This window comes from Chelonoidis abingdonii, chromosome 3, assembly GCF_003597395.2.
Source record: "Chelonoidis abingdonii isolate Lonesome George chromosome 3, CheloAbing_2.0, whole genome shotgun sequence".
Taxonomy (NCBI): Eukaryota; Metazoa; Chordata; order Testudines; family Testudinidae; genus Chelonoidis; species Chelonoidis abingdonii.
This window is the reverse complement of record NC_133771.1, coordinates 134,928,704-134,995,778: the sequence shown is the minus strand read 5'-3', so window position 1 is coordinate 134,995,778 and position 67,075 is coordinate 134,928,704. Positions and strand designations below refer to the sequence as shown.

Sequence of the window (67,075 nt, the reverse complement as noted above, 5' to 3'; positions counted from 1 at the left end):
TTAAGCATGCGCTCAAATGCTTTGCTGAACTGGGGCCTAAGAATCTTGTAGGTTTTGACTTTATCCTGCAACTCAGGAATTTTGTGGTCACCTGAAACGTATGAAAATGAGAACCCTTGTCAAATGGCATCCACAAAAATAAGCAACTGATTGGCCACTGATGGTTTCAATCCATGGCAATACTAGATAGCACCTTTGCCAGCATGCAGTCAGCAGTAAATATTTTTTTTCTCAATTTCTTTCTCTCTCACAACAAAATAATGTGTGCATGTGTGTATTTTGCTGAGGGAAGAATGGTTACCTGAGCTAATTTATAGTAGCAAGCCCTAACAGATTGCGTCATGACACTGCACCTAGAACTCTGTCCTCATGATCCAGCCTAAATGTGGTGCTAATAAACAGAAGTACCATAGCCTGCTGTATACTATTGTTATACTATTTCCTTTTTAATCATGCTTCCTACACGCACACCTGTACACATACACATGTGTACGCCCATGCCCTTAATATATATGGCACACAGATTTTAATATGTTGTGTGTTCAGTATACCTGAAAAGCAATTTTTAAACCAAAATTCAAACTCATTGCCTTGTGTAAAATTTTAGGCACAGGTCTATCCAAGGAGCTATTCATGAATGGGATGCTGGAAATCAGGCACATTGCTGCAGGCGCACATATGATCTCCAGCTTAAGTACGTTCCCCACTACAGGTAATACCAAGTGATGGCAGATTCCAATGTGACAGAGGGTCTTGCACTTCTGGTTACAGGAAAGGTGCCATCACAATGAACAGCCATTGGAGAAGGGTGAAAAATGGGATATTAGAGCAACCCAGAATGAAGTAGTAAGTCAAAAGCAATCAGTAACCATCTGTGCAGGATGCTTATTGCCACCCATTCGTTTTATCCAGCCTCCCCTTACAGACAGAAATGTAGCTTCTTTTATATCACAACTGAACTAGAAAGCATAACAGGAAAAAAAATCTTCAAACTGTTAAGTGGAAGAGCAGATATGCTTTCCTCCAAGACTGCGATATGTTCTATTAGTGCATTTTAAGACATGGAAATAACTGTGGTGTCCTAATTTTCAATTTGTTAAAAGTTTAGCAGAGATCAACTGTGTTTTCTTTGTCTGTTGTTTTTAAATACCATCTGACCCTGTGCAGGATTTTTTAATTCAGTGGGTCTGTTTGAAGCCTACCTCAGCTAGAATGCTACAGGACCTGAATTTCCTCTGGAGTGTGCTCACTGTAAAGTTGTCTTCTGCTAACATAGAAGTTGTAACAGTAGCCTTGGCTTTGGGGACAGCTTTACAGAGCAGCACATGGGAATAGTGTATTTTAAGTTGTATATGGATTTTTATACTACGTAACATCCTATGACAATTTTGATACAAGAAAGCACTCCACTTTTACTTTTCTTATTAAAAACAAAAGCACTGCTTGTATAGGACATAAGGACTGAACTTTTGTCTTTATGCCGAATATCTGTGAAGTAAAATTCACATGAGTTTAAAGCCTTCCAATCCACAACCACTGCAAGCTGTTTAAAGTGAATTCTGAAAGGGTTTTGGAATTGCTTTTGATATCTATGTTGTTTTTGTTTTTCATAAGTGCTTCTGTATCATTCCTTGTGTGTCACTCCTCAGGGTGCAGTTGAAGTTGATTTTTCTTTTTATTAATGAAAAATACAGGCTAATACAGGTTTTGAAGAGCTAATGATATGTGGTAGGGGCACACTCCAAATTTGTGCAGAAACACATGGACCTCTCCATTGCTGTTCTCTACACATTCCAGCACTGGTAGAAGTGTGATGCAGACTAGTTTAAACTGCAGTCCCCTTCCAAACCAGAGAAGCTGCAGAACAGAGCAATTAGAAATATATATCCTGTATTAACATTGTCAGTTTTAATTGGACTAAGTCTACAAAGGGTGAGTCTATTTTTGGTTGCGTATGTGTTTTAAGGACTTATATTTGAAACTAGACCAAGTTGCCCTTATGAAGAAAATTTTAATGACTTAAGCTGCGTGCATTTTGGTAGCTTGTCTAACAGTGGTAATGAAAAAATAATTAGAACTAGACTATGAGATTAGTTCTGCATTTGAATACACATGCGGAGCTCCCATGGATTTCAATGGGAACCGCACGTGTATACGTGAGGGCAAAATTTGTCCCTTTAAGACCAACACTGCATAAGGAATGAAAGCAATTCACTCCTCTGTTCAGGCTGGAAGTAATTCACTCCACTGTAGATTACTAACACAAGGCCCTTCCATCCACAAAGCCCTGCAGGCTCTGTGTTCCTCTTCTCAATATCTGTGCACAGAGGGGAACCTGTGTCTGTAGAAAGAGGGGGGAAGAGCAGTCTCACCTCAGGCGCATACTCCGTTCCCTTCCACTTCCCCCCAGGCACCTCCTTGGGGCTGCAGCTCTGCAGGCCTTCAGGGGCTCAGGGACCTACCTAGGCTCCTCCAGCTTCTCCTCGCACGAGCTGTGGGGAATACAATTTAACTCATGTTGCCACTACCCCCAACGCCTTCTTTACCAGGAAGCCCATGGAATTATGGTTCTCGCAGAAGTTGGGCTGTTGATGGGCCAAGAAGGATCAGGATGGTAGACCAGGGACAAGGGAATCCATTTGGGATGCCCCTTGCTTCCTTGAGATCTGTGTAGATCTCTGCGGATCATGGGAGATTGAGCTTCCAGCATCTTGTGTGTGTGAAACTCTGCCTCCTGGCCAGCTGGACAAGCATAAAAGTTCTCTCATGGAGTTTCTTCTACTCCCCTGGGACACTATATCCCAGGTGAGGGACAGCAAGGCCTTAGGCCGTGGAATAAATTTTACCTATTAAAGTTTGCCTGCCTGGGTGCAGACTCCACAAGACAGAGGTAAATTGATTTACAGAGTTTAAAAAAACAAAAACAAAAAAACCTTGACCCCTGAGAGTTTAAATTCTGTTTAAATTAAAAAATTCAGGCATTGACTCCTGAATCCACACATTTGGATTGTCTGTACCACTGTGAAAGAAAAAGACTACGGTTTGGAGAGTGACAGGGGTCCCTTAATTTCCATCACACCGCTGTGTGATCCAGAATATTACCCCTTGTAGGCCTTCCTCTTAGTTCTTTCCTCTACAGATTTCCCCAGTATATTCAGTAAAACAGATTAGAAAACTTGTGCGGCTATAGAAAGTGGCAGGAGAGGAGTTTCACCTCAGGACCATGCTCGTCTCCCCTCCACTAACCCAAGAACCTCTGTGGGTTCCAGCTCTACAGGGCCACACACCATTGTCAGAGCCACACACTGTTGCAGGCCTATGCAGCCACTACTGGCTTCTTTTAATTAGATCAGTTCAAAAGAAGCTCACACAAAAGTGTTGCTACAACCTGGTCAGTTTGCCCCTGGGCCTGTCAGACAATCCTTGTTATTTCCCATTTTAAAAGGTACATAACAAGCACATAATATATATCTTTAAAATGTAAATGTTAGTGAAGAGAGCTGTGAGTTATCCAAAATTTGTAGTGCAATTTGGCTTCTTAAATTTAGAAAAGACAGGTGAAACCAGTGTCGTCTCCCATTAAAGCCTATATAATTAAAGAGCGCTGTAGAGGACAAATGTATTTATATTGGACTGAAGGAAAAAAATTCATGAGATTACGTATATCAGAGTTTAAGAGGAAAAGTATTAATGTAATTTATTATATACATAATATTCCATCATATTGTAAATAAGAACACTGTAATGTATTGCTGTAGTTGGTTTTGGCTGGTAATCTGTTGTTGTACTGTAGGTGTTACGGGGTTCTGTTTGTTTTAAAGTGTAATTTAAAAAGATGGCAAAGAGCACTGGATACCCTAGTTTCTTATATGTTCTAGAGCAAGAAGAAACGTGATGTACAGTTTTTTTGCCTTCTTACTTTAATATGGAAAATATTGAATAAACAAGGTAAAGAGATAAAATCAAGGCTAATCCACCACCAACAAATGCAAAGCACTGATTCTGAGATTATGATCTAGGGATGTTTACCAGACTACAGCTCTGCTTTGCCAACCGGGTCCCATGAGAAGGTAAGATGCTGAAAAGTACTGGAATCCTGCATTCCAAAACAGATAGTTAAAGTGAAACTGTTAGGCCTAATCTCAGGCTTTGCCACCTTTGCAGGGTCTTTTTTAATAGCAAAGCAAAGCATTAACCTTGCTATAGAATAATAATAAAACATCTTGGCCAGCTCATCGATGGAAGAGAGATTACAAGCTCAGTGAGTCCTTCAGCAAGTTAAAGTAATATATCAAGCATTACAAAATGGTATGTTCACATATAAAAGACCTCACTGGTCCCTGAAAATAAGATTCTGTCTTTTTGTTTTGTTTTAAAGGAAATGAGCTGTTTCTCATTTTTATTGACAGCATTTGTTTGGGATTCCTCTGATCAGTAATGCTGGTTGTCCACATGAAACAGAATGGGAATTTCAAGCACAAATCCATTTAAAATGCATACAGGCTTCTTAGGTGCAGAAGCTCATGCAAACCACAGAGAATAGATGTTCCGGGACTTCTGCATCCTTGCACAATAAAGAAAATGCACGTGTTTTTTACTGAAATGGGCGTTCAGTAGAATTTCTGGGTGAAATGAGCTCATGCTACTGCAAGCAAATCCAAGCAGAACAAGATGCAAAACTAAATTTCATGCCACTTGGAGAATTTCCAAGTTTATATAGTGGATTGGTATGTGAACATTTAGGGGTCCAGACTTCATTCTCTCAATACAGCAATCATGATGTTAACCACTATTGCATAAATGCTGTCAATAAAAATATCAAGCTTTCTAACTAATGAATGGAGCACAGCGAGGAGACACAATGTGATGAAATGTTAGAATTAATGCATGAAGCAGAACTGCTGTTTTTTCTCCAATTGTGATATGAAGCATGAAAGATATTAATTTAAATGTTGGCAAAAAAAAGTACAAAGGAATAAAACAACAGTGTTCACATCTGGTTAAATAAAAGACAAAACTTGTTTCCTGATTTTTTCCTAACCATGACATTTTTACTTTTATAATTTCCCATAGTTTCCATCAATTGGAGCTGGTGGAATATATATCACTTCTGTATATGTACGTCACCAGATCAAGAGGAAAAAAATAAACTTTTTATAATTTTGTACCTGTAGCAAAAGTTTGTATTTTTTGAATTGGAAACAAAACTTTTTTGTCTTTTGGTCCAAGTCTGACTGTGTATTAATATCTTTTTTTGAAAACCTGACCTATGAGTTTATGCTGTTTTACAGATTTTAAATAAATTCTTAATACACTGCCAACAAATTCATTGATGGTGCCTGGTTTACTATTACTGATAAATTGCTGTTATAAAGTTCAAGTTGCACTCAGACAATGCAACCAACAATTTGGTAAAGTTAGCAGAATAACCTGCTGATTTAATGGCAGGGGAAAGCTGAGGAAATTCACCGTCACACAATTATTCATTTTCTGGTTTAGAACACTTATTAACTTCCAAGGCAGGGAATGAATCCTCCAATCAGCTGTATATTTTGTATGGTTTGCACTGAGCATTTGTGAAGTGTATTCTGACATGTTATTTAGCTCAATCTATAGCTGAGAGACTTTTGAATGGTTTCCTACTCTCCTGAATTTCTCAAATAAATTACTGTAACAGGCAGGGTACAATAGTAATTGTAATGCTATGAAAGCAGATGATCTGATTGCCAGAAGCTGGGAATGGGTGGCAGGGGATGGATCATTTGATGATCACCTGTTCTATTCACTCCCTCTGAAGCACCTGGCATTGACCACTGTCTGAAGACAGAACCTTTGATCTGACCCAATATGGCCGTTCTTATGTTCCTAATACCTTTGGGCTCTACTGAAGTCACATCGCATGCAGCCACATATAAAGTACATGAAACCGCATATTTAGGCTAGCAAGGGACTGAGAAATGCTATGTAGGCAGCAAACAACCCCTGGGGGAAGGGAAGTACTTCACATTCCTTGTGAGTCTTCCACGGTTATTAATATTATTAAGCAGGGAGCTATAGTGGGAACACCTTGTCGGGAGATGGTGGCTGGACCCAAGCATAAAGGCAGGCGTAATCATAGTGTCAGGATAGCGTTCTGCAGGAGACCTAGGTTTGATGCTCCACTCCCTGGCTCCACAGGTTGGTAAAAGCTGGGTGGGGAAGAAACAGGTGTTGGAAGAGGGAAGACTCAAGAGTGACGGCTGCAGCCTTTCTGGGGATTGTCAGAAAGCTTGTGGTTAGGACGTGAGGCTGGAAGGAAGAGCAGTTAAGGAAAGGGAACCTCTCAATTCCAGCAGGATGCAGAGATTCTCCCTCCCTCACCCAGGAAGAAGGCAGTATAACGTAAGTCATCAGCTTTCTTTTGCTGCTAGTCCAGTCAGTACTGGTTGTATACCACTCACATTTCATTGCGTTTTCTACCTCCAACATTTACTCAAGGGCATTGCTCATTACATAAGTTTTACCATTTTTACTTAACAGTAATTAAAGCTACATATTTAACCAGAAACACGGAGTTCTACATGTATCAGAGGAGTAGCCACGTTAGTCTGGATCTGTAAAAGCAGCAAAGAGTCCTGTGGCACCTTATAGACTAACAGACATATTGGACCATGAGCTTTCGTGGGTGAATACCCAATACGTCTGTTAGTCTATAAGGTGCCACAGGACTCTTTGCTGGAGTTCTACATGTGTGTAATATAACTATCTTAAGAGTTGCTGTTGAAATGTTATACTGACAAACAGTATGAGCATATGAGAATTTTCAGTTATAATACAAGAGGAAGAATTAGGCTTATGTGTTCAGTCTTTTGCATTTCCGGAGTGTACCGCTGTTATGAGCAACTATAACATTGCTGGTTTTGGCACTTAATTTTCTAGGTTTTTTTTGTAGGGAGGAGAGGGATTATATAAAGAAAAATGTTGCATCCAGTGCTGCTCAGCTCCTTAGTAGATCCCACGAGGTTTGTGCTCTAGTTCTGCAAAGATTAGGAGCTCTTTATGACTGAAGCTTTGCTCCTGCATAAATGTTAAGGTGGCTTCATCCCTATAAGCTTCCTAAGTTCACTAGGGTCTAAGCACCCATAAAGTTCAAGGGATCTAAGCAACTGAAGCCAAGGAAAAAAGCTTGAGCTACCTTAACTAAAAGGTGGAGCAGAGCAGAAGTGGGCTGGAGGGGCTGGCAGTGAGTGTGAAAATTCAAGTTACAACATAGCAGGGAGGCAAAACTCAACTGCTGTCTTAACCAATTTTGAAACATGAGCACTTTGCTTTGCAGTGAACTCATCTCTGAGCATATAATGTCAATTTAACATTTTTTACCAAGCATGCTCAATGGACAATATGCAAAAACGACTCATTTGCTGCATACCCAAGTTAGCCCAAACAGATATGCAATTTAGTCTTTGTTTAGAATGGTGGTGAAAGTGGCTCAACAAATCACAGCTCGAGGATCATGCAGGGTTGGATTAAGGCATAAGCATGTGCCTGTGACCCCCACCTCAGGAGTCAGGCAATTGTTAGAATTGGAACACTCATTTTAAGATTATAAAATAATAATAAAAAATTCTAGCCCTTAGGGTTGCAAAATAGCCCTTGAAAACATGAACAGAGTAATTAATGCAGTGATGCTCTTCACACAATGCACAGTCAATCTGTGGAACTCTTTGCCAGAGGATGTTGTGAAGGCCAAGACTATAACAGGGTTTCAAAAAAAAAACAACTAGATAAATTCATGGAGGATAGATCCATTAGTGGCTATTAGCCAGGATGGGCAAGGATGGTGTCCCTAGCCTCTATTTGCCAGAAGCTGGGAATGGACAACAGGGGATGGATCACTTGATGATTACCTGTTCTGTTCATTCCCTCTGAAGCATGTGGCATTGGCCACTGTTGGAAGACAGGATACTAAGCCAGATCAACTTTTGGTCTGACCCAGCATGGCCATTCTTATGTTTACCTGAGTTAGTTGAGAACCCTAAGCAGTAGCTACAAGAGGTCTGAACTGCCCCTTGCATTTCAGTGGGGCATTAATGCCAAGACCCTACTTTGGGGGACTGTCCCAACACCACCCCCACAGAGAACAACCCATTGATAAATATGTCCTGGCTGTTGAGATGAAGTACTGGGGAGCCCTGGCTGCTGTCCTTTCACTGGGGAGGTAGAAGTGGGTGAACCCCTTCTGCCTCTGCTGAGGAGAGGACAACATACAACGCAACTCCCGGGGAGAAGGGAATCCCATGCTGATGCTCCTGCTTCTCTGTGAGGAGAGAAGAGCCATGCTGGAGGGCTCTGTCATACCTTCCACATGGCCTGAGATTGCATTAATCCATCCCTGGTGCCGTGCATGTATGAAGTATGCTTTCTGAACTGTCATTATTGGGCTAACTGCCTGCCCATTGTCACCAGGACATTCAGAAGCATGGACTCCATAGTGAGGGCTATTCTCCCTGCTAAACTTGAGTTGCCCACCTATGGTTGTATTTCAGTGCAAGAGCTGTTTAAAAAAAAGCGCAAACATCCAAATAATGCTACTTTTAAATAGAAAATCTTGGGCTATGTCCTCACTGTCCTCATACTCACAAACAGCTAAACTTTTTTGCTTCAGTTAAAAAAACCGCAAAACAACATAAGTCACTTTTGCATTGAGACAACATCCAAATAATTTTCAGCTTGCAAAGTGAACAGTTCTCAGATTAATAAAGTACAATATCTTTGTTAGTCAATGAAAGTAATAGTTTAATTAGGTTACTTATCAATAGGAAAAAACAACTTATTTTTTTCTTACTCAGAATTTATGATGTAACAATGCATTTTATGTTCTCCCCAGAGTGGAAACTCAGTGCTGTTGAGGTAAAAAAAACCCAAAAAACAAAAAAACCCAAGGTATTGTGACAGGTATTAAAATAGAGCAAAGAAACATTGGCTATATAGACATTATTCAGTTCGGAAATTAATTCTAGCTCATTTTCACGTTCTGTTTTGATGTGGTGTAACAAAGTCATTTAACCACTTTTGACGATTTAATTTTTTTTAGGTCACGACCTCTAAGAATCAATGTCCCATTTGTAAATTTTCCAACCTGTCCTGTTGGCAAAACACTGACTGCTGATTTTTTCTTTTTGGATTTCCTAGGTTTAAAAAATAAAATAAAATTAGGATAAAGGAAAGTCATCATCCAAAGCACCCAAAATATCTGCAAAAAATGCTACATTTAAGGTGAGAAAGTACACCTGTTCATAACCGGTAATTATGCAATAGTGGTAGTTTGAAGTTTATTAATATAGAATCTTAGATACAGGCCATTTAATCTAATACATTAAATAAACACACATTTTAAATTACACCAACTCCAAAAATAGGATAAAAATTTTAAAAATAAAATTAAAATTAGAGGGTTAGCCCTTCCCTAAAGACAGTTATAATTTTAAATCAACCACCCCTGGAACAATATATACAAAAATAAGAAAAATATAAGGAGTACATTATTTCATTTAGGTCAAAAGTAGCCTTTTTCATGTACTTTTTCCTTATTTTATGGCCCTAGTTATGCCATGAATATGTTCTGAAAAGTTTTACAAATATATAGCCCAGTCCTGCAAACACTTACACATGTGATTAAATTTTGTCTTATTAACTAACCATAAACAGATATTTGGATAAATAAAATCAGAAAGCATAAAGGCTCTTAGAGAAATACAGAAATAGTTCCAGTGAACCAACTACATTGTAATTAAAAATGCAGTTACACCTTCTGAGCATGTCATGTGGTTTTTAAAATTTATGCTATAAAACATTTCCTCAGGGACAAAAATAATGCCCTGTTTTGTAAGATGGGGTGGAAGGCACTAGATTTCACATCAAGTGGCTCCCCTTTACTCTCAAACCACTATTTCAAAACCTTTTGACAAGTCAGGGCAAAACTAAGGCAGTTTAATTGAGAATGCTTCATTTAGCAAGTTTAAAAGGTTAGACAAAACAAGATCACAATGTTGCAGTTAGGAGTTTCTACAATGTACATGAAAAATACACTCCATTTCAATATGCACAGCTTTGCCATAAGACTGCATTTTTAATTACAGGCAATTCATCAGGAAAGCTTAAGCAAAAGCAAGTTTGCTATCAATACTTAGTTAAAATGTCTCACCTCTGCTCCTGACCCTTTTTCTTCTTTTTCTTGATAGAATCAGATTTATATTCCTGATATCAGGTTTAAAGATAAATATTTCAGTCAAAAATGAACAGACGCTCCTGGCTAAACAGCAGTCCAGAACATAAAGGCTCCTGCATATTGTGTGTCTAGGGAGCAGACTGTTTCATGATGGCTTAAATAATGGGCTGGATTCTTGATGGTGCTATGCAGATTTGCATCTGCTGAGGATCTGGGCAAATGTAATTAGGCAACGTGCAATAAAAATCCACTGAAGTTAATTCTGTTTCTTTTGAAAAGTGAAGGCAATACTGCTGGTTTGATTTAAACAGTTTGTCAACTTTAAGGGTGGGGCTGGCGGGTGGGAAATTAAACCACATATATTATCCTAAATCTGCATCCTCCATAATCATGTGAACAATCCTCACTGATGGGAGCAGCCCTGCTAGAATCAGCACAAATAACTCATGGGAGTAAGTGGAGTAAAACTCTAGGCTCCCCTAATATGGCGATATGTTTCACAATTCCACAAATGGACAAGGCAGTTTGGAAAGACCAAGGAAAAGGATTTGAGCGGCATCAACGGCAGCTCCACTGAGTTACCTAGAAGTCCTCTCATACCTTTTGGAATTTACATATACAGTAACTCCTGCTTAATGTTGTAGTTATCTTCCTGAAAAATGTGACTTTAAGAGAACTGGTGTTAAGTGAATCCAATTTCCCAAATAAGAGTTAATGTAAATGGGAGGGTTAGGTTCCAGGAAAATTAGTTTTAAACAAACAATTTAATACTGGTACACAGCAATGATGATTGTGAAGCCTGGTTGAGGTGGTGAAGTCAGAGGGTGGGATATTTCCCAGGGAATGCCTTACTGCTAAATGATGAACTAGTACTCTGCTGAGCCCTCAAAGGCTAACCCATTGTTGTTAATGTAGGCTAACACTCTACAAGGCAACACAAATGGAGGGAGGGGAGACAGCATGGCAGACAGAGACACACACCCTGTGTGAGAGAGAGAGATGCACATTGCCCCTTTAAGTACGCTGACCCCACTTCAAGTACATTGCCTTTTTAAGTAGATCAGCAAGTTAAGACAGCAGCTGCTGCCAGCAAGCTCCCTCCTGAGCCCTATCGTATCCCCCCTACCCCACTCTGTGGAAATGTCCTGATGCAGTAAAGGAGTGGGGGAAGAGAGGGACACCCTGACATTAGCACCCCTCTCCCCCTCACTGCAAGCAGGAGGCTCCCAGGAGCAGCTCCAAGGCAGATGGCAGGAGCAGCACATGGCAGTGGAGGGGAGGGACAGCTGAACTGCCGGCAATTGATAGCCTGCGGGGTGGCTGCTGCACAGGGAACTTAGGGGAGCTGATATGGGGGCTGCCGGTCCACTCTATTTCCAACCACCCACCAGCTAGCTCCAATGGGCTGCTCTTTCTGCAAGCTCTGAACAAAGCAGGCAGCTGCCAAACAACATTATAAGAGAGCACTGCACAACTTTAAATGAGCATGTTCTCTAATTGATCAGCAACATAACAATGAAACGTTAACCGGAATGACTTTAAGTGAGGAGTTACAGTATAATCTCTATAAAGCTTACTACAAACCTCAGTGGATCTCCCAGCCCTGCCACAAAACCTTAGGGGGCGTAGGGGGAGAGAGGTGAGATCTATGGGACAGGAAGCATGTGACAGCCTCTCTATTCCTCTTAGAATCCTCTACAACCCCAACTCTTGAGGCTAGATATAACTGCTGTTGTCCTTCTGATAGGATGGGACGCGCTGTAGAAGATCAATACCACAGTACAATCTAATGGGCTGCAGCTGACTGGAACAATATCCTTCCATCTTCAAGGCAGAGCGCTAGCCCAAGTAATAAGAGACTGGACCTGGTAATGAAACCTAAATCATTTATCCCATTAAGCTACTGGGCTAGTTGCAACCTGCCCCTTGTTATTTTATAGGAAACACTGCATACAAACCATACTATAATCTTCTTTCTTCACTGTTTTCTTCTCTTTAATTTTCTGTTGATAAATCTTGTAGTTCAAATATTCCTTTTTGGGAGGCTGCAGTGAAAGAGATGAGTAAAGCTATCATTGCAAGAAAGATTCAAACATATTCTAAAAAAATCTATGTTTCTACACAGCATCAGCTTCCATGAGGGCCTGCAAAGGGAAACAGAATAAATAGGTTTGTGTCCTTTCTGGGGAGTGGACACGGGGGGCTTATTAAGAAAGTCTAAAAGATTTCCACACACTCTTCCCCAATAAAAGAACCCCCAAAAAATCAAACAAACCCTAAAAGAAAAAGGGCTTCTGCTTGTTATTTTCTTTCCTTTTTTGGTGGTGATTTCTTGGACCACTCGGAAATGTAGATGGAAAGCTCTCTTGGGCCTTAACACTGGGAGAAAAACAAGTTAAGTAAGGGTTAAAAACACACACAAAATTCACAAACTCAATTTGAAATGACCTCCATAGAAATCACTTTCCCTCTCAATCATATTTTCACTTCCTGGGTATTTCTGATGTCATACACCTACTAATTCTCCCATTATCCATAGACTCTTCCAACATATACAAAAGGAGGGATGTGATTAAAAAAAGGTGTTTTAGAAAGAGACAAAAACCAACATTTTGTACCATCTTTATATACCTTGGCTCCCAGCATGATGGCACGTTCTTGTTCCAATATCCGCTGTTCTTTCTTTTCATATCCAGTGATTCCAAACCTGTGTACTTCCAGACGGGCCTAACACATTACAGAAATTTGAAACCATTTCAGAGAAGGTATGAGCTATCACAAAACAATGGTTGGCACGCCACAAAGGATATCTATTCCAGAGAATGCTTAACAAATGTTTGGCAAATCAACATGTTATAAAATAAGACTAATCAAATTTGGTACTACTATGGAACATCTATCATTGCCTGTTTATTTTTTTTCATCCAGTCTCTGGGTACACATGCAGAGGGGAAATCAGTAAATACACATTTTTTTACTTTAGTTTAATACTATAACTAAAGAACAAATGGAGGGAGAGGAGCTATAAGAAGCTCACACACAGGGCTGACTTTATAGTTTTCACCACCCCAAGCAGTGCACCGAACTGCCGGTGCAGGCAGTGGGGGCAGTCCGTGCGTCCTTAGGGCGGCAGGTGCATTTCCGCAGTGGCGGCAATTCGGCAGCAGCTTCTATGTTTAGCTGAAGCCGCCACGGACAGCTAAACATAGAAGCTGCCGCCGAATTGCCGCCACCGTGGAAACATGCCTGCCACCCTAACGGTGCCCGGACTGCCCCTACTGTCCATGATGGCAATTTGGCGCACTGCTTGGGGGCAAAACAACAGGGACTGCCGCCCCTTGCAGATTGCTGCCCCAAACATCAGTTTGGAATGCTGGTGCCTGGAGTTGGCCCTGCTCACACAGAGTGAGCCAGTGACCATTCATTACTGGCTACCAATACATTAGAAAGAAGAGGACATGGAACAATTGGGATACATCTATCTTCAAAGGTTGCCCTTTGAACACAACAGCTCTAGCAGTCCTCTGACACGCCTGCACCAAACAATATATTCTGGCTCCATTTGCAAAAGATAAACTTATCTAAGAACATTCCAAATTAGCCTCGACTTTAACTTTCCCAATCTCTCTCTTGCGCTCTCTCTCTCACACACACACCCCATTCATCATGATTAGATAAACCAGAGTAACTTACTTTTTCTAAATTAAATTCTTGTCCATTCACATTTTTCTCTGGAATAGCCATCTTTGTCTATAAAGAAAAGAAAATGTTTCCATTTAAATCTGACAACTAGCAGCGATGTAAAATGTGTCCCAATGGCGAGAGTTATTTGAACGGTAATAAAATGCTAGAAAGAGTATACAGCCTTTCAGTAGGAATCTCTTGTGTCTCTGTTACAATATGTAGACATTTTAGACTTTTATATGGAACAATTTTGTTTAGTGTCCAGAGTATGAAATCTAAAAATGCATTTCTTTATCCTGTGTGTGTGTTCCCGTTTGATAGTCTTTTACCACTGTGAATGTCACACAAGAAAAATAATCTATTTTAAAAGCAGACTCTATTCATCTTGTGTGGACACTAGTATTCCACAATTACTCACTGTTTAAAAATATACAGGCCACATTCTGCATAACAGTTACAATGCAGACTTGCTTTAAAAGTTCAAATTTAATTTGCAGTTTGTCAGAAAGAAAAAAAAATACTGCCTGCAAAATACATCTTTACCTTATGTACTTCTCTTACTGATTTGTAATAAGATTAATGAGAAAGAATAAGAAGAGGATACAAGCTTGAAATCACTTATTTCACACATCAAATATGGGATACACAGAACGGTCAAAACAAACTGTACATCAGCCATGGAAAAACTGTGTATCCCTCAAGGGAACAGTGGTACCAGTATCTGCCTGACAACTAGTGGTAATATGCAGGACAATGCTCAATTTATAGTTGTTTGCACAAACAAATATATTAATGTATATAGCCATCTTAAATGACAGATACAAGAGAAAAATCTTATGCAGGAGCACAGTCAACAATGGCAGGCCAATAAAAACACAATTTAAAAAAAATAAAGAAATCTACTATTAGTTGCCCACAATGAGAACAGTACAAACTACATCTTTTCTGATAAGCAACTCATGGACCCAAAGCTTAGATCATTTCAGAGCCCTATATCTCCTCGGCTCTGTGCGATTCCCCCCTCCCCCCCCCAAAAAAGGTAAAGTTCATGCTTATGAAAGGAGTTTGGCTGGACGTCCCAGAAAGTGAATAACTTGGTTTAACCAAAGAATTGGTACAGCAGAGGCAGCAGCAATGCATGCTTCTCCACATTACCCTGCCAACCTTCCTCAGCTGTGACTGGAAGGCTGTGTTGCCTGAGGTTCTACAGTTGCGGACTTAATCAAAAATCCCACAACTCTGAGATGGTTCAGTTGCTGGAGGAAGGAGATGTCATGGCAGGGTATGAAGCAACACAAATTGACAAACTGAGAACAGGGCATTAACTGTCTCTACACAGGCTATTTTCATGTAAGATTTCTGCTCTTTTCAGGATACAGTGCTATTTATAAAGGTGTGTAATGCATTCATGTTGGACCCTGAAAGTTTCTCTGTGCATTTCAGATTGGTAAAAAATCTCAGGGAGTTATTTCAGTGTGTCTTTTTGTTTGTTTTTTGTTTTAAATTCTTGAGTTTGGCAATCAGGGAGCAGTCACATCAAACTGCAGAACCTCTCTAGGCCAATACTCAGCCAGCTCCTAAGCAGGCTGATGCAGCGTGGTGGCACTCTGGATCAGAAAATTCAGTCCATTTCACTGTTGCGTCAACTCAACTTTTACTGTCTAAATGCAAAAGGATTCTTCTCCTGCCCACCTTCTCCCCAGAGTTTTAACCTCCTTTCATATTAAACCTGAATTTCATGCCACAGCTCCTCTCTGTATCAAGTTAACTCAACACATCAAACCCAAATACCCCTAAAGTTTGGCAAAATTCAGATATGAAACGTCACAACTCAACCACTAATTGCTTGTCACTTCCAGAACACTTTGTAACATGCTATTTGCAAAAATCTTCCATAAGGAAAAAACCATGAACACAAAGAGGTGGAAGAGCGTGTTGGGGAGGGGAAAAACAATGTAAAGAGATTCCTAGAAACAGAGGGATGAACAGCAGAACCCATCGTAAAACTGACAATAGTTTGCAGCTCTCATGAGCTGTTCATGACTAAGGTCCAAATCCTACAACAAGCTCCACCTCAGCAAAACCCTGGACCTGCGCAGAGCCCTGCTTCAGGTAGTGGAACTCCATGTGGGCACAGGGGTCCACCCAGGCAAAGCTAAATTTCACATCAGGACCTTAGAGATTATGGCAATAAACAGTTTTTGAAACAGACACACAAGATACCCACAAACTCTGTAACTAATTAATAACTGAAGGGAACCTCTTCTAGGCATAGGAGGTAGTTCAGTTGCCAGGCTCTGTCAATCTTTGTCTCTGCTCACTTTGTCAACAAGTGGGCCAGTTACGATGGTGACTTTTGGGATCTGAACACCATTAAGAAATGGACTGAGACCACCAGACAACTACAGACCAGGTCTGGATTTGAGCCAACCACCTAAAAGGCTCCATTTTCTCATCCGCAATTCCCTGAGCTATCTGATTCTCCAAACTTGTATCTGAGCAGACACAGTACTGACTGTAGAAGACTGTGATTCCAGAGAAGAGGAAGAATCCTTATGGATGTCATTTCTATGCCACCTCACAAGATCAGAGCAGAGCCAGCTAGTGGCTCAGTGACAACACAAAACATGTATATAGAGTCAGAGGCAGACTTTTGTCTTTTGTGTCTCTAGGACACTAGACCCCATCTTTGCCATTGCTTGTTGAAGATTATGCAAAGCTTTACTTCTGACCTGAAGCAACAAATATGTTTCTACTGAACAAGGTGCTTATAAAAGCTTAACTCATGCTATTTGTATAAGAGGGCTGGGAATACAAGGGGTATGACTCATTGTTTTATCTACCACTTGGCAGGCTTGTTTTTACTGTAGTATTGTAAGTTCTATACATTATTATTTAAATTTGGTTGTAAATATTGTTAGTCTGTGCAAAGTGCCTGAAGTATTCCACCAGCATTATAAAACTGAACAAATCTGTTTAAACATCTCCTTTAAACTGGGAAATTGGACCTCAATCCTACACACACATGTGCTTAACTTTACTACTATGAGTTGTCCCATTTAAAACAATGTAACTATTCATAAAGTTAAGCACAAGCATAAATTTTTGCAGATCTGAGGTCTTAGAGGTAACCATATTTTTTCACATATAACTAAAAACTAGGGCTGTCAAGTGATTAAAAAAATTAATCGTGATTAATCACACTGTTTAATAATATAATACCATTTAAATAAATACTTTGGATGTTTTCTACATTTTCAATCAATATATTGATTTCAATTACAATACAGAACACAGTGTACATTGCTCACTGCATATTTATTTTTTATTACAAGTATTTGCACTGTAAAAAAACAAAAGAAATAGTATTTTTCAATTCACCTAATACAAGTACTGTAGTTCAATCTCTTTATCATGAAAGTTGAACTTACAAATGTAGAATTATGTACCAAAAAAAATTAAAAATAAAACAAAGTAAAATTTTAGAGCTTGCAAATCCACTCAGTCCTACTTCTTGTTCAGCCAATCGCTCAGACAAACAAGTTTGTTTACATTTGCAGGAGATAATACTGCCCACTTCTTGTTTACAATGTCACCTGAAAGTGAGAACAGGTGTTCACATGGCACTGTTGTAGCCAGCACTGCAAGATATTTACATGCCAGATCTGCTAAAGATTCATATGTCCCTTAACACTTCAACCACCATTCCAGAAGACGTGCGTCTGTGCTGATGACAAGTTCTGCTTGATAATAATCCAAAGCAGTGCGGACCGACACATGTTCATTTTCATCATCTGAGTCAGATGCCACCAGCAGATGGTTGATTTTCTTTTTTGGTGGTTCGGGTTCTGTAGTTTCCACATTGGAGTGTTGCTCTTTTAAGACTTCTGAAAGCATGCTCCATACTTCATCCTTCTCAGATTTTGGAAGGCACTTAGGATTCTTAAACCTTGGGTTGAGTGCTGTAACTATCTTCAGAAATCTCACACTGGTACCTTCTTTGTGTTTTGTCAAATCTGAAGTGAAAGTGTTCTTAAAATGAACATATGCTGGGTCATCTTCCGAGACTGCTATAACATGAAATATATGGCAGAATGCAGGTAAAATAGAGCAGGGGACATACAATTCTCCCCCAAGGAGTTCAGTCACAAATTTAATTAACACACTATTTTTTTAACAAGCGTCATCAGCATGGAAGTATGTCTTCTGGAATGGTGGCCAAAGCATAAAAGGACATATGAATGTTTAGCATATCTGACCCATAAATATCTTGCAATGCCGGCTACAAAAGTGCAATGCAAATGCCCGTTCTCACTTTCTGGTGACATTGTAAACAAGAAGTGGGCAGCATTATCTCCTGCAAATGCAAACAAACTTGTTTGTCTTAGCAATTGGCTGAACAAGAAGTAGGACTGAATGGACGTGTAGGCTCTAAAGTTTTACATTTTGTTTTGGTTTTGAGTGCAGTTATGTACAACAAAAATCTACATTTGTAAGTTGCACTTTCATGATAAAGAGATTGCACTACAGTATTTGTATGAGGTGAATTAAAAAATACTTTCTTTTGTTTATCATTTTTACAGTGCAAATGTTTATAATAAAAATATACACTTTGATTTCAATTATAATACAGAATAGTATATGAAAATGTATAAAAATATCCAAAATATTTAATAAATTTCAATTGGTATTCTTTATTCTACTGTTTAACACAGCAATTAAAACTGCGATTAATCGCGATTAATTTTTTTGAGTTAATCGCGTGAGTTAACTCCGATTAATCGGCAGCCCTACTAAAAGCACACTTGGTGAAGGCACAGAGAGCATGTCTGTGTGTGTCTGACTGATGATTCACAGTGGCAAATTACAAAATAAGATCACTGCCTGGACAGACAGATAAATAATAATACCTTGTACTTATATAGTGGTATTTTCAGAGCCATCTAAGGGGTTTGGATGTCCAGTTCCTTTTAACTTTAACAAAAACTAGACATTGAACATAAAAACATAAGAACGGCCATAAAGGGTCAGACCAAAGGTCCATCAAGCCCAGTATCCTGTCTTCTGAGAGTGGCCAATGCCAGGTGCTTCAGAGGGAAAGAACAGAACAGGTAATCATCAAGTGATCCATCCCCTGTTGCCCATTCCCAGCTTCTGGCAAAGAGGCTAGGGACACTATCCCTGCCCATCCTGGCTAACAGCCACTGACGGACCTATCCTCCATGAACTTCTTTAGTTCTTTTTTGAACTCTATTACAGTCCCAGCCTTCACAACATCCTCTGGCAAGGAGTTCCATAGGTTTCCTGTGTGTTGTGTGAAAAAATACTTCTTTTTGTTTGTTTTAAATCTGCTGCCTATTAATTTCATTTAGTGACCCTTAGTTCTTGTGTTATGAGAAGGAATAAATAACACTTTCTTATTTACTTTCTCCACATCAGTCATGATTTAATAGACCTTTACCATATTCCCCCTTAGTTGTCTCGTTTCCAAGCTGAAAAGTCCCAGTCTTATTAATCTCTCGTCAATTATTTTTGTTGCCCTTTTAGTCTTCTAGATGGCTACAAAAATCTCATCCTTAATGCACCTTCCATTCAAGCAACTTTTAGTTAATAGATTTAAATGAGGTAATTGAAATCACTGCATTATAAATTTGAAGGTCAATGCAAATCTGGACGAAAAATCTTACATTTGTAAGGAAATGTGTTTATAAAGTATTACAGCAACAAACAGAAAATTTGTGGCCTGTTAAGAAGTAGCCACTCTGTCAGCAATGAGCAAGAAAAAAGGCTAGCCTACTGTGTTGTTATAATATAAATAATGGACAAAACAGTCTACCAATACTGGCAATTTTTTATGTCAAAAAAATCACATTCATCTAGTTTGATATTAATGGAGTTTGCCAGGGAGGGATTTGGCCTAGTATAGTTTCTGCTGTTTCAAGACATCAGAAAGTCATACAACTTAAGGTCAGAAGGGACCACCAGATCATCTACTCCAGGGGTCGGCAACCTATGGCACGTGTGCCAAAGATGGCACGTGAGCCAATTTTTAATGGCACGCTGGAGCCTGCCAGGACTCCAGCATGCCACTAAAAATTCTTCCCAGCCGGCACACTCTCCTCTGCCCTCCACTTCCCCCGCGGGGGCAGGGAGCAGAAGCATAGCCGTGTGCATGGGGTGGGCAAATGGGCCCACTCTCCTGGCATGGCAAGCCGCGGGGTCCGCGCTCCCGGGCCGAGCGCAGCAAGCTGCCGGCCCCTCCCCCGCCTTCTCCCCTCCCCTGGAGCCCTGCCGCCGCATGCAGCGTTCTGGGGGTCGGGGCTGCGCGCTCCGGCGGGGCAGCATTTGGCTCCGCAGGGAGGCAGACACGCTCCCTGCTCAACTGGAGGAGCAGGGCTCTGTGCTCCCGCGGAGCAGCGTATCTAGCTTTGTGTGGAGCCTCATGGTAAGGGGCCCAGGGCTGGGGGGGTTGGATAAGGGGTGCAGGCAGTTAGGGGACAGGGAGCAGGGTGGGATCCCAGAGGGGGTGGTTAGGGATGGGGGGGGGGGCAGTTAGGGGGCAGGGGGGGTTGGATGGGGCATGGGAGTCCCGGGGTTTGTGAGGGGGCAGGGGGTGAATAGGGGTCAGGGCAGTCAGGGGACCGGGAGCAAGGAGGGTCCTGGGGGGGGAGTTAGGGTGGGGGGTCTCTGAGGAGGGGGTGGTCAGGGGACAAGGAGCTGGGGGGTTGTTATGAGTTGGGAGTTCTGGGGGTCCTGTCAGGAGGCAGGGGTGTGGAGAGGGGTTGGGGCAGGCAGGAGAGTGGGGGGGGTTGGATGGGTCAGGAGTTCTGGGGGTCCTGTCAGGGGCAGGGAGTGGTTGGATAGGCATGGGAGTCCGGGGGTCTGGCTGGGGATGGGGGGTGTGGATGAGGGTTCAGGGCAGTCAGGGGACAGGTAGGAGGTAGAGTCCAGTCTGGGGACAAGGAACAGGGAGGCTTAGATAGGGGGTGGGTCCTGGGGGGCAGTTGGGCAGGGGTCCCAGGAGGGGGTAGTCAGGGGACAAGGAGCAGCGGGGTTGAGAGTTTTTAGGGGGGCAGTCACCCAGCACTCTCCCCTGAGCCCTGACCCCCGACCCCCCCCACACTACACACACCACACCCTCTGCCCTGAGCCCGCACCCTCCCAGGCCCCTGCCCTGAGCCCTGTACCTCCCTCATACATACCCAGCCCTCTACTTGACTCCTTCATCCCCCCCCACCCGCAACCCTAGCCCTGACTCTGGCACCCCACCCATACCCAGCGCCCCCTCTGCCCTGACACCTACACCCCCTCACATACCCAGCCCCAGCCCTGACTCCAGCCCTCTGGGTCCTGGCCGCCAGCCCTGCCCCGCACAGCCCACTGCTGGTCTGGGGTTCTGGCTGACGGACCCTTGCCAGCCGGGGTCCCGGCCGCAGGCCGCTCAGCCCGCTGCCAGCCTCGGTGAACAGAACCCCAGACCAGCAGCGGGCTGACCGGGCCGGCAGCGTAAGATCAACATTTTAATTTCATTTTAAATGAAGCTTCTTAAACATTTTGAAAACCCTGTTTATTTTACAATACAACACTAGTTTAGTTATATAATATATAGACTTATAGAGAGAGACCTTCTAAAAATTGTTAAAATGTATTACCGGCATGCAAAACCTTAAATTAGAGTGAATAAATGAAGACTCGGCACACCGCTTCTGAAAGGCTGCTGATCTCTGATCTACTCTCATCTCCTGTATATCACAGTCACCAACATCACCCAGCACCCGCACACTAAACCCAACCACTGAAATTAGACAAAGGTATTATACTCCTCAGGAGACTAGCAGCAACTGAGGTGCACCACTGCCGGAGGCTCCTAATATGGCAGAAAATTGATTAACTGAGATGTACTCAGATGAACCAAGTGACCTAGCCCTCATGCTGCAGAGGAAGGAGATACCCCCCCACACTCCATTGCCAATCTGACCTGGGGGGAAATTCCTTCCTGACTCTACATATGGCAATCAGTTCGACCCTGAGCATGTGAACAACACCAGACAGCCAAGCACATGAAAGAGAGAATACTCTGTACCACCTCAGAACCCTGGCCTACCTCCTTTGATCTGAATGAATGACCCATTCATTACCTTTGAAACACTGTCCTGAGTGAGTTCCACTTTAGGTTTCTTCTTTTTATTCCGACCATGAAATGTCACAACTTCCACCTCTGTTGTCTTTTCCTGTTGCGTAGATTCGGGTGACGCAGCATTAGAAGCCCTGGTTTCTGGGGTGGCTTGTTTTGAATCAGAGTCAAGATGCATCTCATTCTTCAGTTTTTCAAAGAATCTAGAAGCACTTTTCCTTTTGCCTGGGATTGCTGAGTCAGGGCACGCATCCCTATCTTCCATCACTGTTCTGGAAGGTTCTGACCCCATCTTGTTCTCCACATTTTTCTTTTGGATCTTTTTCTTTTCATTTTTATCTAACGGCTCGTCTCCTGTGCTTCAAACCAAACATTTCAGCTTTCTTTTCTCTTGTACCCAATAATCAGACTTTAAGACATTTAGCGTTTGTTTTCCCCTCACAACCTTTCACTCTCTTTTGTGTAGCCCAGTGGTTTTCAACCAGGGGGTATGCATGCCCCTGGGTGCATGCAGAGATCTTCCAGGGGTACATCAATTCATCTAGATATTTGCCTAGTTTTGCAACAGGCTACATAAAAAGCAGTAGTCAAGTCAGTACAAACTAAAATTTGACTTGTTTACACTGAAATGTAAGTACAATATTTACATTCCAGTTGATTTACGTTATAATTATATGATAAAAATGGGAAAATAAGGAATTTTTAAGTAATAGTGTGCTGTGACCCTTTTGTATTTTTATGTCTGATTTTGTAAGCAAGTAGTTTTTAGGTGAGGTGACACTTCGGGGATCTGATTTGTAGTGGGTACCCTAAAGGCGTATAGGGTAGTCTGGAAAGGTTGAGTGCCACTGGTACAGCCCCGATCAATAGGCAGGGTTACTTGCACAAGGGACCACGGGGTGCTTACATACCACAGTGATGATGGGCACATGATAGACGCATAGTAAAGGCTAAATGCTAAGCAGAGATACCGGGGTGGGCAAGGAGATAATACAGCTACTTTGAGGAGCCCATGAAATTTACAGCCAAAGGAGAGACTAAGCTCCTGATCTCGGGTGGGCCAGGGAGGAATCGACTGCCACCTGAACACTGCTCGGGGGAAGCCTACGGGGGCTCGAGGGTCTCTAGGGGGATAAAGGGCTTACGGACAAACTTTCTGAGGTCACTGAAACTGCAGGAGCTGCACTGCCCCATCCCACCAGGAGCACAGTGTCTGCAGTAGGCCCCCGGAGCGAGCAGCCCCAAGCCCTGCCTAGGGGACGGTAATGCCCAGCCCTACACATGCGGCTCCCCCTCTCACCCACCGAGATCATACAGGGAGCTGAGCACCGCGTCCAGCAGGCTGCAGCGCGCAGCCTCCTCCTCCTCCTGCTCGCACTCGCCCGGGCTCCGCTCCATTCCCGGGTCCACGTTCTCCCCCGACCCAGCAGCTGCACGAAAGAATGAACGAACGCGCGCGGCTTTGGCCACATGCGGCCGCCGTCGTATCCAACATGGCAGCGCCCACGGGTTGCTTCTCCCCTCCCCCACGCGGAGGCGCCCGCTAGGCAGAGCTAGGCGGCCGGAATAATTGGCGCTCCACGTGGAGGCGGAGGCCGATAAGGCGGGGCGGGCTCAGCCCGGCGGTAGCGCGGGTAGGATGGCGGCGGCGGGGAGCTCCCGGCTCGGGGCCCTCGTGTACTCGGTAAGTGGCGGGGGCGCGGGCTGCCCCTCGCGTCTGGGCTCGACCAGGCTTCGGGGCGCCGCCAACAGCCGCTGGAGGGGGCGGGTATCGGGTCTCCCCCCTGGGGAACGGAAGGGGGCGCTGCGGAGCCGCCTGGCGGGGTGGGGCTATGCTAGCCCGGTCCGGTCCGCGGACTCCGGGCGAGTTGAAGTGCTCCGGAAACGCCGCGCGGAGGCTCTTTCGCCGCCATTCACTCTGAACCCTAACGATTCCGAGCCAAATAGCCGCGCTCCTGTTTGGCTGCCGAGCCCTAGTGCTGTGCCTGCTACCAGCCCGCAGTGCCTGGCCAGTTCCCCTTAGGTACAGGGTGAGCCACCCACTGTGGTCATGTTTGCCAGCCCTCAGGTGCAGGAGAGTGGGGAGGTGGGGCTGCTCTCTGTCCTGGAGCAGGCAGGTTTTTGCTGTGTATTATAAACTCTTCATCTGGTCTTCCCAGTAGGAAAGATGGAGAGGGATTTTTTTGAGGCAGGAAACTAGTCCTCCTCTTCTCTTCCTACCTCTCCATGCTATGGCACCTGCAGACACCTCATTGGGGACCACTGGGCTAATCTGACCCCCCCCCCACTAGTGGGAATTACTTAGTAAAGGAAGAAAATAGGTCCAAACGAGAGATTTGCAAGTATGATTGCTGTTTAAATTGACAATAAATAGCACTAATTTACCATCATCTAAATGTTAATTAACATTCACTAAATTTGTGGCTCTGCTGTATGGGTTCTGTCCAGAAGCCATCAACTACATCTCTATAGGCTCCTAAATCTGAAGGTGGTTACTTATTTCAGTTCCTTACCCTTTACAAGAGACTTATTGTTGATCAAAATTGGATGCTTTTCATTTATCTTCTGGTGTTGGAGCCTTTAGCATTGACATTTTCAAGGTCTTTCTCTGCCAATATTAGAGCTAGAAACCAACGTTTTAAAAAATGATAGCTGAGCTTCTGACGTAATCACATGAACCCAGAAGCTCCAGCCTTGAGAGACACGGAATAGTGTGACTTGTGATAAACTCAGAAGAGTTACTAATACTGCAGTTTCCCCTACTTAATTGTGGCCTCCTCACTGCTCCTAATTTTCCCAAAAAACAAGGAATGTACACACACACACACATCATCCTTAACATGAAGTTGAGCTTGTAGGCGCTGAGCACTTGCCTTTTGTTCCTCGTGCCCTGACAGAGTGTAAGAGTTCCCCAAACTCAGACATAAGAAAACCAGGAAGTGCAGCATTAATGTGGCACTTCCCACACACCCCAACAGCACAACCCTAACTTGGCCCTTATGGGAACAGCAGTAGGAACTAGGAATATAACAGTACCATAGCCCTCCATAAACAAACCTACCACTTACACTGTGCCCACCACAACTCCAAATCAGCAATCTTAGTCATACACTTCAATGGACTATCACCATGCTGTGTGCAGACTATTGGTCAGCAGTGTATTGCAGCTGGTTGGCAGATGCTGAGGGAGGTAAGGTACTGAGTTTGCCCCAATGAGCTCCTTAAGGAGGGGATCAAAGAAGTTAGAGCCAAGACTGGGTGGCTGTGTATAGGAGGAGCACAGGGCAGTACTAAAGGCCTAAGACCTCAAATCCCTGTTAGTTAAGTTTTTTGTGTGTGAATTACAGAAGTGTGTGTGGCCCTGAAGCTCGCAGCTGGTGAGGACTATGCTGTAGTGCTGTGAATGAGCATGGAGCACCATCTGGACTAAAACAAATGCTGTTGGGGCGGTGGGGGGAGGAGGAGGAGGAGGGAAAGTGAGCTCCTCACTGCTCCTAGTCCCGAAGAAGAGTAAAGGGGAACCTCCCCAGCCTTCCAGTGCTTCTCACATGACTCCTACTGTAATCAGTCCTCAGCCATCTAGGCCTCTGGCAGGATTCAGAGAAGAACATCCTGCTGATCCTCTGCACCTGTTTGGCTCCTGCAGCTGCTTCTCATCTCCCAGGCTATTGGAAGGAGACCCTCACAGGCACTCAGCAGCTGCTCTCTGGCTTTATGGAAGAGATGAGAGTTTTCTCCTGCCCCAAGGATGGCTGCTGCGAGTGCAGATTTCTCTGTATCATCTGTGCCTAGGACTCCCTGGTACCATCAGAGTTTGGCGTGTGAAGCAAAGACTGCCCTTCCCCACTCCCACCACAAAAGTTCCCATGCAAGCATCCTGGGAATTGAAGATCGGCCCCTTCTTTCCCATCTCCTACCCTTCTATAACAGCAACAAAAGCCCTTTGACTGCTCTTTGTGCTTATGGAGACTCCCTGTTCTGATATGCCCAGGCACCTGCTGTTGCTTCCTGGCTCTGAGTTCAAGAACAAGTGAAGATTGTCTCATCCCTGTACTTCCCCTCTTGGCCAGGGCCACTCCACTGCACTGTGGAGAGTTCCTGGGGGTTGCTGCCACACTTCACTTTAACTTATATTTATGTACCAATATATTTTGTTGTTTTACATATATTTAATATATGAACTAGCACTATTCTGTGCCCTATCCTCTCACCCCCTCACCCTCCTGCTGCTCATATTTTAGGTCTTGGAGCTCCTTTTATAGATTCCTCTTTTCCTGCTTTATTTTTGACCAGGATGATTGATGCAGAGAGATCAGTGGCAACAGCTGACACACTACACACACTAATACCAGTCATAGCACATATGTTCTTAGATTACTTAGGTTTTGTAGCACACTGATCAATTGGAGACTGGAGGGAGAAGCAAAGATTGAAAGTTTTATAATGTCACTGAAAAAAATCAAGTGTAAGGAATTTTAAATGGCCACATCTATATTTAACAACTGGTAGAGATTCAGGCTATGTCTACACTGGCACTCTTGTTGTTAAAACTGTTTTCACTCAGGGGTATAAAAAAATACCGCCTGACTGGCAGAAGTTTTAACGATGAAAAGCACCGATGTGGACAGAAATTCGTCAGCAGGACCTGTGCTCCTGGTAACAAAGCTACAGCCCCTCATTTGAGATGGATTTCCTTTGTCGCTGGGAGAGCTCTCTCCCACTGATAAAAGAGCAGCTACACAGTGCACCTTACAATGGTGCAGCTGCAACGGCACAGCCATTCCACTGTGAGGGGCGCAGTATAGACGTAGCCTTAATCTATTGTTTACCCTTTCTTGTAAATTCTCACTTCTCAATTTCTTCTTTTCGTGTTTGGTCTTTACACAAATACAAGTTGCTTTGGATACATTGCGTAAAATCTGTTGCTTTTAAAAAAAAAAAAATTAGATAAGCAGGTGAAAAAAATTATACTTCTGTTTCATTTAAGTAAAAAAATCAAGCTTTTGTTTTTGTGTACAAGTAACTTGAATACCTGAACTTTAAAATCTCCCAGAACTTTACCTTTATGTGCAAGAGTTGTTTGGTAAGCATGATCAAATGGATTTCAAAATAACATGGTAGTAAACAACTGTAAATTTGCTTTCATTGTAAGCACAGTAAAACAATTTTATTAGGCTTTAGTTTCATAATTATCTGCAGCACTTTAATATTGCACAGATCTGAGTTATGCAATAGCTGTATAATGCTGCTGCTGCAGATTTTTGTGTAACTATCATTTGGTGCAGTTTAAGACTTGTGGAGTTGTGCCAACACAGTTGTGCATCTCTATAGTGCCATGGCCTAAGGAACTTTGCTTTATTTCTTGTTTATGATAAAGAGAAAATGCAAAAAACTACAGTAGTGCTAAATTAGTTACATTTTCCTTATTTGCATTTAAAGTTGCAAGAGTAAAGGTTCTAATAGCAAGGTTAACTTTGCCACATCTCACACAGTATTTTTTTTTTTATTACTTTTTAGATAGTAGCTGCCAGCAATCTCAATTTAGTTGGGACTTCTCTACGATTTGCACACTCCTGACATGTGGTTTCAATTTTGAACAAAGTCCTGGGGACTATGCCACGTCCATGATCACTGAAGTCTTGGAAAGATTCTCATTGATTTCAGTGGACTTGAATCAAGTCCTATTTCAGTAGCAGCTGGGGGTTTTACTGCCCTACTGACATAGCTGTGAGTTTGTGATGCATGCAGGAGACTACTGTGCCCTTTGGTATTGCATATGCCCAGTGGCGTTGGTAGAAAATATCGCTTTTTTCCCCGCTTGAACAAAGAATTGACAGTAAACACACCTCTATCAGGTGAGTTTGAAGTTCCCATATACCTGATACAGGCAGAAAAGTTGGGTGCAGCCTATATGGTGAGTTTTGTCGTATGAACAGATACACTATTTTAGTTCCTAAATGCAACGTAGGAACATTTATATCTCTCTTCTTCAGGCCACCACTGTGAGTTGGACCCATGCCTTTCTAGGTCTGTGAGCTACCTTTGATTGTGTTGACCACAAGATGTTGCTGTGGTCACTGGCAGGGATGAGTGACTTCTTTTCTGCCAAAAGAGCACAGAAGGTGGTGCCTGTCTGTCTCAAGGGTCCTCTTGTGTTGGTTGCTGCAGACTTCTATCCCATGATGCTTCTTGCTCAGCATATTTGTGAGGCCTCTGTGGGTTACACTGAATATCTCCAATGTGCGGATGACGGTCAGTTTTATGTTTCCATTTCATATGAGTCCAGTGGATGCAGTTAATTGATTTTCTTAGTGTTTTGCTGCTGCTGCTTGAGTTTGGATGAGTGCAAGATGGCTGAAACACAGCCCCAGCAAGACTAAGGGGACTAGCCAGAGCGATTGGCATAGAAAATAGCCCTCTCAAATGGAACGCCTTTTGTTATTCAGGTTTTCTCCCTGAGGTCTTGTTGGATCCATCCCTGCTTCAGGATACTGAGTTAATATCAACAGCTGAAAAACCTATTTATTATTTTTGTTTGGCCAGAGGGAGGTCAGGTCCTTTTCTTTTATGTGTGAAGCTTACCATGGTGATCCATGCCTTTCTCACTGCCAGATGGATAAATGTACTATATACTGCATGAGTCTATGCTTTAAGTGACCCAGAAACTTTAACAAACTGGCCATCGCATTTTGCACTAGGTATAGGGTGTTTCCTTCAAGGACTCCTTTTACACCTATGTTTCCTGATTTGCATTGTCTTCCAGTTTGATTTGGGATATAATTTCAGGGGTTAATTTTTATCCTTATCCAAGATGCAACCCATCTAAGGCTATCACAGAGATCACCTCATTCCTTGCAATTGCAATTGCAACAGTTGAAATCAGAAGTGCTTAAGTCACAACCTATTCGTTTAATTAAGAAGATGCTGGAGGCAAGGCATTTTTGCTGTGGTCCCTGTCAACTTTCAAAGCCCATTTGTTCTGCCAAGCTGTTTTTGGTGTGGAAGGTTAAATCTATGTAATATTTGTATATGCACTCAAAGCATGGGAATTTGTTAAAGAATTCAAATAAACATTGCAAAAGTATTATATGACAGCTGAATAAATTGATATATCTAAGAATACCATTGGCTGGTTTAAGATATGGTCTCATTCTGTGTTTGCATATTCCCAGCAGAAAGAACTCACATCAAAGAAAAGGGATGAGTTTGAAGATATCTTGGAGGAGAGACGGCAGTCTAGTGACCTGCGATATGCAATGAAATGTTATAGTCCTGTCATTTACAAAGGACTTTCAGCTTGCAAGCCAAGTGCCATTAAAGATAGTGTTCTGCAATCTGAGCAAGTTCAGTATGTTATCAAACAGGTGAGACTGCACACTGAGTCTCTGATTCGTAGTAGGTGAAATCCAGATAGACATTGTGTGGGAGGAGGGGAGAATTCTTTTTCTGATCTCTGTCAGACAGGTTTTGTTTTTGGAAAGACCAAGTTCTTGATTTACTGAACATTACACTTTGCTAGCAGGCAAAATAAATACACTGATTTACCCACAGGAGTATGGTAGATGATCTCCAAGCAGAGTTTTGATTTTTGCGGGCATGCCAGTATGTTGCACTGTTTATCCACTCTGCTTGACTTTTTTTATGGGTTTGGGGGGGACGGGACAACATTGTGAAATGGGTAAGCATACATTTTATGTAATTTCCAACTTGCTTTAAAGGAGAATGGTTTTTACAATTTTTTTCCAATTTGTTTTTACAACTGTAATAACTCCTTCCCATCATGCATCATCATCAGGTTTTGAAGCCTGAACTTTCAGCATTTCAGCACAGCCTGCTCCTGCTTGAGCTACAGGACTCACTGCATTAGCTGGCAGCAAGAGAAGGCAGTTATCCTAGACTGAGGTGGGCTGCTGAATCCAGGAGGCTGTCAGTCGAAACCTGGCTTGGCTGCCTCCTTCCCACCTCTCCCAAGAAGTTAAAGGAATTCCTGCCCTGTCTGGTGCTCCTGGGTGGGATAGAACACTTGGATCATGTATTAGGTCCATGGAGGGGATGGTGATAGGGACAAATGGCAATGTAGGGGAAATGGCAGTTTTTAACCCTTTATAACTGCTAACCAAACAAAGGGTAGGAATAAATGGTCACTTTTCACAGTGGTGAGATCTGTATTTTGATCTATGATGTTTAACATCGTCCTAAAATAATACGTAAAAGGGGGTGAACAGTGAGATGGCAAAATTTGTAGATGATACAAAATTACACCAGGTAGATAAGTTCAAAGTTGATTGTAAAGAGTCATAAAGAGATCTCACTAAACTGGGCAAAAAAATGGCAGATGAAATTCAATGCTGATAAGTGTGCAAAGTAGTGTACCTTGGAAAAATAATCCCAACTATATGTACAAAATCATGGAGTCTAAATTAGCTGTTATCATGCAAGAAGGAGATTCTTGGTCATCTCGGCTAGTTCCCTGAAAACGTCTGCTCAATCAGCAGCAGCAGCAGTCAAAAAAGCTAATAGAATGTTAGGAACCATTAGTAAAGGGATAGGTAATAAAACAGGAAAGTATCTAGTGCCACTCTGTAAATCCATGATATGCCCACACCTTGAATACTGCATGCAGTTCTGGTTACCTCATCTCTCTACTTTTTCCACTTCTAATGTATTATTTTCTGAGAAGGGCAACAAAAATGGTTAGAGGTATATGGAATAGCTTCCATATGAAGAAAGGATTAAAAGACTGGGATTGATCAGCTTAGAGAAGAGATGATAAAGTAGGTTATGAAACAGGTCTATAAAATCATGAATGACATGAAGAAAGTTAATAGGATAGTGTTATTTACCCCTTAATGTAACACAAGAACTAGTGGTCACGTGATGAAATTAATAGGCAGCAGGTTTAAAACAAAAAAAAAGTACTACTTCACGCAACTTGTGGAACTTTTGGCCTTCACAACATCTCCTGGTACAAGTATAACTGGGTTCAAAAGAGAATTAGATAAATTCATGAAGGATAGGTTCATCAATGGCTGTTAGCCAAGACGGTCAGTGACACAACCTCAAGCTCCACGTGTCCATAAACCTCCAACTGCCAGAAGCTGGGATTGGATGACGGGAGGAATCACTCAAAATTGCCTTATTTGGCTCATTCACTTTGAAGCATCTGGCACTGACCACTCTTAGAGACAGGATACTGAGTTAGCTGAACCATTGATCTGGCCTGATATGGCCATTCTTCTATTAACCCTTGTTGTACAGACAAAACTACACAGGATCTTTTCAGGGGGCAAGACAAAGATGCCACATTTATTATGATAACAATTTGATTTATGACTAATATCTTAATCCTTATATACACACACATCCATCAGATGTTCTGCAGCTGCTGCATAGTTACCAGTCCTGGACATAGCTTAAGTTCATGGCTTGATTTTGCAGCTTGGGTTCGTAGCTTGTGGCGGCCAACTGGCCAGGAAAGCCGGGCACAAGGACGAGCTGGGTCTCTGTTGGGCCTGCACCGATGTCCTTCCATGTTGGCAGCAGAATGTTACCCAAAGTCTCTCATCTCACCCTTCTTTTTCATAGGCTTTTAGTTTGGATTCAAAGTCTATAGGTCTTGCTGTGTCACGCTGCCTCTGGGTTTGGATTGATCACCCGTCAAATGCAGGTGTGACTTTCAGCCTTGAACCTAGCTTTGATCTTCCTTCTGTTGTTTCTTTTGTCCTTTTCTTTTTAGGGTGGATGCTTCTTACTTTGTTTAGGGCTGTTGTCTAGGTCCCTTCCCAGTCTGTTGTTATTCTGAAGCTTTATCTCATCAGGACAGGCTGGGGCTGGAGGTTGATTCCATCATCCATCCATGCCTCAGTCACACTCTAAACTAACTAATAAGATTATCATGCAGGGTCTGCAAAAATGAAAGGTTGGAGAAAGCTTTATACAAATGGAAGAGTTTTAAAATGGGGTTTGAATTACAATATGGCAACAGTGAATGAAGTTACAGTGTAGCAAGTGTAGGTGGAATGGTGAACAGAAAGTTCATTAATTAAGTGAACAATTAAAAACAATTCATTTTCGTTCTACACCTCTCATGGAATTTCATAGGAGACAAGAAAAGGACTTTCTCTAGCTCAACGGCTTTCTCCCAGCTTGCATTTTAAAGGCCTGCTGCAAGCATGGAGCTGTTTAGTTTCTTTAAAAAGATTCATTGTGACTATATTTTATAGTGGAAAGTGTTAATGCAGAGCTGCAAACGAAGATTACTTGCCAGCTCCCTCCTCTAATTTGCAGTCCCATCCCTTGAGGAGGGCAAGCTGCCAGCAATGCTTGAAACAAGATGGTGGTGAAGTGCTTGCTCAGAACCCCCCCCCCCCCGCACCCTCTGCCACCATCCTCCCCAAGCACTTGGTATGTCTCCACTGCAGCTGAGAGCGATCCTCCCAGCCCAGGGAGACAGACTCTCACTAGTTCTGCTTGAATTAGTGAATGAAAAATGGCAATATGGATGTGGTGGCCTGGGCTAGCCACTCAACCTCAGACCCAGGGATCGGTGGGCTTGGACTTGGGCAGCTACCCCAAGCTGCTACCCTTGTTGCAACGTCCAGGTTGCTACTTTAGCATGCTAGCTTGAGCAGAGCTAACATGAGTCTATCTGCCTGGGCTAGGAGGCATACTCCCAGCTGCAATGTAGACTTATCCTTGGAGGTTAATGATCTTGCCAGTTACAGTCCAGTCTCAAACATTTTTTCTTCAGACTATTGCAAGATGCTCTACTTGTAGGTATATTTCCAAGACAGCCCCCAGCTACAGCTGGTGTAGAACACAACAGCCTCCTGTTTGAGTGGGGAAAACTTACTCACTTGCATTAACCACCCCACATCTTTGGAATTTTCTCCCCTGGGAACTTGCTGGAGCTGGTCTAGCAAGTTTCAGGGTATGAGCTGAGTTGCATTTCTTTGATTTAGTTTTTGTATGATTTTTGTGGTTTATATGGGTTTCTTGTTTCCTAATTTTATGGAATAAGTAACTAGCTGCTGTAGGAGATATGCACTCTATACATTTATTTGTTCATGAAGGATAAGAAGTGTGCTGGTAAGCATTTTACGAATGAAAGTGCCTGCCCTGAATAAATAATAAAAATATACTTCCTGTTAAATATTGATTTTTGTTTGGTGGGGTTAGAGAGGACAGTCACTGGTTTCTTCTGTGTTGCTAAAATAGGCTTTGCTAGGCTTGAAACTATTCAGGATGAAGTAAATTATGTAGAGAAGGAAGTTTGAATGCATCAATTTAACAGTGAACTGGCCACTTGATTGGGATGGAGGAGGGTGGGAGAAGAGAAATTTCTTGACTGTTATAGAAGTGAAAACATAACTAATAAGGTAAATAGTGTACACCTCTCTAAGCTGAGACGTGGTTTACTCACTGATGTTCACTGCATCCTCCATGCTTTTATAACATGCATGTTCCTTATTTAGTTGTTTAATCATGAAGAGTATCTTTTAGGTTAAATTGTTTTTTGAGTTAATATATTGAATAAGGAGATTCCCACTCTCTAACTCCTTAGTAACAATCTCTCAAATGAAAGATTTGCAACAATTAAAACTGAACATCAATATGCAGCATTTGTAGTGATGGTACTTCGTATGCATTTCAGCCACCCATTGCCAAAAGGATACATTACAAAGAGGTGTATGAGTAAGGGGAGTTGAGTCACCCGAGGTACATCTAAAAACTTACTCCAAAAGCATTTTAAAATTTTTCTAAGAATGTGTCTAATAAGAATACTGGCTTTTTAAAATTAACTTTATTAATCCATGAAAGAAGACCAAAGCATGCATTTGTCAGAAAGGCAATTTAATAAATCCTCTTCTAAATGTAAGCTTCCTAAAAAAGATACAAATCTAATACAACCTATATATGCCAATGGATCTTAATGGCTTATTATAAATATAAGTACAGCCTTTGTATGAAACTTATGTTTCAGAAGATGCTCACTTAAATTATTGTGTTTCAGAGGAGTTAACGCTTTACTTTTTTTTGTTTTTGAAATAAAACAGAACCAGTAACATTAGGTTTATGCCTGTCATATAAACCTAAAATAATGTTTGAAACATTTTAGAATGTATTGCATTGCATTGACTTTAATACCTTCCTCTTAGTTTGACAGAATAATAGTTATAGTTGTGGAACAATCTTTTTTTTTTTTTTTTTTTTTTTAATTTATAGGAACTGACTTTTGATCTTATTGTTGCTTTTTATTTAGCTATCAAAAGAGATGGGTGAGTCCACTGATATTATACAAGAAGAAGCCATTGAAATCCTGGATGAGATGGGTCACAATTTACACATAGGAGCTATTCGATTTTTTGCTTTTAGTTTGAGCAAAATATTTAAACGCCTTTTCCAGAGGGTTTGTGTGAATGAAGAAGGAATTCAGAAAGTAAGTATTGGTATAAAGGCTGACATAACTGGTGGTTATATTACTCACTCAGGCATAGACTCTCAATCTGCACCCAAATTTAAGGTTCCAAAAGATGTAAAGCATAAAAGTAGCAAGGCCTAGGATTAGCCTTTTCAACAATTAAAAAGGGAGAAATCTAGATGTGAATAAAGAATTCAAAGGAGACTCTCTAAACTAGTAATTTCAGTACACAAGTATCACAGATTTAAATAATTAATGCATTTTATCCCATTGTGCAGAGCTGTTAGATAGGCTTGTGACTGGGATAAATTTTGAAACGGAGAAAACAATAACTCCTAAAGATGGCCTACAAAGAATTTTTTAAATTGTGCTTATACCCTTGATTGTGGCCTAACTGGTTTTTTCTTGTTTCCCTGGGAAATATCAAGAATGTCAAGTCTGATTTTTCTTTACCTTCTCTCATGCCCCCCACCAAGGACTTGTTGGCAGGCTCAGAATCTGTGTGTGAGCTTTTACATGCATTTATTGAAATGGTGGGAGGAATCTTTATTGAAGATTTTCTTTCTCCAGAATATTAATTAGTCTTTGATGTTAAGTAGTTAACAAAACAAAGACACCGTCTATCTAAATATTTTCCTCCTCTCAGTTGTTCAGTTTTCACTCTCTTGTGATGTTACCATTTTATTAGTTCTCTGGTCAGTATAGAGTCTTACTGAACAGGGCCTGAATTCCTATTTAAATTAAATTAAAATAAAATAGCATAAGAGTAACTTCTCTAGGGTGTTTGGGGGATGGGGAAACTTTATGAAAGAAGTTTTGTTTCTAAAAGGCATACGCCCATTTTTTGTTTAATTTGCTTTTAGTAGTAGGCACTAATAGAGAAAGGTTCTAGAAGTAAAGTTTGGACCCATGATGAAGTGGGATATAGTCATAAGCACTGAAGAATGGGATTTGTGAATAATAGAAACATGGGAACCTGGCTGGAGTTACACCATGATGATAGGTATATGGTATGCCTGAGAGAATAAGAAGCTAGCTCATCAGTATGTATTTCAAAGAATTTCACTATAATCTATATCAATTGTATCTAACTCAGTAAATATCTAAAATATATTAAAGCACTTCAGAGAGGTGTTGGTAGGAATAGAAAGTAAAGGTCATGTTTCTCCATATGTTGTAAGAATGCCCCAAAAATAAAATACTGAAATGTAGTGATTCATTAAGGCAATCGGAATGCAACTGTCAGCAGACCTCCATGACTCATCTCCCACTGTCCAGGGATCCTGCTAGATTTATGATTAAGGGGGAGTTCTCCTTTGAGAAACTCTACATTGACATGGGGTTCAGTGCTAATGTTACTGTAGCTCCAAGTTGTCTGTCAGCAAAAACTGAAAGAATTACAGACTACTGAGAAACACCAGGGTCACCCTCTAATGAAATTCACTATAATGTAAACTTAGAAACAAAAACCATTCTAGTCTGAGATCTTGTTGGAATTTGCCATGATGGCTTCCATGAAAGAGGTTCCCATAAATATTGTTTGTGTTTGTTCTTAGTTACAACAGGCCATTCAGGAGCATCCAGTTGTCCTGCTGCCCAGTCACCGAAGCTATATAGATTTTCTGATGCTATCTTATTTGTTATACACATATGACTTGGCTCTGCCTGTCATTGCTGCAGGAATGGGCAAGTATTTCTTTTAACAATCCGTTTTCAAGATGCAGAGATATTATTATAGCAGGTACCTGGTACTAGCTGCTACCATTAAGGCTGAAATAGTTTCTGTAATAATGCCCCATTTTCATATGGTTAAAACATTCTGAAAAGCATCATTTGGGCAGACGTATCTGCCCAAATGGTGACTTTTTTTTTATAGCACGTTTGAGCAAAACCCCACTAACTGCACTTCTCCGTAATGGTGGGGGAAAATATTTATGTCACTTTAAAAAGTTGCCATGTTTTTTCCCATAAATGCAGATAATTGAAATGGCTGGATTTTGAAACTTGGTATGTGAATATTACTTACTGAAGAGTACCTGCTTGAACAAGTTGGGGGGGAAATTGGTTTGGAAGAGGAGGATTAGATATGATTGAATACTGGCAGCTGCATATGTGCAATAGAACATTTTCATATATTGATTTGCTGTGTGTAGCTTTTTTAAAGTGCCCCTGTAAGCATCTGATCTTGTGAAGTACTTTGTACCTTGTGCAAGGTGCAGACTGCTCCTGAGAAAAATTAGGTTTTGGAAAAAAATTAATCTCTAATTGTGATGAGAATCCAAAATCTTAACAATTTTTGTACAAATGAAATGCCAAGCTGCCTGGGAGCCCTGGCTCCACAGCAGCCCGCCATGCAAGCTGCAGAGGAGCCAGGGAGCTTAGGCCATGAGACACCCAAGTAGCTCTCTAGATGGCTTGTTGGGAGTCTGGAAGGCCCTGAGAACCAGGCAAGCTGGGGAGGAGGATGCAGGAGCCTGGAAGCCATGGCTCTGCAACAAGCAACTTGTGGAGAACTGGGAGCTTGGGCTCCTTGGTAGCCCACCAGGCAGGCTGCTTGGGAGTTGAGAGGGTGGTGGGGGACGGACAGGTGAGCTGGCAGGGAACCACATAAGATTTAATTGGAAACCTGTTCTGATTTCTGTTAAGACTTGTCAAAATCAACACATTCTCACAGAACATTTTGCTTTTGACAAATTAGCATTTTCCAGCAGAAAAAAAAATTCCATGAGAGAACTTTCAACAAGCTTTAGCTGAGACCTTATTATGCACTTTTCAGTATGTCAGTAGGTACCAGTCAGTCTTTAGGGACTTAACTTTGTGCTCTTCACGTGCAAGGTGCTGTAGATGTGGCAATTACTTTATATATTAGGTATACATCTATCACTGTATGATAGTAGTGGTACTGTCTTACAAAGTTTTCAAAAGTACTCTGTGTTAGCTTAACTTTCCTCCCATTGAAGTTAATGGAAGCAGAGTTAGACCAAAATGAATGCACCCTAAATCACTTATGGCACCGCAATATACACTAGATCCTCAGCTGTTTTAAGAACTTACTGTGCCTTACAACACATTAAAGTTTTAAGGTGTGTTAATCTGTAATCACTGTTAGTGCTTTTGTTCTTTATTAAACCTAAGACATTAAATCCCAAATGTATTTTTAATACATTACGATTAATCACCAGAAATTAAGGTTGAAACTTTGAGCTGACTGAATTATATGTGTATATGTTCTATTCCTCTCTTTCTAGTGGGATGTATAGCTTAATATGTGTTTTATCATAGTTTACTCTGTACTGTACTATAAAATTATACAAGATATTCAGGGCAACCAAGTTCATGTTGCTGTTAGAACTGTAACTTTTGTATTTACTGACTCTGACATTCACTGTGCAACCTTAAAAGGTTCCCAAATATAGTGTGTCAGAGGAAGATCCAAAAATCTAACAGATCAAACTTTTTTCAAACTCTCCTGCATTATGTGGCTCCCCAAACAATTCATTGTTATAATGCAAGTGTTCTAAATAACTTGCCAAAACCCAGAAAGGGGTAATCCTGATTCCTCAAGACTAGGAAACACATAACAGCTGTACTTTCGAGTTCCTATTTTCCCTTCCTCATAGAGTTGATGAGCCAGATATCAACTATTGTAAATGGGCTGGGTTTCATTGACTTGAATAGGGCTAGGCCAACTTACATCAGCTATGGATCTATTAGACTATATTTAAATGGACGTGTTGCTCCCTCTCAGGATTATTGAGGGCTTGTCTACATTTACAGCACTGCAGTGCTTAATGAAGACACTATCTACACTGAAGGGAGAAGCTCTTCCTATTGGCATAAGTACACCACCTCCCCAAAGGCGGTAGCTATGTCAACAGGAGGAGCCTTCCCGTCAACACTGTGCTGTATGGGAGTTGAGTCAGTATAATTATGTTGCTCAGGACTGTGGAAAATCCACACCCCTGAGCGATGTTGTTACACTGAGATAAGTTAGTAGTTTCAGGCTTTCTCTATGCTACCATGGACTTTGAGTCAGTATAACAGTGATCAGATTTTCAAGTCTGATCATCCAAATGTCAGAAGAGATCATTGACTGTAAGTGCCCTTTGCACATACAAATGCAGAATTCAAAAACTTGACCCACCATTTGTAGATTTTGTGTGTGTGTGTGGTGCTTGAATGCTAATAGAAGATATTTACAGTGAATCCTCAAAGGATTAGTTCTTTATGGCAATATCTGAGGTCAGAGCTTTAGGGAAACTGATTAATATTAGGTGGCACAGTCAATCAATGCATTTTGTTTGTTTTTTTCCCCCCCAGATTTCCTTGGAATGAAAATAGTTGGTGAGCTGCTACGAAGGTCAGGTGCCTTTTTTATGCGACGTACGTTCGGTGGGAACAGACTCTATTGGGCAGTTTTTGCTGAATATGTAAAAACAATGTTAAGGGTAAATAAATTACTGAACAGTTTTTTTTAAAAAGTACATTTTAAAGCATTAGCTGATCTTACTGGCACATGCGTTCTATGAAAGATACATTAATGTGAAAAACTTTATTTGGTTAATTTAACTATATGCTGTATTGGAGGTGATGGATGAATGTAGATTTAGTGATGCCTGATGTTAGACTTGCGTGGCTTCCAGCTTAAAATAAGCCTTTTTACTTTGTGGAGAGAGAAGATGAAACATTATCATATTGAATTCCCCCCGCCCCCCATCAACTTATTTTTTTATTTTTGTTTTGAAGAATGGTTATGCCCCAATTGAATTTTTTCTCGAGGGAACCAGAAGCCGCACCGCGAAGACTTTGACTCCAAAGTTTGGTATGTTGATTGAAAAAGTTAAAATCTTTATTGAATTTGGGGATTTTCACCAGAGTACCTTATTGTGTTCCTGTGGGGAGAGGGGAGAACCAAAACAATAGAACGTGGGAGAGGAGCAAGGTGGTCCAACATCTTCAGTGACCATGTGTAGTTGTGCAGCACCTCCGCGGGCCACATACAGAAGCAACAGGGTGTCCTCCAAACATAAGGTGTATGTGAGGTCACACTGCACAGAGGACACCATTTTGTAGAGCAGGTCTGTTGTGGGGTGGACAAATTCATGAGCTATATGGAATCATCTTGTAGGCCTCCACACCAGCCTACTCTACTGGTTAATGTTGTGTTGTATACGTCCTGGCACAAGGGGTTCTGGTCCGTGACTCGGGCTGTTAAATGGTACCGCAATACAAATACTAGAAATGAACAAGATTCCTGGCACTCTCATTGCTTCCCTGTGTGGCCTGAGGGAAATCACTTAAATTCTCCCTGCTTCCCATCTGCAATGGGTGTAACAACAGTTATTTATCATCACAGAAGTGTTGTGAAATTTAACTTAGGATTGTAGAAGTGCTGAGAGATTGCTGGGTGGAATATGCTATGTGAATGCAAAGCAGTATGTTGTGTAAATACAGCACAAGTATTTGATCAAATGTAACTTTTCATTTTGCATTGTTTTAAAGCACAGACAGCAACTTTGGCTTATGCTTGCGTCTGCATAGTGTGAGCACAATGCGTATCTTATAACATAGTTTTTGTCCATTGGTACACAACCAGATGCATCCTTTCAATTGCAATTCAGCTTAATTTCCTTTCCAGAAGACTCAGAATGTTTTTGTTTTGTTTTTTCCTCTCACCCACCTATTTACAGGTCTTCTCAGTATTGTGATGGAGCCATTTTTTAAACGAGAGGTTTTTGACACCTACCTTGTTCCAATCAGCATCAGCTATGAGAGGATATTAGAAGAATCCCTCTATGCATATGAACTTTTAGGAGTCCCTAAACCAAAAGAGTCTACATCTGTATGTAAATATATTCAATAATAATATAGTATATTTGCCTGTCTGTATACCCCTGTAATATCAACTCACATTTTTCCCCTCTCCACACTTCAGGGGTTGTTGAAAGCCAGAAAAATCCTCAGCGACAATTTTGGAAGCATACATGTGTATTTTGGGCAGCCTGTGTCACTCAGAACATTGGCCTATGGGAGAGTTGATCGGTGTCCTTATCGCTTGGTCCCAAGGTACCAGAACATCTGATCTCCCAATAGTTTGTGAGCAAATCTATTGTTTGTTTGTTTTTTTGACTCATGTAAAATAGCAAAGTCTGGAGAGTAGCATTTTTCTTTTTTCTTTTCCATGCTGTGAATCAGGTTCGTTCTTTCTCCTCCCCTCTATTTGATCTGATTATTCTGGCAGCTCAGCCACGTTTCTGCAAAAGTCAGGGGTTCGTGTGACTCAAGTGGGGGAAGGATAGCTCAGTGGTTTGAGCATTGGCCTGCTAAACCCAGGGTTGTGAGCTCAATCCTTGAGGGGGCCACTTAGGGATCTGAGGCAAAAATCAGTACTTGGTCCAGCTAGTGAAGGCAGGAGGCTGGACTCAATGACTTTTCAAGGTCTCTTCCAGTTCTAGGAGATAGGTATATCTCCTATTATTATTATTATTATTATTATTAATAAGAGATCAGGTATTTCTGAAGAAGCTCATTATTTGTTGCTTGTTTTGTGAATGTTGTTGAGTATCCTATTCAAGGTTTTGGTGATGTATGTGCCATGCTGGGCTCTACCATTGAGAGCTGTCATTAGTTGAAGTATCTCAGTTTCACCATTTCAAATCTTCCCCTTCCCCCTCTTCCCCCATTGCCTTCTTCATCATTGCAGACAGTATGTGTCCTTGTGTCAAGAAGTGGTAATTTTCAGACAAGATGAATGGTTTCCCAATTTGATATCTAGAATTTAAGATTTTTCATGGCTTTTGTTTAAAGATAGCAGATGTTATAGCCCCAAGCAGTTAGTATCTTTATGAAGCTATTGTTTTAATGGCATTAAGATTTAATAAAATATTCTTAACTGTATTTTTATGAATGTTGCACACTCTGCACTAATATAACAAAAAAATGGAATATTTGATAGTGTTGTGGTTTCCTACTTCATTTGTATTTGATTTAGAAAATGTTTGTGTATAGTATTTTGATCCTCAACATGTGGCAAAAATCAAATTGCTAACCTTACAATCATGCTCATTAGATAAAATCCTGGAAGATAGTAATTCTTTTTCAAGTATCAGAGGGGTAACTGTGTTAGTCTGGATCTGTAAAAGCAGCAAAGAGTCCTGTGGCACCTTATAGACCAGGGTAGGCAACCTGTGGCACATGTGCCAAAGGCAGCACGCGAGCTGATTTTTTTCAGTGGCACTCACACTGCCCAGGTCCTGGCCACTGGTCCAGGGGGGCTCTGCATTTTAATTTAATTTTAAATGAAACTTCTTAAACATTTTAAAAATCTTATTTACTTTACATACAGCAATAGTTAGTTATATATTACGGACTTATGGAAAGAGACCTAAAAATGTTAAAATGTATTACTGGAACGTGTAACCTTAAATTAGAGTGAATAAATGAAGACTCAGCACACCACTTCTGAAAGGTTGCCGACCCCTGTTATAGACTAACAGATGTACTGGAGCATAAACTTTCGTGGGTGAATATGGCATGCATCTGATGAAGCGGGTATTCACCCACGAAAGCTTATGCTCCAATACATCTGTTAGTCTATAAGGTGCCATAGGACTCTTTGTCGCTTCTTCAAATAGCATCCCTTAGAGTGCCTCACATCAGGATATGTTCACGCCCATGCATTGGATTGGAGGCTTTTGTCAGCAGTGTCCATGGATCTGCACCTGCGCCCTAGACATCCTTGTGTCTAGGCATATGGGCCCTTGTATGAGGGCACATAGGATGGGCATACCCACCATCACTCCAATTCTTTCTCAGCCACCTGTGGCTTGAGATGGAGTGTCACCATGTCTGTCAGCTAGCCTCGTGGCTTGCAACACCTCTTATTAAAAAATATCTTAATTTTCTTAGTACTTTTATTTGTTTTTTATTTTTAGCAGTTTGTGCTTTTAAAAGGGGGATTTTCCCCTTCCATTCTATTTTTTTGCCTGATTTGGGCCTTTATTTTTCATGGGCCTTCATCTGTGTCTAAATGTGGATTATGCCTAAGATCCTGGGCTTCAGGACCTGCCAGACCTCCTGCTGTTCTTTCCTACACAGTAGCAGATGTTCAAGCTGCCTCAGGGAGTATCTCATCCTCTCCAAATGTAAGATCTCTTCAGGTTTTTAAGAACAGATGAGAGAAACTGAGGGAGGACAGACTCAAACTCATATTTATCGAGCACTTGCAGAGACCCTCAGGATCAGAGTCACCCCTCTGTACACTGGATCCACAAAGAGTCCTGGTTACTGTCTGTACTGCAACAAACAGCAAAAACCCTGGCGGCCCTTTGGAACCATCAAAACAGAAAAGATCTGATTTCCCAGAAAGGGAGAAGAGAAGGGGAAAGTCACCCCCTCAGGCTGGGTCTCAGGAGACCTTGCATCCCACTACAGGTACAGCTGAGGCTCCCATCCCCTCTAGTACTGAGACAGCACCAGCTAAGACTATCATACCGCATATTGAGAAACTGTACTTGCACTGGCACCAGACTCTGTCTCTCCAAGACACAAGGACTCCAGAAACAAAATTGAAATTGTCATCAGTACTGCCTCCAGCAACCAGAGGTGAAGGATGCCCTGATCATATTTTGATAACCATCTGCAGTACCGCCACACATTCTGGCTCCAAATGTTTCCTAATTTGAGCTCCAGTACTGTCCAGTTTTTTAACCAGGAAAACCCTCAGATCTTGGAGGAGCCTAAATCACCATTGCTGAGGGGTACCAAGAGACACTTAACACTGGTATTGTCTCACCTTCCAGAGCCTACTTGTCCTATGTTACCCTCTTAAATTGTATCTTACCCTCTGATACTGCCAGGGTCTCCAGTTCCTCAAAATTCTTTGAGGGTACACAGACACACTTCCGGTTGATTCTAACTCAGCACTCTTCTCAAGCTCCAGTATCAAAGCAATTACAGAATCCCTTTCAGGCCCTGATACTGGCTTGATCACCAGTACCAACACCATTTTCCCCTCCACTTAACACAGAAGATGACACTTCATCTGATTCAGAAGTGTCTATACAAGGTTCTCCTTTCAACCTCCCTCACTTGAGGTACGCCTTGATGAAAGTCCTAGTAGGGGATATGCCCAACAACCCTGGCAAGGACAACCATTGGGTCCTGCTCCCTTCCTTTGTGCTTCACCACAGTGGGCTTATTGGAACTGTTGGGCCCTTTATGGTGACCAGTTATACACGGCCCCATCTCATAAGAGAGCACGTCAAGAAATACTACTGCTATCCTTGGGTCCTTCCACACAGCAGGATTGTACAGGGGAGCAAGAGCCAACTGCAGAAGAAGGAGCATCACCAAATCTTTCTCCTCACCAGACAAGGATGTCATGCCTCCCCCACTGTCTTATGCTGACAATTTCAAGGGCTTTCAGGACTTTATGAAATTTACAGCTGAGACCCTGCACATTCTGTTGGAGGTACAGGAGCCCCAACACTCCTTGCTGGACATTCTTTACATATCTCCTTGGCAAAATTGCCTTACTCATTGATGATACTCTTCTGGCACCTGCATGTTTTGTGTGGCAAACCATAGCTATTATACCATCTACATATAAATGGGCAGATAAAAAATACTGCATAGCACTCAAAGAATGGGCATATCTCTTCTCCCATCCTGCACCCATCAATGAGCAGAACAGACAACACCAGTTCCATTCTATGCCTTCTGATAAAGAACTAAAAAGACTTGATCTTTTGGGACAAAAAAGCTACTCTTCTGCCATGCTGCAGTTCAGAGTAGGCAATTACCAAGCCCTGATGGTGAAGTCCAATTTTTACAAACTATTTCAAATTCTCATCTTTTATTGAATACGTGTCACCGGGTCAGAGAATTGAGGTATGAGCGTCTGCTTGTATAGGTTGTGTGTGTTGGGTGTATAAATGGTTGAGCGCCAGAACTGAAGACACCTTGAGTGCAGTCTTGCTAAAGATGTTACAAATGTACTGGCTGCCATATGGATCAGAACTCGAAGACAAGCTCTTGCTGTGGTTTGTGGGCTCCGTTGTACTGTTCAGATGAGGCTGGACATAGTGTTGAATCTGTTCCTGGGCAGGTAAGCTCTGGTGGTGCAGGAGTCCGGAGTGGTCCTGACTGAGTCTATTCGCTGAGTGGATGAAAGAGTAGCCTCTTCCGCACTGAGGGGAAGGCCCAATCAGTGGAGCAGAGATCGAGTCCTACTGAGGAAACCCCTTTTTGAACCTGTCAGGTGAACTATTCCCTCCTCTATCTGTCTCCTAAAACCTCATTTCTCAGCCAGGAGGGCAGGCGTGTATGGAGCCTTGATGGCTGACCTGCTGCACATGACGTTCTTCTGTGACAAGGTAACACTGTGTCCACACCCTCGTCCTCCCTAAGGTTTCCTCAGAATTCCACATCAGCCAGGAGATTCGCCTACTGGTGTGTTTATCCCAAGCCTCATTCTTCAAGAGAAGAAATGAGCCTTCATACACTGGATATAAGAAGAGCTCTTGCCTTTTTCCTAGACAGGATTAGGTCCTTTTAGGGCATCACTCAGATTTTTTTTTAATCTCAATTGTAGAATGTGTGAAAGGACAGGAAATTTGCATTCAAACACTGTCCAAAGGGGCTGCAGGATGCATCTTAACGTGTGACAAAGCCGCAGGGGATTGCTCCCCTGCAAGAGTTGGGGATTGCTCCACTAGGCTCAATCTATCTCCGTAACCCTGCTGAGAAACACAACTATCCAAGCCATCTGCAGTCTGATCTTCAGGACACACATTCTCCCAACACTACACTCTTGTGACCTGCTTCCAGAGCTGATGCAGCTTTCAATGATGCTGTTCTGTGATCTGTACTGAATCCACCTTCTCGGCACCCTCCTCTGTGCTGGCAGTGCTCAAGAAGGAGGAGAGGTTACTTACCTTGGACAGTAACTGAGGATCTTTTTGAGATGTGTGTCTTTTTGGGTGCTCCACTCCCCACCCTCCTTCCCTTCTGCCTCATGTTGGACTTCGGTGACCTGAGAAGGAATTGGAGTGGTGGAAGGTCCAACCCTCCCTATGTGCCCTTATACTATAGTGCTCTGGTACGTAGGGATTCCTGTTTATAGACTGAGATCAGTCCTGTATCCTGGAGCAATTAGGAATTCAGCGCAGTCTTTAAACTGGGATACTGTGTTCCTTGTGTCTGGCGCCACCAAATAGACTGGCAGCGGCAATCTGCATCAACTGTATCTTCCAAGTGACCTTCAAGGAGAGTCCCACATACAGCATGTTGTGGTAGTCTAAACTAGAGGTCCCAGTGGCATTGGTAAGTGTGGAAAAGTCTGCGCTGGAGAGAGAGAATCACAACTGCATTTCTGGGTGCAGATTTAAGCAGGTGGATTGAGTTAAATCAAAGCTCTCCACTTGGTGGTTTAAATCCATTAATGTTAATCAACTTTTCCATTTGTACTTCAGTGACCTTTTTTTTTTTTTTTTTTTTTTTTTTAAAGGTGCATTTTCATTGGTTGATATAACCATTAAACCATGTTGATTTACAACTAAATAGAGCTTTTAGGTTAGATTTGGAACATCTTTTTGCTACTATACACTATAATTATATGCCTTAATATTTTCAGATACTTAGTATGTGAGATTTTGGGTATATAAACTTCTTATCAAAACATGTACTCAAAGAATGGGCATATCTCTTCTCCCATCCTGCACCCATCAATGAGCAGATCCAGACTAACACGGCTACCCCTCTGATACTTATCAAAACATATATCACATGTAAAACTAAATGATTTATTAAACAGAAAGATTAACTGTGGTCTGTGAATTAATTAAATTGATTATTTCAGGTCAGCCTGGGAAAACTTTCAAATATGCCTAAGTGGAAGTGACTGGAGCTCAAGTTCCTACTTGCCTAAGTCGCTTGAAAATTAGACAGTGTCCTAAGTTACTTACACTGTCCTCCAGTCTTTTAAAACTAGTAGATCTCATCCCCTTCATCTTCATTTTTATTCATAGACCGGAAGAGAGAGACAAGTTTTCCTGCTTTTTGAACTGCCAATCGATTTTTCTCAACTTTGAATGAATTAGCGCAAATGAAGAAAATTATTCTTTCTCTGCCTGCGGAAGCAGCTACTGCTGTCAATAGCTGGTTTAGCACTTTGACAAACTCTGGTTCCGGGTAGTTAGCTAGTGACTTCTCCCAGTTCAGTGGTGTGACTTTGGCTCAGTTCTCAATTGAAAGAATCAGAGCTCAAGTAGAGAGAAGCTATAAAACAGAAGTATGAGACCACCCAGGTGAGCTCAATCGATGATCCTGTCGAGATATGTGATGGTGCCTCCTGGAGTCAGAGGCCCTGGGTCACAATGCAGGTGATCACTTTGCCAGTCTCTTGCACTCAGATGTACAGCCTCTGCATCCCCCACAGGATCAAGCCTTTAATACGGTACATGACCTATTTATAACGCTTGACCTCAAAGGTTAGATTTCCCCCCCCCACCTGATTTTCTTTATATTGGAAAAGCAACCTTTAATTCAAATGTTTTAATGAGGCTCATGGATTAAGAATATTCATTTTCTGTTTCAGTGTTTTAAGAGATTATAATAAATTTAGGCATTAATTTTAATATTAAACAATTTATTTTTGAAAAGAAGAACTTCTTAATTAAATTTAAAAAATCCAATTTTTTTTCAAAAAAGAATTTTAAATCAATTCTCATCCACCCTGGATTTCAGTGTTTAGCTGCCCACTTCCCCTAAAAATCCATGTGAAAGTGGATATTTAAAAGCACCTCTTGGGCAAAGAATGGATGAATCCCCACATAGTGGGGAACACAGTTGCTACCCGCCCATCCAGATGCTTTTCCCCCTGCGTGCTATCATTACCTCTGTCTTGTCTGGACTCTGCTTCATCCAGCTCATATTCATCCACATCTCTCTCCACCACACATGGGGAAAGCAGACACTACAGCTGTAAGGAGGAAAGATTTTTCTACTTTGCATGGGGCAGAAAGAACCTCAGGCCGACTCTGGAAATTTTACATTCTCTTTACAAACCAACTTTGGCTTCCAATCATTTAGAATGTCTAAAAGAGGTGGTGTGATGGGAGTGTAGTGTAGTTAAGGAGTTAAGTGTGTAAGAGAGTATTTGTGCAATAGAGCATTCTGGAGAGAGTGAAGAGTTTGTTTGTTTTTTTACTGTTGTTTAACACCCAAAATCAGAGCCCCATACATAATGCAAGTATGTAACCACATTAATAGTTGCAAAATTTACCTTTTCCCACACAGTTGCAAATATCTGGTTGTTCTTGTGGATTTATGCAATAAACATTCTCCCTAAGCTGGACAGAGTCCAGAAAGGCTTCCCTCCTTCTGAGCTGCTTTATCCTGGCAGGTGTGATATTTCTTTTGCTATAATGCAAACAAATAATATTCATTAGCCATATATTTTCACATTGTATGATATTTTTGGAATCTTTTCAATAAAGTGGAAGGTTTCGAATTATTTTTTGTAATCAGTGAACATAATTTTTGCTTAGATCTGGAGGCCTTGCTTCATAATTTAGGTCTCATGTACTTGCATAATTGCCCAGATGTGTTAGGTGCCGTACTGTGAGTAAAATGGGCAGAAGAATATCTACGTGAGAGAACATACATATATGGGTACAGTACAGGACTACTGGGATTAGGATATAAATTATATCCTCAGATGTAGAGCTTATTCTTGCTTGTAATATATTATGATATTTGGACTTTTCCTTTCAGGCATCTTCCCCAAAAGCTATCTGAGGATATCCAGGAATTTGTCACTGATGTAGCCTACAAAATGGAGCTTCTACAGATGGAAAACATGGTTCTGAGCCCCTGGGTATTAATTGCTTCTGTCCTGCTCCAGAATTTGCCAGCCATAGATTTTGAACTTCTGGTTGAAAAGACACTTTGGCTGAAAGGCTTAACGCAGGCTTTTGGAGGATTCCTCGAGTGGCCTGGTATGCAGATAATTATATTCCTTTTGCTAAGGAAAGTTACACTGTGAAGTGAGTTTTATTTATGTTGAAGCAGTACTAAAAGCCAAGCGTAGGGATTTCGGTCCTGATCAAGAGAGTTTGACTGAAAATCCAGTCATGTGGAGATGGAACAGATGTGCTACTTTTTTGAGGTGTGAAGGGGTAAAGAGGGAGAAACTCCAGTATATTATATTAAAGTAGTGCTGAGATTTGCCTAATATTGTTTCTTTATCCAAACCCTAACGTTTGAAAGCACAGGTCACAGAACGTTATCTAAGCTGAAAAAGGAGCTCCGTATAATACTGAGTCTAAAGTTTGATATCCAGTGTAATGTAAACTGCCCCTGTAATCAAGAACCTCCCAAACACATGCACAGAAAGTCACATTACATCTTTGATTTTTATTTTTTTCTCCTATTCCATAGTTTGAGTGTTTACACCTGCCTCAAGGTTTGCTCGCCTGCCCATTCTTTATATTTAACCTGTCTTTAAAGTGGCTCGTGATACTTTGTATGGGGAGCCACTGAGAGCTATGCAAGTCAAAAAGATGAAGGAAATCCAGTCTCATGTCTCAGTAGTAACATACATAAAAAGTTTACACTATCTGATTTAAGATGACAGTTTTCCCTTTAAAATCTCTCAAATATAAACTATAGTCCAAGCAGGTCTTTACTCTAATACTCATTTGTACATAATAAAAAGGGGGAATATTTTTACACACTGCAGGCAGGGCTGGATTAACTCTCCAGTGGCTTGAGGCTATTAGATTTTGTGGGGCCACCGTACACAAGTCTTTCCTCATTTAAAACAAAGTTATCACAATTATGGCATCAAGGCTATTAACACTATATTAAACTTGCCATTTAATTAACATAAAGCCGTTCTGTGGTTACAATTCAGTCTTAAAACATATAGAAAATAATTAAGTTAATTCAAAATAGCCTACTTCTTACCTTAGAACAGCTGTTATATTAGTTTCTTTCAGGCTGGGGCAGAGTGTTGGGGTGCAGGAGAAGGGTGTGGGCTATGGGAGGAAGTTTGGGGCAGGAGAGGATTCTGACCTGGGATTGGGGTGCAGGAGGGGGTGCAAGGTGCAGGCTTCACCTGGGAAGTGCTTACCACAGGCGGCTTCTGGCTAGCGGTGCAGCAGGGCTCAGGCAGGCTGCTTGCTTGCCTGCCATAGCCCCATGCTGCTTCTGGAAGCTGGCACATCTCTGTGCACCCCTGGTGGGGAGGGGGACAGTGTGTCTCTGTGTGCTGCCCATGTCCATAAGCACTGTTCCCACAGCTCCCATTGGATGGGAACAGGCCAATGGGAGCTGTGGGGATGCTGCTGGATGTGGGGGCAGTGCACAGAGCTGCCTCCCTCTTCCCCCTCCCCCCAGCCAGGGGGTGCAGAGACGTGCCAGGAGTGGCATGGGGCCGCGGCATGCAGCCTACCTGAGTTCTGCTGAGTCCTTTAGCCCGGGGCCCTGGGCTGCAGCCCCTAAAGTCCCTGCATTAATCCAGCCCTAGCTGCAGGAAAAAAAAATAGAGGTACTACTCTGTTACAGAACTCTGTCCATCATGAAAGAACACCCATCTCTCTTCCTTCCAGATGCTTTCAGTTGTTTGGCTGAAGGAAAGCTCTGCCTCTGCAAACCCAGTAAAAATAACTACCCGAATGGTATATGTCCCAAACCAACAGCCTCATTACAGAGTGAATTAAAGAATACTCCAAATATAGGCATTTTGCAGGGTGTTTTTTTTATTTTTTTTAAGCAAACATAATGAATTTTTGTTTTAGTAGGATTATAAGTAAGGCCCTACTTGATCTGTCAAATAATTGTGGTTGAGTTGCAGACAAGACATGGAAAATTGTGGAAAAGTAATAATGGACCTTTTATTATTTGCAGTAATTCGGAAAACCTGGAGTGGATCTATTTGTTTAAGAAAAATGTGCTGGAACTATATGAATACTGCAATTTTTTTTTATTATAACCAGACATTTTGCTGCAACTATATTACAGTCATGAATGCATGGGGCTGACAAAGGGAACTCCCACTGTCAGCCTCCCTGGGCTAACAAATTTGTAGTGGAAGCCTAATATTGCAGGATCAGCAATTTCTGCAATATCGCCATTTAAGTAGGTCCTTAGTTATAAATAAGGAGATGATTCTGTCATGGATTCCATGACTTTCTGGGACGTCTGTGACTTCTGGGCAAGGCCGCTGCAGCGTCAGCTCCATGGCTGTGGGAGAGCAACTGCTGGAACAGCGGCCAGCCCCAAGGCTGCCGGAGCCATGGTCCTTGGCATGCCAGAGCAGTTGCTAGGGTTGGGTCAGCCCCCTTGGGATCAGAGCAGCAGCAGTCAGCCTGTGCCACAGGAGTAGCAGCAGGATTGGAGCAGCCGCAGGTCATCGGCAGCGGTCTGTTTATCCTTCCCTCAACCCCAAGGTATTTTTAGTAAAAATCAGGGACAGGTCTCAGGCTTCTGTGAATTTTTGTTTATTGACTGACTGTGATCTGTCCCTGACTTCTACTAAAAAATACAGAATCTTAACATTAGTTATAAGTATAATCTGGGTACTGGAACATAGACCTTTTCTTGTACATGAGCTCTCTAATAAATTTTGCTGCCATTAAAATGTTGCACTTCTGCAAAGTGAAGCAAATATCTGATCTCACTTGGCCCCACTAGATGCTACAGTAATGTAAATAATAAGCAGTAACAATCTCTCCTGATTATCCTTCCCTCCTTCTGAGGGCTGTAGTTCATCAGGAATAAAGCAGATAATCTAAATTGCTGTAAAATGTCAAACCACAGATTCTCAATTTCCTGCTCTTGTTTTTTCCCCATCAGTTTATCCTTAAACTTGATGTGGTATTCTGGATTCTGAAAAGTTCTTCCACTAGGTGTTTGTATCTTTGGAGGCCTTGGTTGCTTTACAGAAGTTTTCAGACCTCCCAGATGTGGTCTGAAATTCTGTGATCTGGAACACTCAGCAACCAGATTTTTTTTTTTTTAATATATGATATGACTGATATATACATGCATATATATTAGTCATGATGCTTTGAAGAGATCCAGGTGTTTAAGCAGCATTTATGTAGCACATCAGCAATATTTTTTTTTTAACAGATCAGCAGCAGTAGCATCCCAGCAGGCAAAAACTGTGATCCTAGCTTGGATCATGGTACTCATCCCCTAGACCGTGTCTGCTAGCAGAGGTCTCTTTGGCTCCCCATATTCTGTAAAACTAAATGGCAGAATCATTTACTATTAAAAATAAGCAGCCTATATTGTCAAAATGCAAGACAAAGGACTGATGATAAAGCAGATTCCGCTGTTTTGTGCTGGCCACTTTATGGGGCTTAAGTTTTTGGTTGACATAGCTGTGTCGCTCAGGGGTATGAAAAATCCTCATCCCAGAGTGACATAATTATGCTAATCTAACCCCCAGTGTAGATGCAGTTAGGTTGATGGAAGAATGCTTCCATCTATGTAGCCATTGTTGCTCTGAGAGATGGTGTTCCTACAGCAACAGAGAAACCCCTTCCGTCAGTGTAGGCTCCATCTCTGCTACAAGGTTATGCCAGCATAGCCATGGTGATGTAGCTATGCTGGTTTAGTCCCCCATAGCATAGACAAGACCTGGGTATGATTATGTGTTCGGGTTTTTTTTACTTTGAGTTATTAATTTAAAGTAGTTAGCACCTTTTTTGTAAAAACCAGTTTGGACACTCCATCAAAGTCTGTGGTTTGTAGTCTATGGGTTTGGCTACACTCGAAACTTCAAAATGCTGCCGCGGGAGCGCTTTGAAGTGTGAGTGTGGTCGCAGCACCAGCGCTAGGAGAGAGCTCTCCCAGCGCTGCACGTACTCCACCTCCTCATGGGGATTAGCTTGCAGTGCTGGAAGCCGCGCTCCCAGCGCTGTGGCACTGTTTACACTGGTGGTTTACAGTGCTGTATCTTGCAGCACTCAGGCAGCTGTCTTTTTCACACCCTTGAGCGAGAAAGTTGCAGCGCTGTAAAGTGCTAGTGTAGCCAAGGCCTTTGTAAACCACGTAGCCATTTCCCAACCCCACTCCACCTTTAGCTCCTGGTTGTTTCTCTGTTGGTCGTACTAGCTGTTTGTAATACATTGGGCTTATTTATCTATTGTTGAAACGTACCTATGTGTAAGAAAACTATATTAAAGGATTGCTAAACAACCTATCTGCCTCACCGCTTCTCACCCTGCTGAGCAACTTCAGTGCACTGGCAAAGTTAGGACAAGAGACCTTGAAGCAGCAGATAAGACACTAGCTGCTTGCGGATGAAAGTTATGTTAAAATTGATTTTAAAAGAAACAAATGTACCCCTTTAATGTCCTGTAGATTGGCTTGCACAGAGTCCTATGATCATATGTTTTACCTCTTCATGTTCAGTTTAAGATTATTGTCTATTCCCTTGCTGCTTAGTATATTCTGGTCAGAGAAAGAATATTGTCTCATATTCTACATTGAGAATGTTTTGAAACAGTTTGATTAAATAAGTTAAAATATCTGAATTAGTCAAAGTAGAATAACTCAAGCCAGGCTTTGTGAGTGGAAGAGGCTGTGCATATGTTGTATACTTTTGATCTCATACCACAAGTTCTGGGGCGTGCTTATCTTAATATTTTTTTTCTTATCTGCTATAACCTCAGCCTTGCAAACACTCATTTATGTCTTTGAATAGCGTTCTCAGTAAAACTGTTCTTGAAAAAGTGTGCCAGGGATATGTCTTATGAAGCAAGTAGAACTTTGAGCGTGGGTACAGTCTAAATGTAAGCAAGTGTGTTATCCAATGATGGTCCCATTTTTTCTTCTTTTAGTTTAAGATGAGTTTGAGGGATCTTTCCTTTGTGGGAATTAAGGGAAACTTTTTTGTCAGGTCTCCTAGATCTGATTCAAAGGTTACAATATCAAAAGAATGGTGTCTATCCGAAGTTTACTTTAGCTGATTCAGCGTGAAAGATTGCTGTATCTAAAAAGCTTACCTCCTCAATAACTCTTTTTTTTTCTTTATCCTCTGTAGCCGTAGTCTACTTAGTCAACCAGGCTTATTTGCTTAACATATCCTTACGTCATTACTTCAAGGAAGTTTCTCTAATATAAATGATCTTACAGGTTGGATAATTAGAAGCAGGTTCTTGAAAACTGTATCTTCCCTTTCCAACCCCTTCCCACAACCAAACTGGTATAAGGGTCTAACTGAGAACTGCTTAGGAAGATGAGCCACTTGCAACGAGAGCTAGTCTTAAATCAAAATTCTCCTCTTAAATACTTATCCATCTAATTTTGATGTGACTTTCTCTCCTTATGTGTGCAGAACGCCCATTTACACTAATGTAATATTGGTGCATGCAGCGGTAGAACAATATCTGAATTGAGATTAACCATGCAGATCTAAGAGGCAAATTTTGCTCTTACCTTGACAGAGAGATAGATGAGAAATAAAAATGTACATTTGTAAATCTTAAATAAATGTGGTGAACAGAGCTATGAAATGTACCTGTCTAATAATGTAGCTGTGCTCTCCATTGAGAGGTTTAGAACAGTGGTTATCCATTTTTTTGGTTGCAGGGAGGGAAGGAGACCACTTCCTATTTCCTGAGGTGATAAATAGGGCCCTTCCAAATTCGCAGCCATGAAAAACATGTCATGGACCATGAAACCTGGACTCCTACTGTGAAATTTGTTTTTTGTGTGTACTTTTACCCTATGCTGTACAGATTTCACGGGGGAGATCAGCATTTCTCAAATTGGGGGTCCTGACCCAAAAGGAAGTTGGAGGGGGCCACAAGGTTATTTTAGAGGGGGCATTGCCACCCTTACTTCTGTGCTGCCTTTGAGCTGGGCAGCTGGAGGGCGGTGGCTGTTGGCAGGGTGCCCAGCTCTGAAGGCAGCGCCCCATCGACAGCAGTGCAGAAGTAAGGGTGGCAATATCAGATTTAAATAGCTGAAATCATGAAATTTATTATTTTTTAAAATTCTATGACCGTGAAATTGACCAAAATGAGCTATGAATTTGGTAGGACCCTAAAGATAAGGTTTAGGTTGTAGTTCCAGGAATGCCTGAAATCATTCTCTCTACCTCACCCTATGCTTTTTTCTGCGTCTTTCCAACATGGATCATCCTGTAACAGTTTTTAATGTGTTCCTAGAGGTAAAAATTGTTCGAGGTTGCAAAATATAATGTAATATTATACATTCTGCTCTTACTTTTTCCTTTAGCATTTGTCTGTGTTGTGTCTTTTTACTAGATAACCTATCTGCCAATAAAGCAGTCACATCCAGCCTTGCCCTGCACTCCAACATTGTAAGCCTTGTCAATGGCCAAGTGGTTTTAAATGACGTGAGAATGGAGAATGGAGCTACAGAGGAGCTTGTTTTTAAACAGGCCCTCTCCATCCTCATGTGTGGAGCCTACAGGAACCAGTTGCTAAATGTGTTTGTGCGCCCATCTCTGGTGGCGGTAGCATTGCAGATGACGCAAAGTTTCAGAAAAGGTAACTTCATAATATTAACGTATTATAAAGGAGCTTGACCTGACTTTCAGAGGTGTTGGGCACCTGGAGTGCCTGCTGATGTCACAGGGTGCTAATCAAATTGAATACTTACGCCAACATTCAGAATGAGGCCCACTGGCATCAGATTTTGTGATTTTTATTTTTTTGCAGCTTTTTAATGCCCTGTTCACACTAGCACAAAGTTAATCCATTTTCACAGCCACGTTACAGCATTCCTCCGGGAACCATGGCAGATGTTTTTGCAATGTTTTAAGTCACAGGACAAGGTAATGTGACTCTCATTATTCCTGACATTATTTATACTGATCTGGAACATATTACTGACTTGAAAGTAGATACTCTGCAGGCCTTTCTCTGGTTAGCATTCTGATTTGCATTTGGAGCTCGCCTGGGAGGATCAACTACTGGAAACAGACAGGGTAAATAGTTTTCCACACACCAGTTGTGGTATATGGAATGGTATTTGAAACAAACTACTTCCTTTAGTAGGGTCTGAATGCTATTTAATAGGGTTGTGGAATAGTTTAGTATGGACGTGGCCTTGCTCTGACTGCTCAGGTGTTTGAGTGTATGTACACGTACTCTAGCACTACCTGCATCCTAGATTTATTCCCATAGAGTGCAGTTAGTTGTAAAGCTCTCGCCATCTCCTTGCTCGTGTCTGTGAAATATTGTAGCAGTCAGTACTTTCCCTTGTTTAGTACTTGGAATAACTTTTTTTTTTTTTTAAATGGAAAATGTTTGGTTTGGCAAAGATTAATTTTAAACATCTACAGTATTTTCTGTATGTTCAGGGAGATTGCACAAATACAACCAACGTTTCCCCTTTTTTAAGATTAGTTGCATGAAGTATGTAGATGATACCATTTCAAGTTGAATCAGTCTCTGTGTACATGCTCATCTTTTTTTTTTTTTTTTTTTTTTTTTTTTTAAGTCCAAACATTTGTGCTAGAAGTTTCCTCTTACACTGAAGGCTTTTCCCCCCTTATTTTACAAATGACTTAAATTAACAATGTTATCTTTAACCTTATCTCTTCCGTCTCTTCCCCCAGAGGAAATCTATAGTTGCTTCATCTTCTTGCGAGACATTTTATATGATGAGTTCATCTTCTTCCCTGGCATTGCACTGAAGGTAAAATCATCCTGTGTAAATAAATAAGGGTACATGCACTTTTATCTGGGTACATGATGGATTAGCTTTAGTTTTGTGGCAAATTCTTTTGAGCCTGAGATTTGTCAGATCTCAACTAACCAGGATTTGGGAAAAACATCTCAAAGGAAACCCAAGTGTAGGTCATTCAGTGAATGTCACGTTCTACCCTGAGTAAGCTTTGCAGCAATTTCTCCACATAGCGTTAAAGGGCTTGTGCTGCTGAAAGAACACCTTTTCAGGTGAGTTGGGAAAACTACTGTCCTGACCTCTTGTGGATTGTGAAAGAAATTGTGGTGGTGGTGGTGGTTTTTTGTTTTTCATGAGAGTACATTGTGTTAATCCTGATGCTGTGGTTAAATTCCAGTGTGCAATGGCTGCATTTGCCTACATAAATGCTCCCAGGAAGCTAGTACATTTCACTTACTTCTAAAAAACTGTTGTGGTAGAGTAGTGGTTATGGTGTAGAATAGAATGAGTGCTCTGTTCTCAGCAGAAATTATATTCACTATTTTAATGTTTTATTACTATGTCTTTATTATCATGGTCTGCAACATTGATTCATGTTTTGCATAAATACAGTGCATATTACTGAATTTTAAAAAATCATTGTTAATAAAACTAGTTATTGCCCATTCAATGTGGTCATGACTGGCCCTTTTGTGTAACTATATACAGTACCTAAAGTACACAATAGTGTAAATACAACTTAATGTAATGTCTTCTGAGACTTCTAGTTCAAAAGAAAAATTACCAAGAAGGATTAGGTGATGCTATATGTTTGCTGCTCCCACTGAAATTAAAGTGAATGAAAGTTTTGATATTTAATAGTTCAGGGATTGGGCCCAAATAGCTGTCCAAGTTTAATTTTGATCAAAAAATAAGTTATGTAAACACTTTAGACAAAAGTAACAAATTATTACATTGCATCTGTACTATTTTAAAATAGCCATAGGTTTTCAATACAAAAAGGAAAAAAGAGAGCCTTCCACGTTGCTTATGTGACTGCATATGTTAACTTAAAGGTTCAAGTAATGTTTTCTTAAGATAAAACAAAACAAAAAACATACACCAGAGCACCAAACTTGAAGGACATGTTTACACTGGACACACAGATTAAAGTGTTCTATATTTGGTTGTTGAAACTACAAAGAACAGCTCGTACAGTCCCTTCAATCCTTTGGATATATGGTGTGTTGGAAATGCTTTGGATTTTAGAGTGCAGATCTGAGATGTTCTAACTTCAAAAGTCTTCAGAAAATTTAATTCCTAACTACATTGTAAGTCCCCTAGAAGTGTGACTATATTTTGACACAGAAAAGAGATAAAATAGTCTTAAATTTCTAAAGATTCTGTTAATACAGTGAAAGAAATCCTAAAATTTGTATATATTGGAGAATTCAGAATTTGTATTATGAATTAATCACAGTTAAGTCTCGTGATTAACTCAAAAAAATTGCGAATAATCACACTGTTAAACTATAGAATACTAATTAAAATTTATTAAATATTTTGGATGTTTTTCTACATTTTCAAATATATTGATTTCTATTACAGTACAGAATACAGTGCTCACTTTATATTACAGATATTTTCACTGTAAAAATGATAAAAGAAATACACCTGTACCCTGATATAATGCTGTCCTCGGGAACCAAAAAAATCTTACCGCGTTATAGGTGAAAGAGCGTTATATTGAACTTGCTTTGATCTGCCGGAGCATGCAGCTCCCCCCTTCCCCCCTTCCGGAGCACTGCGTTACCGCGTTATATCCGAATTCGTGTTATATCGGGTCACGTTATATTGGGGGAGAGGTGTAGTATTTTTCAACTCACCTCATACAAGTACTGTAGTGCAATCTCTTTATCGTGAAAGTGTAACTTACAAATGTAGATTTTTCTTTTGCTACATAACAGCACTCAAAAACAGAACAATATAAAACTTTAGAGCAGCAGCAGCAGCTAGCACATCCCTCGGCCCATGCCAATTCCCGCAGTCCCCATTAGCCTGGAACAGCGAACCACGGCCAGTGGGAGCTGCGATCAGCCGAACCTGCAGATGCTTCAGGTAACCAAACCGTCCAGGCCCGCCAGTGGATTTCTCTGATGGGCTGTGTTCCAAAGGTTGCCGATTGCTGCTTTAGAGCGTACAAGTCCACTCAGTCCGTCTTGTTCAGACAATCGCTAAGAAAAACAAGTTTGTTTACATTGACGGGAGATAGTGCTGCCTGCTTCTTATTTACAGTGTCGCCTGAAAGTGAGAACAGGTGTTTGCATGGCACTTTTGTAGCCGGCATTGCAAGGTATTTACGTTCCAGATATGCTAAACATTCCCATGCCCCTTCATGCTTTGGCCACCATTCCATAGGGCATACTTCCATGCTGCTGATGCTCATTTAAAAAAAAAAAAAAGCATTGATTTAATTTGTGACTGAACTCCTTGAGGGAGAACTGTATGTTTCCTGTTCTGCTTTACCCACATTCTGCCATATATTTCATGTTATAGCAGTCTCAGATGATGACCCAGGACATGTTCGTTTTAAGAACACTTTCACAGCAGATTTGACAAAATACAAAGGGGATACCAATGTGAGATTTCTAAAAATCGCTACAGCATTCGACCCAAGGTTTTAAGAATCTGAAGTGCCATCCAAAATCTGAGAGGGACGAGGTGTGGAGCATGCTTTCAGAAGTCTTAAAAGAGCAACACTCCAATGTGAAAACTACAGAACCCGAAACACCAAAAAAGAAAAATCAGCCTTCTGCTGGTGGTATCTGACTCAGATGATGAAAATGAATACGCATCGGTCTGTTCTGCTTTGGATTGTTATTGAGCAGAACACATCATCAGCATGGACGTATGTCCTCTGGAATGGTGGTTGAAGCATGAAGGGACATATGAATCTTTAGCACATCTGGCACATAAATATCTTGCAACGGCTGGCTACAACAGTGCCGCGTGAACACCTGTTCTCACTTTCAGGTGATACTGTAAACAAGAAACGGGCAGCATTATCTCCTGCCAATTGTAACCAAACTTGTTTGTCTGAGTGATTGGCTGAAGTAGGACTTGTGGCTCTGACATTTTACACTGTTTTATTATTGTTTTTACATAATTCTACATTTTGTAAGTTCAACTTTCATAATACAGAGATTCCACTACAGTACTTGTAATGGGGGAATTGAAAAATACTATTTCTCTTGTTTTTTTACAGTGCAAATATTTGTAATAAATATAAAGTGAGCACTGTTCACTTTGTAGTCTGTTGTAATTGAAATCAATATATTTGAAAATGTAGAAAACATCCAAAAATACTTAAATTGTATTCTATTATTGTTTAACAGTGCGACTTTCAATAGGAATTAGGTGCTTAAATGTTGTTTATGTTTTAAGTAGGAAAAGAAGTTTTGTTTGACCTTATGATAACTAACTCCACTTCAACCATGGCATGGTCCCTACTTTTAGAGAGCTTTTAACATGTTTTATGTTAGATGGTTGTCATTGTTACTAGCGGAGTGCCTATGGTTGACCACGACCAGCTAACAGTCATCATACTGGGGCAAAGTCCCGGATTAAGTGATGTAGGCTAATATAATGCCAATTTCTTTCCTATACAAGACAAGGTCTCAGACACCTTCCTGTGCAGATAGAGAGGCCATTATATTATGAGGCCTCCCAATTCGAGAATATGAACTCCATACCTGTTAAGAGATTGTCTGGAAAACTTCTTTCAGAAACTTCAGTGGCAGCCTGATGGTAGCTGTATGTAATTATTTTCATGAGGAGACTTAGCTGCACTTGTCCTTAGTTACACTGTTTTTCCTTTGCCCCACAGGACTTTGAAGAAGGATGTTTTCTGCTTACAAAAAGTGATGTAATTCAAGTGACTCCCCAGGAAATCTTAGTTACAGAGAGAGGAAATTCTGTAGCAGTTTTTTTGGCAGCTCTGTTCAGGCCTTTTATGAAAGGTTACCAGGTACACAATTCTTCACAAAGTTCACACCTACTCTCTCCTATTCTCCCACTCATAAGTTCTGTGGGGAATGGCATGAATCATGGTTCTTCTGTGGTAGAAACACTAAGTGTTAGCCTGGGTGGGAGTGGAAGGGAGAAGATACATAGCAGTAGTAAGTTTTATCTAATAATGTGAAGAGATTGGTTCCCTCTCGTGACACAGATTTAAAAAAAAAAAATACAGGGTAGTTAACTTCTTTTGTGGTAGTGCTAAGGTTCTTGTGACAGGCTAGTTGGAGCTGTGGTATCTTACATAAGTGAAGCTGCATGTGAGGGTTGGTGTTCTGTCCCTGTGAAGTGCAGTTTATTTAAGAAGAGCAATCCAGAGTAACAAACACCTTGTCCTGTTTAGGTCCCAGCACAAATAGTGCCCAAGTCAAAAATAAATGAGTAAGTTTTCAGGCAAAAGAGGAAGGGTAGGCTGACTGGTTCCCTTAGCTCTAGCCCCCTCCCTTGCAAATCATTCCCTCAGGATTTATAAAGCTCACTTCTCAGGGAATCTGTTGTTAATGGGCTAATTGCCAGTCCTTAGAAAGAGGACTTATTTAGCATGTGTAAGTGGATAGTATGCAAACTGCAGAAGTTGGTTGTATGTTTGGCCAAAGCCTGCATGGGAATTCTTCGCCCTGTCAATGTCTATTTTAATTCTACTCTCCACTCACGAAGCCTACCAAAACTAAATAATTCTTTACACTTCTTAAATAAAATAAATATGCTAGAAGAGGATAGCAAATTCCCACCACTGTAAGACTGTGTCAGTTATTGGCTAGATCATAGTGGCCAGGGTCATAAGAGTGGTTATATTGGGTCAGACTAAAGGTCCATCTAGGCTAGTATGCTGTCTTCTGATGTGCCCCAGAGGGAATGAATAGAACAGGTGATCATCAAGTGATCCCTCCCCTGTCACCCATTTCCCAGCTTCTGGCAAACAGAGGCTCAGGACGCCATTGGTGGATCTATCCTCCATTAATTTACCTAGTTCTTTTTTGAACCCTGTTATAGTCTTGGCCCTCACAACATCCTCTGTTAAGGAGTTCCACAGGTTGACTGTGCATTGTGTGGAAAAAATACTTCCTTTTGTTTGTTTTAAACTTGCTGTCTATTAATTTCATTTGGTGGCCCCTAGCTCTTATGTTATGAGGAAGAATAAATAACACTTTCTTATTTACTTTCTCCACTCAGTCATGATTTTATAGATCTCTATCATATCCCCTCTTAGTCATCTCTTTTTCAAGCTGAAAAGTCCCAGTCTTATTAATCTCTCCTCATACGGCAGCCGTTCCATACTCCTAATCATTTTTGTTGCCCTTTTCTGAACCTTTTCTAACTCCAGTATGTCTCTTTTGAGATTGGGGCCACCACATCTGCACACAGTATTCAAGATCTGGGCGTACCATGGATTTATAGAGAGGCAATATGATATTTTCTGTATTATCTATCCCTTTCTTAATTATTCCCAATATTCTCTTAGCTTTGTTGACTGCCACTGTGCATGGAGTAGATGTTTTCAGAAAACTATCCACAATGACTCCAAGATCTTTCTTGAGTGGTAACAGCTAATTTAGACCCCATCATTTTATATGTATAGTTCGGATTATGTTTTCCAATGTGCATTACTTTGCATTTATCACAAGTCACCCAGTTTGAGATCCTTTTGTAGCTTTTCGCAGTCTGCCTGGGACTTAACTACCTTGAGTAGTTTTGTGTCCTCTGCAGATTTTGCCATCTCACTGTTTATCCCTTTTTCCACTCATTTATGAATGTTAAATAGGACTGAGTCCAGTACAGACCCCTGGGGGACACCACTATTTACCTCTCCATTCTGAAAACTGACCATTTATTCCTACCCTTTGCTTCCTACCTTTTAACCAGTTACCAATCCATGAGAGAACCTTCCCTCTTTTCCCATGACTGCTTATTTTGCTTAAGAGCCTTTGGTGAGATTTCTTGTCAAAGGCTTTCTGAAAATCTAAATACACTATATCCACTGGATCCCCCTTGTCCACATGCTTGTTGGTCTGTTGATGGCTCTTCCACTGACTCACTGTTGACCTAGGACAGGTTACTTCACTTCTGTATCTCACTTTCCCTATCTGTGAAATGGATGTTGCTGAAAAGGAATGTCACTTTTGACAGTGAGGCAACTTTTTCAAAGACAAGGACCATAAACCAGTTTCTAATATGACTTATTATTCAGTCTTGTTTTAAATACTAAGATTCTTGTTATGATTACCCAAACAATATTAAAATTTTCTAATGCTATGGATAATGTTATATTTGTCAGCCTGCTAAAAATATATCTTCCAAATTGATTATTAGGAGGATATGTTATTCCTTTAAAAATATTTGTTTGTAATTAAAGACCAATTCAAGTTACAGAATAAGAGGAAAAGCTCGAACACTTCATAAAAATTTTTATTTGTTAGATAATCAGCAGGTATCTTTCAAAAGAAGCAAAAGAGGCCTTTACTGAGAAGCAGTTTATACTTGGAATCCGTAACTTTGCCTTTCAGCTTCTTCAGACAGGTATGTTTTTGCTTTGTGTGGTGGTGTTGGTGCTGTGATACCTTACGTGTGTAATAGTTTGAGTAATTAATGGACTTTTAATTGGCCCCTATGCTTTCTCTGTAGGAAGCACTCAGTGTTATGAAGTTTTGTCCTCTGACTTGCAGAAAAATGCCTTGGCAGCTTTTGTGCGCCTAGATGTAGTGAAGAAGATGAAAACGTAAGTAATACAAGAGGCCCTTGGGTTTACAAGAATGTTAATAAAAGAATTTTGCTGGGGTCTCTACACAAAAGTTGGAAGGTAAATGCAGACAATGTGTTGTCATTATGAGTCTGATTAGATCCGAGGATGAGATCTAGCATAATTATCAATTGCAATGAGTGGTTATACATTAGAGATACTTCTGTTAGTATATCATAATTCGTGTACAGCGCCATCGGACTCTTTTATCTGATATCTTAATGGTTGAACTATAAAATACTAAACAATATATTACAACCCTGATTTTTCTGAACTTGAGCCAACTAAAGTTTGATTATATATCCCCCAGTGTCATACTGAATCACAAAGTAGGCACCTTCTTTGCATGTGCCAGTTCCCCAAATATGGCATCTCTTCATTCTATATTAGGATTATGGGATCTGAAATTAAGCATTTACAAAGTTCACTACCTGGCTTCTAAATCTTTTGATCTCATTTCTTTTTTTATCTTGAGGTTTGAGGTGTTTCCCCCCAAGACCTTTGGATAAACAGGATTCTGCTCTGTTTGCGTAGATTGTTTGTAACACACTTTAAAATAGCTAGGGTTTTTTTAATTTCCTTTTTATTAAAATGGAGACACAAATGACTGTTACAGGCAATGTACTAAATGGCTCATTCTGACTTTTGCTTTAGCATTGCAAGTTAAATGAGTTTAAGCTACGCTGTCTAACATTTCTAATTGTGAATAAATACTCAGGTTAACTGATAAAATATGAAGCCAGCTAATGCTATAAAAAATAGTGTATGTATACACTTAAATGTGTTCATTTTATAAATTCCAAATATATTATGGATCTTCCTGTGGTATTAATTAGTAGGGCAAACAGTTTGCAGTGAGCAGAGTACCTGACAAATTTAGCCCTTTTCCCTTTTAGGAATAATCTGTTAATAGACACATTTTTACAAACTTACATACCAGTCATAGTTGACCAAATGACGTATCCAATTTGTTGTGAATTATCAGTCTTTGTTCTGTGATCTTAGCTGTGTGCTATCTTAGTTCTTTGACTGGGTGACCTTCTAGCTCAAACACTCAGATTTCAATCAAGACTGCCAATAGACTACTTCTGGTGGGAACCCTCGTGTAAAATAGGGATGCTTTCCCACATCACTGGGGTGTTGTGAGGATGAATTAGTTAAGACTAGTAGAGCACTTTGAATAAATCAGTGCGAGGTAACGTTGCTATTGTGGTATCAGCCTTTCTACTGCACCTAGCTGTGATGTTACAAAAATAAACTTTTATGAGGCACATCCTCAGCTGAAGTAAACTGGTGTAGCTCCATGGACGTCAAAGGTGCTATGATGATTCACCTTAGCTCAAGATCTAACTCGATTTCAGATGGGTAGTTAAAACTCGTATAATTAAAACGGGAAGGGAAATACAGGAGAAAAAATATGTTCTAGAAGCATACTTATCCCTCTGTAGTATGGCATTTTCAAAGAGCATCTGTGATGTGTCAACAGACCTTTCAGAGCTGATTATGTGGGTAAAATTGATGGAGGAAGAATAATGAAAGTATTATTTGCTCCAGATAACTTGAAGTATTATCCTTTTTTTATATATTCATTTTCCCATCCTAAAATAACAGCCTTATTACTGTTTCTCTCCCCGCCCCCCGCCCTTATCTAGGACCAATGGATTTACTTACACTGTAAACAAAGAGGCACTCAATAAAACAGCCGAAATGTTTGGTAAGTGTATTTCTTATTGGTATACTAGTTAAACATGTATTTATGGGGAGACTTTCAAAGTCACAAAGAACAGTTAGGTACCTAATTCCCTTTGAAAGTCACATTGTCTGGTATCGCATTACAATACATGCAGTAAAATTACTAATGTGAAATCTGAATGAAAAATAAACTATTTTTAAAATGTTCTTGTTTGCATGATTAACTCCAGCTTGGCATTGGACATAGCCTTCTAATCAATGTATGTGCTTCTCTTTCATCCTTAGATTTTTGGATACCCATAAAGAAACTTGTGACTGCAAGACTTTAATAAAAATATTAATCAAAAGGCTTTGAATTACTTGACTGCGTGCACTATAATCCACAAAGAACACTGAAAAGTACTCAGTTGAAGTATGGCTAGGTACAGAAGTATACATCTTGCCTTTTTCCATTTGGGAATTTTCCTATGTATTATAGTAGATGGCGGGCAAAGGTTGTTCAATTGGAATTTTTTCATTATCAGTACTGAACTTTGTCAGTACTGATGCTCACTGTGTTCCTTTTTAAACTGAATTTAAACATCTTTTTGGATACATATTTAAGGAAAAAAATGCACAGAAACATCTACTTTAAATACTTTTTTAGTTTTTTGTTACAAGGAAATGTTTTGTTTCAAATAGGTTATTTCATCAATGTGAAACTGTAATTGATAACTAGAGACTTAACATTAAACATAATATTTAGACAAATGTTGCTGGTTGTTGTATCTATGATATGGCCATTGTGCTCTTCTTTCATAGAATAAATGTCCTGTAACTTCCAACATGCTGATTCTGTCTTTATCACTTGTTTTATAACTTGATTTGTATTTATTTTTATGTGCAGCTGGGACTACCAAGTATTTAGCTTCTGCACAAAATCTGTCTTAGCATTTAAAGCTGATTTTAAAGCAGTTTGCGCTGTTTTCAGTTGTTAAAATATTGGTATCAATCCTTATTGTGCAATGCTTTGTTTCTTTGCGAACGAGGCTTTATAAATGCATTTTGTCAGTGTTACTGCTCTTCTCAACTACGGTGTGATCTCTGCGTATACTGTATAAATAGACGTGCATTCTGGTACCACCACCATCACCTGTTAAGGTGGTGTTTGTATCAGGGATGTGTCTTGCTGTCCCATGAAAATCTGACTAAATTCAGCTTAGTTTTAAGCTTTTCGGGGGGGAAAAAAAATCTGTTCATATGTGCTCAATACAGACTTCCTACAGTTTCTTAGCTACGTTCTCTAAACATTCTGAGCATGCTCTAACTTTCCCTGCCGTTTTTATTCTGAGCTGCTCTGGGCCACATTCTGTTCTGGTGCCTAGACACAGAACCAAAGGATAGAGATTTCTTTTCCTTACTGGGCCTGGCAATGTAAAGGAGAAAGGCGCCTTATTTGAATTCAGAGGACAAGAGGTGGACCAGGAATAGATTGGGACAAAAAGCCTGGAATGTAACCAAGATCCTGAATCTGACCATTCTTCTGTTGTCAGTAAACATCTGTGCAACTCACTGCTAAAATGTCTCATCCCTCTCTAGGACTGCTTCACAGAGAGGATGACAATGCTCCTTTAGCTCAGTGGGTTCTAACACAGCTGATGACCATTCTGGGTGTCAATATGATGATTGACTGATTAAATTTTTTTTAAAAAAACCCTAGGAAATTACCCTCACCCACACCTACCCCTACTCTTGAACATTAAGGTTGGGATTAGGGGGAAAAAGGCACTAACCACCTTAATTCTGGCATCTCCTAACTTTTGAGTGTTTAATTTGTGTGTGTGTGTGTGTGTGTGTGTGTAGAGAGTTTTAATATATCTCTGTACCTAAAATGTTCTCTGCTATAGGTGTTGTGTATCAGTTGACTGTTACCCATGAGTTAGCTTTGTCACTGTGGGAGTGGAGCTTGTAATTTGAGGGTTGGTTTTTCGTTTTTTTTTTTTAAATGAAGAACATGGTACATGTAAAACTAATTGCATAAACACCCACGTAAGTAGCAGGTAACTGATGTGTAAATGGTGTAGGATGTGTACATGGAAGTTACTATAGTACAGGGTCAGGGCTTCTAAACCTTTTTCTTTGACCCCAAATCAGCCCTTCCCTGCCCGGAGCTGGGTCTGGGGCCAACAGCAACACCCCCTCTCCCTTCCTGGGGCACAGCTTGCTTTGATGATGGTTTCCAGGGGCGGGATTATGGGCAGGGCCCCGGAAAAAAAGGGAGAGAGGCGGCTCCGCGGTCGAGTCTGACACTGGAGCAAAGAAACAACACGAGCTCCCCCAGTTCCTGGCGAATGCGCTTCCGGAGCTTGATAGGGGCCCGTGCTAAGTATGGGAGCCGATCGGACGCGTTTCGTATCCTTACTTCCGGTATGGGAGCCGGTGGGATGCGTTTCATTAACACGCACTTCCGGTATGGGAGACGGTCGGACAACT

General features: G+C 41.1%; 2 protein-coding genes across 4 annotated transcripts; one reads left to right on the top strand and one right to left on the bottom strand.

Moving 5' to 3' along the window:
- Window positions 1-8,750: 8,750 nt before the first annotated feature.
- On the bottom strand, window positions 8,751-23,504 carry FSAF1 (40S small subunit processome assembly factor 1). Of its 2 annotated transcripts, none has more exons than XM_032806384.2 (7): window positions 23,330-23,504; window positions 22,030-22,379; window positions 13,901-13,957; window positions 12,839-12,934; window positions 12,166-12,252; window positions 10,184-10,236; window positions 8,751-9,167 (listed from the first exon to the last, which is right to left on the bottom strand). In XM_032806384.2, the coding sequence occupies exons 1-7, from the start codon at window positions 23,421-23,423 to the stop codon at window positions 9,038-9,040; spliced, it is 867 nt and encodes a 288-aa protein (XP_032662275.1). In that variant the 5' UTR covers window positions 23,424-23,504; the 3' UTR covers window positions 8,751-9,037. The 2 variants fall into 2 exon arrangements, with proteins under 2 accessions (XP_032662275.1, XP_032662276.1); XM_032806385.2 differs by having other exon boundaries at window positions 22,030-22,384; window positions 23,330-23,419.
- A 56-nt stretch (window positions 23,505-23,560) lies between these two features.
- Window positions 23,561-65,672, top strand: GNPAT (glyceronephosphate O-acyltransferase). Of its 2 annotated transcripts, none has more exons than XM_032806380.2 (16): window positions 23,561-23,709; window positions 29,201-29,389; window positions 34,288-34,464; window positions 36,003-36,132; window positions 38,767-38,894; window positions 39,193-39,268; window positions 40,137-40,288; window positions 40,382-40,512; window positions 48,223-48,446; window positions 54,735-54,980; window positions 56,054-56,133; window positions 59,987-60,127; window positions 62,592-62,691; window positions 62,797-62,890; window positions 64,564-64,625; window positions 64,889-65,672. In XM_032806380.2, the coding sequence occupies exons 1-16, from the start codon at window positions 23,665-23,667 to the stop codon at window positions 64,930-64,932; spliced, it is 2,019 nt and encodes a 672-aa protein (XP_032662271.1). In that variant the 5' UTR covers window positions 23,561-23,664; the 3' UTR covers window positions 64,933-65,672. The 2 variants fall into 2 exon arrangements, with proteins under 2 accessions (XP_032662271.1, XP_032662270.1); XM_032806379.2 differs by having other exon boundaries at window positions 23,576-23,709; window positions 29,198-29,389.
- The last annotated feature ends 1,403 nt before the right edge of the window (window positions 65,673-67,075 follow it).

Excerpts from the sequence above, each read along its gene's own strand:
- FSAF1 (XM_032806384.2), bottom strand. The coding sequence starts at position 23,423 with ATGGAGCGGAGCCCGGGCGAGTGCGAGCAGGAGGAGGAGGAGGCTGCG. Across the intron at positions 22,380-23,329 it reads CAGCTCCCTGTATGATCTCG|GAGACGAGCCGTTAGATAAA; the intron begins GTGGGTGAGAGG and ends TTTGAAGCACAG. Across the intron at positions 10,237-12,165 it reads AGAAAGAAGATTATAGTATG|GAATATAAATCTGATTCTAT; the intron begins GTTTGTATGCAG and ends ACCTGATATCAG.
- GNPAT (XM_032806379.2), top strand. The coding sequence starts at position 23,665 with ATGGCGGCGGCGGGGAGCTCCCGGCTCGGGGCCCTCGTGTACTCG. Across the intron at positions 34,465-36,002 it reads ATGAAGAAGGAATTCAGAAA|TTACAACAGGCCATTCAGGA; the intron begins GTAAGTATTGGT and ends GTTTGTTCTTAG. Across the intron at positions 62,891-64,563 it reads GTAGTGAAGAAGATGAAAAC|GACCAATGGATTTACTTACA; the intron begins GTAAGTAATACA and ends GCCCTTATCTAG.